Raw genomic sequence first — 62,692 nt, 5'->3', positions numbered from 1 at the left:
CCCGATTATGATCCATTTAATTTAGTAACCCATTCATTAGGTTTGTTAAAATCAATTCTAAATCCTAATATCTGAATTATTCATCGTCATATCTGATGTCTCCCTTCAATCATTATGTTCAGGTATCCCAAACATCCTCTGATGAAGAAGGTTTGTGCATTCCCACAGCCAATTGGAACCCTAAAGGATTGGTTTGTATTATATGTTAAGAAATCGAACAACAATAATCAATTGATTCACATATCCACGTGTTCCGTATTCATCAAATCTATAAGCCAACTTCCAATTTCTCCCTATTTTAATGTTATTAGTCTATTACTCTATTAATTTATGTTTCTTTTATTTGATTGGAACCATATCTGGAAAGACATGTTAAATGATGTACAATAAAGGATTGATTTGTTTAAGATTTGAGAAATCGATCTTCAATAATCAATTGAGGACAGAGGTCAATGCGTTCGGTCTTCTTCATCAACTCTGTAAGACATGTTTCAATTTTTCGATCTCTTAATTTTATTAGTCTATTAATTGAGGTTCTCTTATTAAACAGAAGCTTGATTCATAAAACGATACATCATTTTGTTATGAGATTTTTAAATTTTCAAACATATGTTTTAACTATAATTAAACAACATTTGGAATTGGCTATAAGTAGTTTGACTAATTTTTTAAGATTTTTTAAAATTTGAAATCTTTTAGTTTTGACTATAATTACAGTATTTTTGGAATTCCCGATAATTATGTTGTCTATTTAACATATTTAGACTATATTTGATAGTGCCAAAATCAAGCGTCGGTTTATTTTATAAAAATCCATTCCATTTCTCATACCACTAATTTGATTGATTCTTCTAATTAATATCAAATTAAAACTGTTTCTAAACTTAAGAATTTTTACAAAAATAAACGTCTATAGGTTTAATATATAACATACATTCCAAGATGTATTCTCCACATTCTATTTGCCGTTTGCCTTTGAAGCTTCTGTCTACAATCAATGTAACTTCTTCATCTAGTATTTATAAATTCCACATTCAAATGTAGTTATAAATCTGATGGTTGTTATTATTGTATTATTTACAGCTTTCAATGGAGGTTCAGAGTTTTACAATGCTTAATGAAATTGATGTTCTTAAAACCTCTCCATCCGGTAACGAAATAGTGATTTAGGATTCTAACTATTGTGCATAGATGAATAATTGCCAGGGTAATTCTATAATACTGTTCTACATCATTGAGGTTTTTTTAATTATGATGTTCCATCCAACTTGATTTAAATTGTAATTACTGATGGAACTTGCACTTCTTGTAATGTAGCCTCCTCCTGCTACACATGATGAAGTTTTATTACAATATTCATCTTGATGGAAATGGATCTCTATTGTGCATTAAAAATTTTAAGAGGTAACTGGTAAATTTTCTCTTAGAATCAAAATGATTCATATATGCTTAGTTTTTTTCAAATTATTTAGGGTTCTTCTTTAGATCTAACTGTTGCTATATTTTCTTTAATTGGTGTATTTTGAATGTTAGAAGAGGTAGTTTGCAACCTCTAAAGTTGTTGTCACCATATGAAAACATTTTGATAATTAAATAAATATTTACAATCTATCCCTGCACCAGTTAACATAAAGATAATGTGTTAAATTTCAATATATTTTGACTTTTACCTTAATAATTTTTATGTTGTCTTTATTTGAACTTGTACTGTATTTTATTTCACATGTCAGTAACTAACATGCCTCCATGTAAATATTAAATTATAATAATTTTTATACCACTAACTTTTTAGCTCATTTTGGACATATATTTATACAAAATTGATCATTGGAAGGAAAAAACTCACCTAAACATTTTATAAAAAGGTGATGGGTAGTTCCTTTTGCACAAACCGACAAATGCTTCTCTATTTCTTTTTTAAGTGTTTCAAAAAGTAGTTTACATTTGCCTTATATAAAGTCAACTTTGTTATTTACATACTTATTATTTTTGGTAAATGGCAAGAGGTCTAGGTTAACAATATTACATTTGATTAAGAGTCTCATGTTTGTGTTAGTTAAAAGATAATAATATTTAATTGCCTTGAATATGATCACAAAAATGAAGACTATGTTAAGTTTTTTAAATGACTGGAGTGCTTACGTTTCATAGCATTACAATTCATATATGCTTGAAAAGACTTGAATAATATCATTTATACCGACTGAAACAATTATTATCACAAATTTGATCTTTTAGGGTGGAAGAAGCCAAGAGACCTCTAAGACCATCAAGCCTTGAGGATTTGTTTGATTTAAGTTCAAGAAGCAATGTCATTCGATCATTGTCTCCTCGACAAGACTATTTCTTTTCTTCATGGGAGACAGGACTATTTCTTCACGTATGTGTTTATGTTTATCATGTTTATCCACTTGTATATACATCACTGGAAATTGTAAATTTGTATAGATGAAAGAACTGAATATTAAATCTGTTTCCAGGTTAGCAAGGTCATGAATTGTATGATGAGATTGGGTTCTTGCCTGATGATTTTCAAGAGCTTGTACATTGTTTGTAATATGTGTAACTTTTTATCATCTAAATTTTATAATATTTATATTAATATTAAATTTAGGAATTAATGTATTTTGTTTCGTCCAGTTTTAATGTCCTTTACTTAACTTTTAATTATTACAAGTACTAAAAAAGTATAAATAATACTATGCATATTTTGCTACCATTTCTCTTTGTATCAGAATCATACTTCACCGCTTGGTGTTTTTTTTGCTATCATTTCTCTTTAATGAGCTGTGATCCCACCAATGAATTGTAGGTTTTAATAGTTTCTAAAATTTATCATTGGAATTTATTGTAGGTTCTTATGAAGTTTTTCATCATTGACATTATTAATATTCCAAATATATTAAAGAGGACATTTTGCCCTTGAATTTCGTAAAGTTTTCAACTATCACAATGTTTGACCATAACAACTTTTATTTCACATGTTTACTAACCGAATTTAACCCACAATTAAATCTTTTCAAACTTATTTGATTTTCCCTTTTATATGATGATCAGTATAGTAGCAATTTTTTTTCTCATGCCATTAAGTCTGCATTTCAATGGTTTGTATATATATATATTACATTTCTCATTCATAACCATTTGTACCTATCTTTTCTAAACCTTGTGTTTCTACATAAAACAAGGTAAATAATTATTTTTTATAATGAAGTTCTAGATTTATACTTTATTCTTTACTTTTGTGTTTCCTTCTGAAATTGATGTTTGTGGGGTTATATAATTTCAGAATGAAACATGTATATTTTCTACATCTTTCATACATATGTATTTAAAGATAACACAAGTAAATTATCCACTTTTTTATTATTAATAAATATGACATTTGTATATTTTTTCACCCGTGTGTAACACGGGTCCAATATCCTAGTAAATAAAATAAAACAAATGAGCCATCGGGTAATGGAAGTGATGTTTGCCGGAAAGGTGTGATAATGATGGGCGGGTAATGGAGGTGATGTTTGCCGGAAAAGTGGGAGTGGTGGTGGTGGTGGTGGCGGCGGTGGGTAGGGTGGTGGCCGGAAAGTGGAGATCATGATGGTGGTGGTGGTGCATGTTTTTTTGAAAATTATTTTTGAAGACGAAATTCATCGGCTCAGATGAATTTAAAAAAAATGGATTTTCATGATTTTTGGAGATGATTTTCATGGGAGATGATTTTCATTCCAAAATTATCAGTTCAGACGGATTTCAGTGAAAAACTATCGAAGTTAGGTGGGTAACAAGACACTTTACAGTTTCTTAGTGGCTGGCCAAAACCATACGATTTGTTCCAAATCTATCGGCTACTATATGTTAGATTTTCAGAATTTTCCCTATTAATAATGTGAAGACCGACCGAAAGTCGTCGTGGCGCCCATCAACATCTTCCAGAAACAGAACAGAGAGAAAATAAAGAAAGCAACAGATTCTGTCAGTGAGTCCACTTTCCCAGAAAACCCAAAATTTAAATCAAATCGCCGGTGAATCCAAGGAGCCAACCTCGCCGGCGAACCCGCCATCGATCATCCCGTCACCATATTTTACATAAAACAACAATAATAAGATCCCCAAATCCCTTTACGGCACGTTGTTATCTCACATCTCATACCAATAACCATAGGGTCTATCAATCAAACACCCCTTTTGTTTTTATATTTAGTTTCACCATAAACATTAATATTATTATTAGCAGTAATGGATGGTGCTAAAGAGAACAAGTTTTTTAAAGGTGCTTTTTCGGTCGTTGGAATCATGTCTACACTCGTCATCTATGGTGTCTTACAGGTATGCTAATTCTTATATTACGTTTTTGTGATTATTGTTTTCTTGTGAGCTGAATTGAGTTGATGAAGCTTATGTTAAGGTAATTGTAACCAGAATAGTAATTATACTGTTGAATTTAAATTATATTGGGGCGCGTTGAGCGGTTTTTTGGCGTTAGTTTTGGATGAGTTATTAAAGCGATTTTCATGTTGCGTGGTTTTCGTTGATGATATTTTGTTGCTAGTGGTTAGCGGAGAGCTAACCGAGGTTGAATGAGAGGCTGGAGGAGTGGCGAGCAGCCTTAGGGTGTAAAGGTTTAAGGATAAGACGCTCTGAATCGAGTATGTTTACAAATCTCTAGTAAAGGCCAGCTTGTCTGGCAGACAACCAAGTTCAAATATTTAGGATGGTTTTTACAAATTGACAGGGACATAGACATAGACGGTGATGTAGTTCATCACGCTCGTGTGAGTAGAGAGCAGCCACATGAGTGTTGTGTAGCGAGGGGTTCCCAAATCCCAACAAGGTTGAACAGGAAATTTTGTAGGAGTTGTAGTTCGACCGGCTATGTTATACGAAACTGATTAGTGGGCCATCAAGAAGATACAAGCGCAAAAGCAGATAAGGTGGTTTGGGCTCAAACTGACTTTGGATGTGAGGAATAGGTAGAGTTTGCTAGACGCGCGCATCTCTAAGGACATGATCAGGGATACAAGTTTTGGAGAGTGGAGACGTACAATAATGTTATGAATTTTTTTAGGGAGTGTATAAAGTTGTGTTAGCTTTTTATTGGGCTGTCTTAGCGTGGTCTTGGTGTATAGATCTTTTACGGGAGTGTATAGGTACTTTCAAGGGGATTTGTGTTGCCTTATTCATACCTTTTTTCTCTTTTATCTTTTACTACTATACTTTTCTCACCATTTTGTGTTATCGGTAGTTTACAATTATTATTTTTAGCATCTTTTGTTTTGTTACTGTTTTAGAATAACTTTTTCCTCATTCGACCCTTGATTTTGATTTTGAGATAACTGCAAGATTGAAATTTGTTATTTGTATATAATTTCTTGATATTAATAGTGTGAAAAGCATGAACTAAACAACTGCTGAATCTTTATCTGCAGGAGAAGATAATGAGAGTTCCTTATGGTCCAAACCACGAATTCTTCAAACAATCCTTATTTCTTGTTTTCTGTAACCGCATTACCACCTCAGCCGTATCTGCAATTTTTTTATTGGTACGTAAGTACTTTGTTATGCGTGTTTCGGTTAATATTGATTTTACCATTGTTGAAGATCAAATCAGAATTAGATAACTAACCGTAGTAAAACATAAAACAGGTGGCAGGCGATAGTGGTTGGATGTGTATTTTCTTTTTAAATTTGTAGTAATCATTTATAAGTTGTTTTGAGAGTGTGAAAAATTCCGATTATTTGATAAATTAATACATAACCTTATGAAAAAGATATTGTGAGAAAAAGAGATGCCTCGTCACCTTGTTAAGAATTCTAAAATAAAATTAAAAGAAAGGCTACTTTGGTAAATAGTGAAATCTTTTCACCATTTGATAATCAGTTTCGTTGCAGCTAGTATAAAGCTTGATTACTTGACTCTTAATAGTTATGTAATCAGAAGCAAAATCTGTTTATCGAATCATAAGTTGCAACGTATGTGAAACTTTTAATAATGTCTTTCTTTTTTTGTTTTTTTAATTGATTATGCTTTATTGTTATTGCAGACAAGTAAAAAAGCACTGGATCCTGTTGCTCCGGTTTACAAATATGGTGTTGTATCAATATCTAACATACTAACTACAACATGTCAATATGAGGTTAATACTCTTTACACCCTTCTATTTAAATCTAGTATATATCATATTACTCGTATTTGTGTTAAATTGGACTGCTTATTGGCATTCTTATCTTGTATTATTATATTCTCAGGCTCTTAAATATGTTAGCTTTCCTGTTCAAACTTTAGCCAAGTGTGCCAAAATGATTCCAGTAATGGTAAGTTCTAAAAAATTATGACTGATTATTTTAACCGAAGTGATCTAGTTATGATCTTTTTCTTTTTTATAGATTTGGGGAACCTTAATAATGCAAAAGAAGTACAAAGGGCCAGATTATATTTTGGCATTGCTAGTTACCCTTGGTTGTTCATTATTTATATTATTTCCGGTAAAATATTACACTTTTATCCTTCTACTTCTGGTGTAATCTCACTTTTGCCATTTTGAAAAAATTGGGAAATAAATTATTATAATATCTTTTTTTCTTTTTAATTATAGGGAGCAAGTGAGTTAAGCCCATACCGCAAAGAAAGGGAAAGTACGGTTTGGGGAGTGTCGTTGATGATCGGTTATTTAGGGTATTTTACATACTCTTAAATTGTATATAAATTGATTAAATTATATTCTACTTAACGTATAAATGAACCTAGTTTAAATGCACATAGGCTCGTAAACGAACCGATCATATAGGGAACCGTTTGGCGGAAAGTTTGTTTGTGCTCGTTTATTTAGTTAAACGAATGAAAATGAACACATGTCTTGTTCGTTCATTTAGGTTTGTAAACGTTTGGTTATGTTCGTTTATTTACGCTTGTTAGTTTACGTGCGTTCAAATTTGTTTGTTTATATATTTAGTTAAGTTTTTTTATATCCATACAATTTAATCTAGTTTTATTGATTTTTTAGGCCTGACAGATTGATGTTCGTGTTTAGTTTTAATTGGTGTACGATCGGTTATGTTTGTTCATCTGTGTTTAGTTATGTTCGCTCGTGAAGCGTTCGTTTATACTATGATACTATGAACAAACGGACATAAATGACCAAGAAAACCCCATTCGTTTAACCGTTCGTGTTAGCTCATTTGCTTGGTTTAAGCTAAATGACCGAACATGTTCCATTCATGTTTGTTAGGTTCGTTTTAAGCCTAAACGCACATCTCCCTAATGTATTATGCATTGATGGCTCGTTTATCATTTTTTTAGGTTTGATGGATTTACTAGCACTTTTCAAGATAAATTATTTAAAGGCTATGATATGGGAATTTACAACCAAATTTTCTACACTACTCTCTGTTCTTGCATGCTTAGTTTGACCGGTAAGAGTCTTCAACTTGTAACTAATTTCTTCGTTTAAAATTATGAAAGTTATAAATTTTTTACATTTTATTTGTTTTTTTGTTCTTAGGTTTAATTTTGCAGGGCAATCTTCTAATGGCGATAGATTTTGTATCGCACCACAAGGATTGTTTCTTTGACATTGCATTGCTCTCAACTGTAAGTTTGATTATCGAGTTGTATGTTTAATTACTACATGCCCCTGACTATAATCATTTGATTATCAAATTATTATTACTATTAAGTTTCTTCAAGTTGCATTAATCATATCCAAGAAACACATTCAAACACTTTCTAAAACAACAAATGTGTACAACATATTAATCTTAAAACACACTTTTTTTAAACCCTTTAAAGGTCAATATGTGATTTTTGTTTTGGTAAGTGTTTTGTTTATTTTATAATTAATTAATTATCTTATTTGTTTAATTGTAGGTTGCAACAGCAAGCCAATTCTTCATATCTTACACGATACGCACATTTGGCGCTCTTACATTCGCCACAATAATGACAACTAGACAAGTAAATTAAACTCTTAATTATCTCTGCTAAATTTTATTTTTAAATATATATTTGTAAACATTTTATTTTAAATATTGCAGTTAGTGAGCATATTGTTGTCATGCGTGTGGTTTGCGCACCCTCTTACTGTGGAACAAGGCATTGGAGCCGTAAGCACCCGTTTATGCGTTAAAATTATATTTTTTTTCAGTTATAATTTAATTTTTTTAAATTATATTGTTTTTTTGCAGGTTATTGTTTTTGGTTCACTCTACGCGAAGGGTTTCTTGCGAAGGAAACCTGAGAAACAGTTACCTTCATCACATAAGTCGGATGAAGAAGCGACCGTTCCATTGAAGACAATCGCTTGATACAAACTTATTTTTTTAATTTTTTTTAATTTTTTAGGACTTGTAAATTCAACGGTTTTCAAATATGTCTATGGTTTATGATTTTCAAATATGTCTATGGTTTATGATTTATAAAGCCATAACTCTTTTTTTAAACTACAGAGGTTTATGTGCAGTCTCCATGTATATTATTACATGTACCCTTATCCACTTGCAAGTCGTCGTTCATCACCGAACCTTGGCTTTACCTTTCAACAATAACACATACTATTTATTGAATTCATAGTTTATTATAAGGTGGGATTCTAAGACATCAAGTAAGGTTATTCATGGATCGAGTTTGTCAAATTATGACATATGTTATATACAGACAGCGTAACTGGTTGGTGCCTTCTCAAGTGAAGCAATGCCAGTTCGTTATGAAAAAGGATTTCTTCCGTTTAGTTCAAAGGAAATCGAAGGACCCACCGTCTTGTGTTATGGGCTCGTATATTGTTGTTTTCTCTTTTAGGAAACACCTTGCTTACCATCAACATGCTTACAGTCAAAACTCAGCATAAAAGATACATGGTGTAAACTATGAACCAATAATACAAGAGATGCATGTAAAAGTATGTTGATAAATTCCATTTGTTTATACGATATTAAAAGTTTCATGCCTTAATTATTTGTTAAACGTATGGTAATGTGAAAAATAAGGTGTGATGGAATGAATTGTTCGAGGGAGTTTGATATTTTTGTTGAACGACCATTTGGATTATTGACGGACTAATAACCCACCCAATTATCTTCACTGGCGTGTGTGGGTGTTGATGTCAAATAATAACATTCTTGGAGAGGGCTAGTGAGTATTTGAAATGCTCTTATAAAGTATATTCAAGGGTGATCAATGTGATATAAGTTATAACTTTTGATCTCAGACGTCATAATTTGCCCTAGAATAGATTTAACAAATTGTTTCGTTAAGGTAATTTAGGTAAAATACAAGTTTTATGAGTTATTTCTTACTTTTTAAATATTTTTTCTTCAGGATAACAATGCATTATATAAATCAATCAATTCTTCAATATAACATGTTTAAATGGCTTTATACGCATATTTACTTTTTATAGTGTTACATTAAATACAAACAACTTTAAATGTGATAAAATATATAAATAACTAGAGTGGTTATTACTTTGTAGTTTAATTATTTTAGTTATTTGTATGTTTAGTTGGCTAATTTCATGTACAGACCTCACTAGTGACATTCATTTATTTTGTAAAAGCTTAAAATTCAAACAAATAGATAATCATTTAATCAAATTAATACTTTTACAAAATTAATCTGCCCGGTTTGGATTTTAACGAATATCTTATCCTCTAGTTTAGTTCTACACTCTTATCATTTTCTTTTTAAAGTATATATATCGAAAGAATATAATTTTTTTGGATATGTTTACAAACTCGTTTCATTTATATGCTAAAATAGTATTTAATTTATTTTCAATATTAAAACTATGTAATAATACATGCATTAAATGTATTCTAGTAAACAGAAATTAAATGCACCTATTTATTTGTCTTCTAGTTTTTATGATACATAAAATATAAAACTATGGGCCTCAAAAAGTCAAAACAGCTTTTAATACACACTCGAACTGATTTTAGAACATGCATTTCGGGTTCAACGCCCCACTCCACATCATCAAATAAGGTGCCATACACCATTACATGATTGGGATATGGGGCGTCAACGGACATGTTGTACCTTAGGACGCCAATGCTTTAAAGAGGAAATGTGCTCAAATACCTGAGACAATAGTCTTTTCTTAACCGGTTAAACCATTTTTCACATTTTTTTATTAATAAGAAAAGATTAAATTGTATTTGTGTTATTAGTTAAATCATTCTGTTTAAGCGATCACACACCAATTAAAACAAAATATACAAATATTAAATATCTATATATTAAAAAGTTAAGTCATTTAACTAAATTTTGAGATAACTATAAATATATCGGTCTTTTGTGAATAATTCAAAAAAATTGATTTACCAGATCGACTCTCCACAACAATAACCATTAACTTCTCCTTGATCCACGTACTCATGTTCCAATATAAATACACCCTTCACCTAACAAACAAACTCATCATCTTCAGCCAAACAGTCTCACAATCACAAACTGTGATCAGTCCCGTCTTCTTATTCCGGCAATGGATATCGATCTATCACCGAAATTGGCTAAACAATTGTACGGAGGAGCCGGTGGATCGTACCATGCATGGTGCCCTAACGACCTTCCAATGCTCAAGCAAGGCAATATCGGCGCCGGTAAACTCTTCCTCCAGAAGAATGGTCTCGCGTTACCGCGGTATTCCGATTCAGCTAAGGTTGCTTACGTTCTGCAAGGTATATTATTATTATTATTTGTTTAGATTAGGCTGATTAACAGTACGCATGCATAATTATAGTTACGGTTCGTTAATCGGTTTAGATCGTAATTAGGTTTTATAATCGTAGCTGTTTAGTTTGTGGTTTAGATCGGTAACTTGATTTCAATTACTGTTGTTGAATTGCTGTGAATTCATAACCGGTTGCGTAATTTGGATTAATTTGTGCTTACGTTCAACAAGGTATAGATTTCAATTGTGTTGTTTCGATGAGTTTGTGATGTAGCTGTTTAGTTTGTTGATCTGATCGTGATTTGGTTTTATAATTGTAGCTGTTTGATTTCAGTTACTGTTAGTCTAATTTCTGATTATTATCATTCCTGATATCTGTTTAGATTAGAGTGGATGCATGCATTTTTTGGTACGGGATTGATAGTTTCGATTTGTGTGAACCGCACATGTTATTGTATCATATGTTGCTTATGTACTTCAACGCACAGATTTCAATTGCAATGATTTTGTGAATTGTTGTGGTTTTAATCTTTGATTTGTGGTTCTGAATATGGTTAGGTTTTGTAGTTGTAGCTGTTATCGAACTTATGATTGCTAGCTTCGTTGTTGTTGTTTATGATTTTATTGATATCTGTTTAGACTCGGCTGATTTGCTTCGTGACTGATATTCTCGATTCATGTTAATCAATCATATGTTGCTTATGTCCTTCAATTTGGATGAATTTGCAAATTGTTGTGGCTTTGATTGTAATAAGGTTTTTAGTCGTAGCTGTTTTATTTCAGTTACACAAATTGAATTTCTGATTGCTAGATTCGCTATTATTAGTTTTTTTTTAAATTGGACTGATACGCACACATAATTGCTTTCGATTCATGTTAATCGCTCATGTTCTTATATCGTTTAATTAGTGGAGTCGTTTACAAACACGAACTTGTTTAGACTCGAATTTAGTTGACCGGTTTTAGTCACAAATTTAGTTGACCTGTTTTGTTTAACTCAGTGTTTTTCACAGGTCTGCATCATAAGTTGTGAGCCCTAGTTCTGATGATGATTAGGTTTTATAATCATAGGCTCATAGCTGTTAGTCAGGGCTTTTGATCAGTAATCAGATTTCATCTCTTTTTACAGTAGGATAATTTATTAATATTTTCTGATGATACTTGTTATTGTTGGAAGTAATTTCCAACTTGATATGCCCGTCACGTGTAGGTGATCAGGTTGGACCTACTGGGCCCATGGAATTAGGGTTTTATTATATATGGTAATGTCTTAGCTAGCAAGTTAGGTTAGTCTATATAAACAAGTCACGGTTAGACGTTATAGAGTGAGGTGAGGTGTAACCGAGTTAGGGTTAATCTCGAGACACACGACTAGATGAAACTGAGTTAGGGTATCAGAGACAAGTTCAAGAAATCGACAATCGGTATAGTGATCGGAAGCGACTGGTGACTTGAGGAGAAGCTATCAATCGGCGAATATCGGAACCAAGTTTGGTGCGTATTGATACGTCGGAGTAGCGGCGTAATTACGGCGGTGCAGCGAGTAGGCTGTTCAAGCGGCGACAACTCGGAAGCAAGTTGGTTTCCGGCCAAGGCTGTTTAAGAAGGCTAACGTTGAGAGTTAGCAACATCAGAAAAGTAAGTTCCGGCAATGGCAACGTCCACGAGCGGCGGTAGGTCAGGCGGACTTACGGCGGCGTTCTTATATGTCCAGCGATTATGCTCTTGGAGTTGTTAGGTCAAAGTCGTGATCAGAGGAAAGAATAGTCGACCGAGTAGAGGGTCGAAATTGTTTTGGAATTCGGAAACCAACTGGCGTTTTCGAACGAGTATTCCTTAGCAGTTTTCATTGTGGGGTTTCAAGTTGGAAATCTTTTGAGAACTGGTGACTTGCGACACTATTTGTGAGGGGTTTTTTTTGGTCATCATCATCATCATCATCGTACTCAGTATATCCCACCAATAGCAAAGCTATGTTAGGGTCTGAGGAGGGTAAGATGTAGACAGCCTTACCTCTACCCCATAAGGATAGAGAGGCTGCTTCCGGTGAGACCCCCGGCTCGATAGTAGTTTTGCATCAAGCCTTGGACATAAGGCACATAGCACTCAATCATCGGGACACCGGCTGATCGGTGCATGTACCCTTGTCTTTCGGCTATCAACGCCACTACATGATGCCTGATTAACCGTCCGTCATTTTTAACGTTATTTTCACGAGATTAGTAAAATAACGTCAAAATTAGTGCAATTTCACTTTTGCCCACCCGAGGGTTCACACATATATACATCATATGTGCGCACCGCAAGCAGGGCTTGTTTTTTTTGGTGCAAAGTAAAAAAAAAGTCAACATAAAAATAAAAGTTATTTGTTGAAGGAGGCTTTGCACATGTACGAAAAAAAAAGGAACATTAATTAAAGGAGATTACAAAGAAGTCAAAAGGAGTTCTTGAAACGAGCAAACGAGGTGAGTTCTGAAAAGTTGTTCAGGGTCGCGGGTTGAACAAGACGGTTCAATTCAAAGTTTGTTTTTATACGGGTTGAACGAGTTATGTTCTAACCTAAGGGTTTGATTTGTTGGATCGAACTGGGTGCTCACTAAGAAGATCAAGAAGATTGATGTTCGCTCAATTAGATGACAATAATCGCAACCAAAGGAGTGGGTTCGTGAGTTCATACGACCGAGGGAATGGTCGGGGACAAGGTCACAGGGGTAATCGAGTTCGGGAGAGCTGAAAGAATATAGTCATGGATCAAGAGGAGTTTCGGGAGATCAAGACCAAGATGGTTGTGAAAGCCAAGAAGGTCAAGACCATGGTTCGAATCAAACATGTGAAGAAGACAAGTTTGGAGACAAAGATTCACCTATTTCGAGTCGGAAATTAGGGGGGTGATTGTTGGAAGTAATTTCCAACTTGATATGCCCGTCATGTGTAGGTGATCAGGTTGGACCTATTGGGCCCATGGAATTAGGGTTTTATTATATATGGTAATGTCTTAGCTAGCAAGTTAGGTTAGTCTATATAAACAAGTCATGGTTAGACATTATAGAGTGTGGTGAGGTGTAACCGAGTTATGGTTAATCTTGAGACACATGACTAGATGAAACTGAGTTAGGGTTCATCTAGATGTAACCGAGTTAGGGTTCATCAATTGTCAAACCGAGTTAGGGTTTGAGGTTTGTAATCAGTTTTTGAGTTATATTTTCTGATTAATATAAACGAGAGTTATTCGTTTACTTTGTGTTTGATTATCGATCTGGGACTTGAGTTATGTTTCGATCATGGATGCTGCACAACTTGCATTTACTATAATTTCATACTCAAACCTTGCGATTTGTTTAAATTTGTCTTATTAATCTGAAAATATTATACAATTTCCCTTAGGTAATGGAGTAGCTGGTGATTGATACATTATATATCCATCTAATCTTCACGTTCTTATAATTGTTTAACTAGTGATTGATATGTTTTATTATTATTATTGATTAGCCATATATTTTATTTTAAACTGATAGTATCCAAAAGTGATCTGGAAGATTATTAGATTAATCATCACTACCTTTCTCTGAATCGAATCTGTGCTGGCAGATAATGCTCTATCCATTCACCTTTTATAAACATATAGTTTTCTATTGTTTTTTTTTTCAATTTTATTTTATATTTTATCATCAACTGAACAAAGTCAACTAAGATGGAAAACATGAAACACATGGTTCAATATTTAATCTTGAAATTCGTGGAAGTTATTAAGTGGAAAATCAACTGTTAAATTATTAATACTGTTTTCATTGCCTACCAATGTGATCCCATGCGTTAGGTTAATTGTTGAATCCTTACGATATCTTGTTGTGATATGTTATGCTTCATACATAGATGCTGCACAACTCATATTTACTCTGTGACTTGTTTAAATTTTCCTTAGTAATCTGAAAACATCATACAATTTCCCTTAGGTAATGGAGTTGCTGGCATTGTTCTACCCGAGAAAGAAGAAAAAGTCTTAGCAATCAAAACAGGTGATGCAATTGCCCTCCCATTTGGTGTAGTCACATGGTGGTACAACAAAGAAGACACCGAGCTCCAAGTCCTTTTCTTAGGTGACACCAAAAATGCCCACAAGCCAGGCTCGTTCACTGACTTCTTCTTAACTGGTTCCAATGGCATCTTCACCGGCTTTTCAATGGAATTCGTGTGTCGTGCATGGGATGTGGATGAATCCACTGCCAAAGCGCTAGTGGGGAACCAGAAAGATAACGGAATCATTAAGGTTGATGCTGGTGCTAAAATGCCTGGGCCCAATAAAGATCATAGGACCGGGATGGCTTTGAACTGTTTGGATGCGCCATTGGATGTTGACATTAAGGGTGGTGGTCGGGTGGTGGTTTTGAACACCAAGAACTTGCCTTTGGTTGGTGAAGTTGGGTTGGGTGCTGATCTTGTGAGGTTGGATGGTAATGCTATGTGTTCGCCTGGTTTTTCGTGTGATTCTGCGCTTCAAGTGACTTACATTATTAGGGGCAGCGGGCGGGCCCAGATTGTTGGTGTTAATGGGAAACGGGTTCTTGAAACGACTGTGAAAGCTGGGAACTTGTTCATTGTTCCTAGGTTCTTTGTTGTTTCCAAGATTTCTGATAATGATGGGTTGGAATGGTTCTCTATTATCTCTACTCCTAAGTAAGTCTTCTATTTTATTATCCAATTGCTCATTTGTTATACGAGCTGGTCTGGCGGGTTGGGTAACTACCATTTTTGTATGGACTAAAATGGGCTTTGTTAAGTGTATATGAGTCGGGTAGTTTGGTGACTTAGACTCATTTATCTTGAGCCCTGGCTTTACTTTGCAAGATCAAGTTGGCTTGTGAGCCTAAACGAGCTAATTATTTATACAGTTAATTTTTAATATATATTTTTTTACACATATATAAAAAAAAAGTTTAAACTGTATCTAAGTTAATTAGCAGGTGATAAACGAGCAGAGCTCGAGCTTAGACCTTAGAGAAGCTCAGGGCTCAGCTTGGCTTGTGTGGGTAACTGTCATCTTTTTATGGGCTGAAACGGTTTTTTTTTTGTTTGTACACGAGCCAGGTACTTTGGTGAGTGGACCCATATATCTTAAAAATAGTTTTATTCAACTTTATTATTTAAACCCAATCATTCATTTGTCAAGCGGGTTGGGCTGAAACGTACTTTGTTGAGTCAAGTGCATGCTTGACCCGCATCTCTAAAATCTATTTTTTTTTCTCTTTTAAGTTTTCTTGAGGTATAACACAAGTTTAGATAAGATTACTAATAAGCAAATATGTGTTTGATATATGACAGCCCGATATTCACTCACATGGCGGGAAGAACATCAGTGTGGAAGGCGTTGTCTCCTGAAGTTCTGCAGGCTTCGTTCAATGTGACACCCGAGGTGGAGAAGACGTTCCGTTCAAAGAGGATGAACAGTGAGATCTTCTTTGCTCCATCAAAATGATAAGTCTTTTGATGGATGATGCTTTCTGGTATATTCTGCTAAGTTGATAATAATATCTGGATTATGGATGTTTTTGTTTTGCTTCAAAGATTTTTGGTTTGATTTTGCTGATTGCAACTTATGGTACTTTCTTTATTTCGTAGTATCTTTTACCCTCTCGCCTTTTTACATTTTTCTGTTTTAAAATGGCTTAATCAAGTGGATGATTTCTATTTGAAAGGATGAATTGAATGATTCAGTCTAAAGCCTACGATTTTCTTTAATCGAAACATAATCACCTCAACTAAGCAATTCAACGGTAATCCTATTTACGCCATACACTTAAAATGATAAACTAGAAAACGAGATATCAAACGACCCTTTAAAAAGGCACATCAGGAGGCCCATGGATGCTTTCAAGTTGCATCAAATTTGGCTATGAAGTTGGATAATTTCTATTCTATTTAACACATTAAATGGTTATAAATCAGAAAAAAGGCCAAAAATGCTTTGATGGTTTGCCAACAAACAGATTTGACACTATTGACCCGAACCTATTTTGACCCATTATCCAACTCTCGTGTTACTTTTGTTGTCCTTTTAGTTTAACTACAAGTTGTGATTTGCTTGATCTCAATTAATAGTTCTTTTTTTAATAATTTTTTCGTTCATCACAACATAATGAAATTTTGGACCCAAGCTCCACAGTGGTAATCGGTTAAAGAGCGGCTAACCGATGACCTTGAAAAAACGGCTCCACAACCATTTTATCAGGTTAAGGTATGTTTTGATTTTAGAAAATGTTAATTTGAGCATTAATAATATACTATTAAATTGAAGAAAAAAACTATTTTATATTTTTGTACAAACTTTTAATGTCAACGAAATATGAAACCAGAAATAAACAGAGCATCGAGTCTGAAGTAGTAAATAAATTAGAAAACGAGATTTCTGAAGAAAAAAACTAATAAAATTTGACTGTGGTTCAAGTGATTAGACGTCATAAGAGCATTCAATCGAATTGGTTATGCAGATCGTTCCGGTCATGGAATTTAACCTTCCCCTGGACTGTTTTTGGTCTTTAGTTGTCGAAAATATCTATAGTCAAAGAGTCAAACAACATAAAGTTATTCAAATGACAATGCAAATCAAAAGCCAAGCGCACGATGGAATAAAACAAAGATAGAATTATAGTTTGATGGTGATCATTCTCGGTTTTTACTATATTGTATACAAATAAATGCTATTTGATCCTATCGTTTAGTTAGAAAGTAAGAAATTTGTTTATCACCAAAATCTATAAACTCTGTCATTACTTTTTAGGCTTGATCGACATAATATTAAATATTCAAAAATTACTATTTTTTATCTTTTAGATAGTGTACTTTAATACACCAAAGATAAACTCATAACTGTTTTTTTGTATGCTTAAAGCAATTTTTTATTTTATTATTATTTACTTATTACATATTTAGTAACTTCACATATAATAACAAATACTTTTTGTATATTAATTATTATATGATTCTTTACTATCATCTTTTTTTAATTAAATCTTAACTGAGAGGGGAATGGGCACTCATGGGTATTACCTATGTATCGGTCAATCTCGTACTGCCATCTCATTTCTACCCTTATTTACCCACAAACCACAAATTCACCGGCGTCATCTACCCACAAGTACCCTAGAACTTTTTTGTGTTTTTATTTGTTATAATAATAATTAATTACTCATTTATTTTTTCCAATTGTCATATATTCTTCATGGCAAAGATTTGTCATGAATTGCAATTTGGCAATCTACCCACATAGGTAGGGGTGGGTGGGTTTGCCTTGTGGCTTGGAACCCATAAAGCTTCCCTTACATGTGCTCCTTCCCCTCTGATACAAAAGTCTGCACAATTCAGTTTTCTTAAATCAGAGTATTAGTTTTATGTTATTACTATTTATATATTTAGTAACTTGATGCATGTTAACATATTTTTTTATGCATTCATTATTATTAAAACAATGTTACATTTCAATATCAGTTATCTGTATTTGTTCAAGCTTTACCAAACTTTAATTTTCAATTCAAAATCGTCTTCTTCACCTTATTTTTCTCACAAATTTGGGCCTAAAGACTGAAAGTATTTGGGCCCAAGCACAAATATTTGCCAAACCGGTTCATCATGCTTTCTAAGTTCAATATGCCTTAAATATTGTTCTTGGTTTTAGGTTATCTTATAACCGACTTTTAATTTTGTAATCACCTATAGAAAAAGTTAATTAATATTTAAATCAAACCTTGACCCACCGAATTTAACTTGTCCCTCGCATGTTATTCTTCGGCCGTCCAAGATTCAAAGTGTCCAACACCATAAAAGTCTTCAAATGACAATAAAAGTCGGACAAAACTAATGATGAAATAAAAACAAACACAAAATTGTTAGATTGTAATCATTCTTGGTTTTACTAGTAAATTATATTGATTAACATATAATTTTTTTCATATTCGTTCTTATTGAATTCTTGATAGTGTTAGCATTTACGTTTCAGGAAAGTGTAATTCGTCACGCACCATACAAAGCAAAAGCAAAAAATGTTTGATACGCACAACCAACGATTAAATAAAGATCAAATGAATCAAAAGCTTATTATTATGTAAAAAGTTGTCATTAAATTTTACACACGAATATTAACTTATAGACAATAAAAAACCATTAAAACATTAAATTTCGTCAAAGTAGCTGATATAATAACATATTAACTACAGATTTAAAAATTAAATAAAAAGCATTACCAAAATATGGAATTCGATCAGATTAACTAGTATTTTAACTTAATTTAAATAAAAAGGAAAACCGACATACGCTTTGCTAATAAAGTGCTACATATTTGTTTTTATTACCATGCTCAATATTTTGATATAAAGATTGTACTTTTAGATATAATATTTTCAGACCATGAAAGAAATCACAAACCACCTGGTATGGTATAATCATTTAGTCGATCACAGTGAAGTGGAAGTGTAATGAGGATGGAAGACAAATTGATGGATCATTTATTTCGTTACACATGAAAATAAGATGCATAAACTTAGAGACACATTGAGTTAAAAATATAAAATCAAGTATTATATAGGTAATTCACCATTTTCGTAATGTTTTATGTCAGTTATTAGTTATATATAATATGTGAATCCTAATTAATTATTGGTGGTGTGCTACTAATATTCTTCCAAATTGTTTTTTTTTTTCTGTTAATTATTAGGTTTCATAGAAGGAATGTAGGACCCTCTTCACTTTTTCCAACTAGTATCGCTTTATATTACTATAAGAAAGTTGTTACATACCTACAAATTCAACCAAACTATTGTGCACAAGCTTTGGTCACGTACAAAAAGAACCCTCCAAAATTGACAATAAAACTAAAATTAATGCATGATTTTTTTATCACATAACATTATTAGGTCTAATAAGTTTGACGGCCATTTAGCTATGTATATACTATTTGGTATATAATAAATTCTATTTAAGATTATAAAAAAGCTATTGCTTTTTGTTTAGTTTCAGTAACAGTATAGTTTCATACACTATCAATTTTAAATAAAGAATTATCTGAACCGCTTAACATTTGTACTTATTGTTTTGTACATATGACCTATAATGTGTGTAATCATCTCTCTTTCTCTCTTCTATATATCTAAAAGTGTTTATCTTATGCTTATGATTTCGTACTTAAATTTGATTTTATGATAAGCGTGTCTCTGTCATTAAAGCCCATAAAAGATAATATCTTTGCTTTAAGGACAAAATAAACCCATCATGTTTGATGTTTAGAATAATCTTTGTAATTAATGATATAAAGATGCAAAATAATCTATGTTTATGCCTCCAGAAATTGTTGATTTTTTGGAGAAAGTATGAGAAAATAGAAATTGGGAGACAAAGGGTAGAACCCACCATTTAAGGAAAGAACGTGTTGTCACAATATGTTTACTTGCTTTCATCATTAGGTTTTTCTTCTGAGTGTGCGTGGAGAAGGTATTCACATAATTTATCAACAAAAATATATTGCATGCCATCATGATTAAAAATAACAATAACAAATCATCTATATATTAATGCAATTCATATATATACACAGGGTTGAATAGAGATCTAAGGGAGCCACTACATACTCCACTAAAATCTAAACTTCACTTTTTTAATTTAAAAATGTTGGACTAGTTTAGAGTTATATATCTAAAGCTCAAGCACGATGTTTGTAAATAATTGTTTGGATAATCAACCTCGGTGTATGAAGACGGAAGACCGGGCACGTTTATGTAATGAGCTCTGTCTTATATACTCGAATTTGTTTAAACTTGGTTCTATTCATGATTTTTGTGATGCATCATCCATATAGCAAACATTTTGTAAATCTTTCAAATTGATTCTATAGAATTAAATGCAGGATCTTGTGTTTTTAGGCCATGCGCACCCCTTTGATAATTAACAAATCGTTTAGATTAAGTAATTGAAACACACCTAAGAGGCATCCATGTACAACAGGGTTTAACGTGACATGTGATATGATGTCCTTACAAAGAATAAAGGATTTCTTAGGATTTATGAGGATGTCTATTGATCAAAGCATCATTTCAGAAGGACGTTTTCGTTGGATTTAAGTCCAACTATTCGCACACAACCTTAAAACATGATTTTGGGCAATATATACGAATTATTTTAAGAACATGAGTATTTAATGCAAAAGTTTAATTTTATAATTAAAAAACTAATTAACAACATAAATGAACGTTGTTATACCCGTCCAAAACTTTTCCTTTGTACCTTTTTCTCTAGATATTTCCTTTATAACTAACATTCAAATTTTTTTTTTCCAAATGATAAGTCTAATCAAAACAACAAAACTAACAAGGCACTGTTTTCCGGTGAGTGGTGGGTGGTGACGGATGATGGTGGCGGACGGTGGGTGGGTGGGTGGTGGTGGTGGTGGATGGTGGCGGTAGTGGTGGTGGTGGTTCAAGTGGGTGATGGTGGTTTAGGGGTATGTAAAAAATATATTTTTCCAAGAATTTAAAAATATGGACGGGAAAGGTAGGAAACAGTCTCTCAAGACGGTTTTTTTGAGGAAAAAGGTTTTTGAAAAATTTAAACTTTTGCTCCAAGATTGCAAATAATTTGGACTTTACCAACATTATTTCCCAAATCTCGTCTTTTACCTGATTTTCTTTCGAAATCTCGTCTTTATTTTTAGTTTTTTTCAATGCGTCTTGACAGTCCAAATTATAAAAGATTTTGAGTAAAAAATGACAATTTTAAGGACTTTTCTCTCTAAAAAAGACTATTTTAAGAATTTTTTCAACAATAAAACAACCAATGAACTAAAAGGAACAATTAGGCCAATCTCTCCATAATACTAAGATGTGTATCAATACACTTTTTATCAAAATATATTTTTTCATTATACCATATTCTTTTATTGTATATTATATTATAATATTAGTAAAAAAATCAAATAAAATATCACGAATTCTGTAATAATAAAAGACAATCCTCAAAACATGAAGCAAGCTTTCATAATTTTTACAATTATTTAAATTTGTTGGTCTTTTTAGAATGGATAATATTTATATTCTACGTCTCTAAATGCATGTCTCCTAAAAGAGGACACCGTGTAATTTTATATAAAAAAAACTATATAAAATGTTTAAATATATAGAAAATTTTTAATTTGAACAAGTTGGTAGAGCTTTATGCTGTGTTATGCTGTGTAGTGTACAGATTCCAAGTTAAAATTCTTGTAAAAGGAAAAAATGTACCTACAAGACCCACCCACTATAACCACTCACCAAAATGAGATTTGTAGAATATATAAAAAGTTTATATTTTGAGTTCATATTAATATTCATATATAGTTGACTTTTAGTTACGTGTTTATGTAAGAAATAAAATCAATAGTATACTTGGAAAAAAAATAGCAAAAATCTTTATGGATCTGTCTGAAGTGTGATACCGTGATAGATATTTTTTTTTTAAAGACAAGTTTCATACTTTTCAGTTTTTAGGACTTGAACTAAGGACCATTAGGTTTTTAAGAGGTTTAGCCTTTGTTACTGGGTCATTAACCCCTAAATTACGTAAGATAGATAAAAAAGCTTCTAATATTTTTATTTAAAGATGTTATATAAGTTATGAATTCTGACTCATGTTTATTTATTGGTAGTGATTTTTATTAATGAAAAAATTTTATGAAAGCTAAGCTAGTTTAAAAAAAAGACTTGCTAATAGAATTAAGAAAACTTATATATATTTTGATGTTTTAGCTGCGTTTTAACATTGGTATGTAGCAGTAGATAATGTTAAGATTATATGATTGGTGTAAACTATATGTAATGACTCACTAGATGATAGAGATTATAGTAAAAATACCAAAGCAGCAATGCCGGTAGAGGTAGTTGTCGCATATAGGTGAGCCACGAGTATAAATTGTGAAATGGGGTAATGGATGGCAACGATCATCAAATGGGTGTGCCTCACATCATTTGACTGGTGGATGCTTGTAGTCAACATCCGACAAAGGTGGGTAGCTGCGACTCGTTTTTGCTTATTCCGAAATATCAATTTATATAAATTGATATAAATTAATATTTTGGGTTATATGTCTCTCATGGAAAAGTGAATTTAAGTCTCCTAGAGAGGTGTATGACTAATAAAAAAAAACTTATTTGTGCACTCTGTGACATTCTAAATTCGTGACACTAGCCTAATGGTTTCATTTCATATTCATTCGAGATTAGTTGTTACACACTACTGTTTTCAAAAGATTCTTGAACGTCCGATGAAGTAACTGTTTTACGAGTATGCATGCTTTACAATTTACTTACACATCGATCACCTAAGATTTTCTAGGGCTTTTAAACACACACAATGAAACTTACAATTTAAACTATTGGAAAAAACAAAAACAAAAACAAAAACAAAAAATATAAAACAAATACAAATAACAAAAAGCTAATGCGCAAACTTAGTATCTGGCAGCGACGAGGGGCGATGGGGAAGAGGAAGAAGATAGAGGAGAAGGCCATAATTGTGCATTTTTGACCTTTGAAATGCTTGAAAGAACATTCAGTGGAGTTATATCTCCGACTATCGTCACCTTCTTTGATTCCAAGTCAATTTGAAACGATTTTACTCCTGCATTTATTCATCAACATTACTATCTTTTACAATTTTGATAAAACATTTATGCATTTATGATTTAACTTTAGATAAATGAAAGATATATAATATGAAACTAACTATACCTTCCATTCTTGAAATATGTTTTCTTACTTTCCCTTCACATCCCTTGCAATGAATTGAAACCCTCAGTTCCACAACCTACACAAACCATTACAAATTAATTATTTCCAATAAACATTAAGGAATATAAATAATTTGTTTTCTATGTAAAAGTTTATATTTATTTTAATATTTAAAGATAAGATTCGAACACTAGTATCTTTGAGTTCGAGAAAGTACGGACAATATTCATCTGCCATCCATTATTTAATTTTCAAAGTTCAATAATTTACAAATTAACTTTTTAATATAGTTTATTAGAAAAAGAATAAAAGCAATAATAAAAAAAAGGCTGTTATTTACAACACTTCCAGTTTTAGTCTTTTTGAAACAATTCATCCGACTCTTTCTATTACTGTGAATCAGTGATGTTTTACCAGTTTTTATATTTAACTAATTGAATAAAATAAATAAATAAAATTATTAGTTTCTTTTTAAAATGAAAAATATTTGTGATTATAATAATTTGCATAACTAGTAAAACACAAAAGAAATGTTTAAATAATAAGGAACAACCGAAAGTTTGGCTTACACCACCGGTTTCAAATTTTCGAACATGAATATATTGTTAAACCCTTAGAATTTATATCTTTCCAATTGAAAATATTTGGAATGAAACAAAATTGATAAGAAAGAGGAGATGACAAAAGAAAAGATAAGAAAAGAAAATTTTCTTTTGTTTTCTTTTTTTTTTATAAATGAACTAAGGAACATATCGTTAAAGTGAGAATTTTGAAATCTGAACTGTTTAAATCTCAAACCAGCCAATTTGCTCGCAAAAGTTTGATCGTTTTTCAAGATTTTTTTTTTTTTTACTTTTTACGCCTTTTTGTTTGTGTAAATTGTAAACTTCTCATTCTAAAACAAGTAATTTAAAAAATCACTTTCAATTAGGAGGAGGTCCCAGGTTCAAACCTACCTGGGTACATCTGTAATTTATATTTATTGGTGTAACAGTATAGAAGGAGTAACATTTGTCAATAAAGAAACAAACCTGATTATGTGAGCGGGACTTCAAAGATTTCGAACCAGGAGAATCCACACTCGCATGCAATTGAACCGAAGACGATCTAGCTTTAACCAACGCAGGCGAATCATCACGACACGACCCTCTAGACGACAAAGACTTCTTTACAACATCATGATCATCCGGCCATATTTGTTCACTAACCACCAACACGCCCGTGCTACAAACATAATCATTATTATCCTTAATACGGTCGTGCAAAAGATACCTAGACGAAGAACCACTACTATTACTCCTATCATTCAACTCCGCACTACTTTTCCTTCTTGATTGCAAATGATCATTATTTTTTCGGGTGGTGGAATAAGCGGACGAGGTGCTTTTTCGGCCTATTTGGAGGTACGAAGCAAACGGCTTGGGATCGACATGTCGTTGTGAAGTGCAAGGGATTGTGGGTGCTTTGAATTTAGGTTCGTCTCCGAAATCGAATTGGTAGTGGTTGTTATAGTAGTTGTGGTGGCGGTGGTTTAAGGGTGTTGGGGTGGAACCACCGCTAGGTCCGCCTCGACGGACCATGGCGTGGTGGTTCATGGTGGTGCAGATGGCGGTGGAGGCCGGAGATGCACAAAAGAGTTCTGATGTTTTGAGTTTCATTTTTGGATATGTGTGTGTTAGTGGGAGAATGATAGCTAGTTGATGTTGGTTATAAAGTGAGGGATATGAAAGTGGAAAATAATAAATAACAAAAAGGTTTTGGAATAAATTGAAAATGCTATAAAAATAGGGAATGAGAATATGATATCGTCACCTTAATTAGAAATTAAAATAAAATTTCATGTTTTTTCTACAGATAAGTTTTATTAAAGTTTCATGATCTCTTAGTGTGTTATATCTATCAAAACTATGATATGTGTGAAAATATATTCGCTTATATATCAACTTTAACTCGTGTTTATTCTTTTTATATATTATGATATAGTTTATATATTCTACGTGAATTCTGTTATAAGTATTTACTTAATACGACTCATGTATCGATCATAAAAAAAATGTTCGTTATACATCATAGTTGGGTATAGTCGTATCCATACGGACACCTTTGATCTACCAAATGCATTATCTACACAAATATAAGTTGCTTAGAACCTTCAATTTGCGTTAAGTTCAGTTTTTACCTATCTCAGTTGAGTCATTATGAAATTTAACATGTACTACTGCTTAAGAATCTTTTGACGACGATTCAGACACATACTATGCAAGTGATTCACATGATTATAAGAACTAAGAAGAGTAAGCAATCTTCATTGAATAACCTACGATATCAGTCTAGAGCTTTATAGTGATAAACTGAAACAATCATGCATTTTTTTTTACTTTTGTTCATAAGTAACATCTTATTCGCAATTTTTTCACTATGCGTCAGTTATGGTAGCTGTTGGTATATTGACTAAAACACTCATCGTGCATCGAACAGAGTGTTTGGTGATTTATGTAATTTGTAACTAGAATACTCTTAAATATATTGCATCCCTAACTTCTCTTGTAGCTCAACCCCGTCTTTATGGTACCGACTAACAACAGCATGCGAAAAGGCTTGTACTTTTCAGGTTTAAAGGTTGATGTATCCATAGTGCATCAAGCATATAACAAAAGCCATTCTCTTTTACTTCTTTCGTTTGAAATACCACATAATCATCTTGGTCGTTATATAATGATTTATGCTTCAATTGGCAATCCTCTCTTGGTGAGGACATTGAGAATAATCAAATCCATAAACACACTTAGAATTGAGTATGAATGATAAAAATGTTATAAAGTAACACAAGTGAAGAAACATAGTTAAAAATAGACATATAGGGGAAAAAAACATTCGTACTTTAAGAACTTGTCATTCAAGTAAAGAACAATGATGCGGGACCGGCAACTTGAATGAGCGACTTATATGTCAACCGATAGTGTTAATTTGCATTCCCTATGGTTTTAAGTAAATTCAAATAACTTAATGACACTAAAATCATTAACAACTTCTTAAATTGAATGTATATCTCAATCTTAATACTAAATAGTGTCATGTGGAAATCAACAAGTGAATCTCAACTCTGCTAAATATAGTGATAAGAGTTTATGATAAGAGGGCCCCTCCTCACATGACATGATCATATGTCTACGTGGTCCAAAAAAAAAATTCATAGGCGAGATGAAATAAACGCAATCACGTCTATATTTAAACTACATGTTTGCTATTTTCAAAACTATTAATCACTTTAAAAGGGAGTTGATATCCATTTATATTATGCATATACCCTTATCCACTTGCAAGTCATCATTCATCACCGAACTTGACTTTACCTTCCAACAAATACCTCGCAACCACAATTAAATGCTTGCAATGGTAGTTTTGACAAGGTAAGCTCTTAACCTAAGCAGTATATATTCATATACAAAAACAAAATAGCATATACTATTTATTGAATTCATGGTTTTATTACAAATTGGGATTCCAAGACATCAAATGGGCTGGTGGCAAGGCTATTCATGGAGTTTGTCAAAGTCGTTGGACGTAATTTCATACTCCAAGTTATAAGTTGGTGAACTTGAACGACTAATTCTAACCAATAGGTCATAATTGGTTATGTTTTCTAATTATAATATGTTTCCTAATTATTTTGCAATTAGAATAGGTAATGTCTTGGCTAGAAGGTTATGTTAGTCGATCTACATAAACCGAGTTATAGTTAGACATTATAGAACACACAAGATGCAACCGAGTTATGGTTCATCTAGAGAAATACAAGTTATGTGTAATAGGGGTTTTTGAGTTATATTTCTTCTATATAATATTGAGAGTTATTTTCAATATTAGTTATTCCGTGTTTACGTTTTTGTGAGTTATATCAATTCGTCCTTTAGAATTCGAATTCTAATATATGTTTAGAGATTGAGAATTCGTTGTTGCATTCTCAAGTGAAGCAACACCGATTTGTTTCCTTGGTTGTATATTGTTGTTCTATCTTTTAGGAAACACCTGGTTTACAATCAACAAAAAACTATTTATTATGGCATAAACTATGAACAAATAATGCAAGACTTAGAATCAAGTTTACAAAACATTACAAGGTTGTAAAATTCATGACTAAGCACCGATTAATCACTGATTAATAGTCGGTACGCCACCGACTAGTCGCCGGTCAATCGCTATTTATTCAAATTCAGTTCCCCTTAGTGAATCATGAGTTTTAGCTCAAACTAGATACAAAAACATCTAACCAGCTCGATCATAAGATAGAGATGAAACGTGATGACAACAAATGTAACTATTTGAAATCAAGGATGGAATGGGTTGTAGATTTCTAAAATCTTCCTTGGGAATTGATAATCATCACCTATATGAAGATTTAGTACTTGAGAACCGCCCTTAAAGTGGTTGGAAAAGCCATGTTTTGCTCTAAGTGGCCTCTTTCTTAAATGAGCCGAAATATTGTTAACATGACACCGGTTAAGTAATATGGCCTCGTCACTTTAATATGACTGGTGAAGAGCCTACCATGAGACGGGCCTCATAAGTAGGCTCTGACCCATCAAGACAATAAGAGTCCAATACAGAAGGCCCAACAAGTAGGATATTCTAGAAAACCACTTGGAGGGAAATGGATTTGGAGGGAAACAACCTCCTGACTGATTTGGTTAGTGGCCCAATGCATGTTTTGTTGAACCAAGAGAGTTTCAAAAGTGATGTCACAAAACAATATTGCAGCTCAAGTGCCTTTCTGCACGAACAAGAAAAGGGTTGCCTTATGCTGCAGAACTCAACAATTGCTATTGGTGTTGTGTGCCTCTACTGTACGAACAAGAAGAGGTCAATTGCTTTGATCTCAAAAGTAATTAATTACACCTACCGGAACTATATTTGACAAACAAAATAATTTAACTCTTATTAAGAAAACCAACGAATGGGAAAAACTTAAATAATACATCAAATACCAAAGGCTTTTATAGATATCCTTTGGCCTAATCCTACTCGAACTCAAATACACAATTTGAGCCAAACTCAAATAGGAATTAGGATAAGACTAACTTAATTAAAATAAGACTAACTTATTAATAAATAATAAACGAATTATTATTTAAAATCTCCTCCAAGCCACCCCATGAGATTTACCGTACCGCCCTTAAATATCGTCTCTCTTAACACTCCCTCTCGATATTTGCTTCCTTCATTCCCAAGCGAGTACAAAACTTCACAAACTTCTCTTTTGGCAAACTCTTCGTGATCATATCAGCAGCTTGCTCCAACGTGTTAACATATTTAAAATCAATTTCTCCATTCAACACCTTCTCACGAATAAAGTGATAATGAACTTATGGTTGTCTCAAGATAAGAGGCGTAATCCAGGGGATAAAGATCCAAGAAACTGTGGAACCGGAGGAAGACGGGATAGGCCGGTGAATATATGAGATATGGATGTGACCACTAGTTATATTATGTAATACCTCCCCTCTATATAAGGGGAGGAGAGAATCATGTAAAGGGACATCATATAAACTCACTAATAATTACAAGTACAACATTGATCACCATTCTCTCTACATCTTGTTAGGAACCTTACCCCCTCGTGCAATAGGTTCCAACAACTGGCGCCTATAAATTTTCATGAAAGTTCAGCTTTTGGTATTCTTGATAAGGTTTCGGATCAGAGATGTATCATATTAACTTATTAAGCGGGAACACCACATTGGTTTGATTTTAACTTTCTTTTGCATTCTGAGTTTAGGTTTCAAACCTTTCACGATGGTCTCCATAATTCATCAACTACCATCAGAAAGTCATTCAATCATGCAAATCCAAATTTAATGCAATAAAGTATTGAATCAAACGGACTTGTAACAAAAGGTTGCTTAAAATGTTGGACAGTATTATTATTAACAAGTTCAATTATTAAGTATCAACCTCTCTTTTAGTCTTTTATTTGTCAGTACTGCTATAACAATTGTGAAGATAGTCATAAACTGAGCCCCTAAAAATACAAACAATATTATAATTTTGTGAGTCTTTCCTAGATTTTTGGATTCCATATTTATAAAAAAATAAATAAATAAACCATAATCAAGGTGTAGAATACTTTAGAGAGGAATCGAGTGACCTTTTAGGTCTAAAGAGTGGTAAATTATTGGCTTCATGTACACTCATAATTGCAATATCATTGTTAACCGTTTCCTTATAGAAAGCCTACATGCATTTGACTCCACTTTAAACTTGAATAAAATGGGGCAATTTCAATGGTAATTAGAGGCTTAAAACAATCTCTCTTGCATGTGCTTTCTTATCTATATTTTGCTTTATCATTATTGTGACTTTAAAACATATATTATTAAAAAAATATATCTTACCATATTTCATGGTTAAAAGGGATGCTTGAATGTTTTGCAAACCTAAATATTGTAATTTATAAATGTGATGATTTATATAAACATCGTGTTTTTTAAAAACAAATCTTAACATAATAAAATTTATGTGTATTTCAGTTAATATAAATACTATATAGTATACGTATTTATGTGGCGACTCTCATCATGTTATTGTCGAAAGTTAAGTTGCCTAGAGTTTGTCTAAAGGGTTACAAGTTACTTTCAAGGAACCTTTTATAACGCTAGCGATGGTATATAAGCATATGCTTGTTGACGAAGATCAGAGCTCACTAAGTCGGAAATTGACGATTGCATACTTGGTGTGTGAGATCTTAGAGTATCACTTAATTCTCTATTGCATCATCCTATAATCAAATCTCTTAAATAGAAGTAAGTTTTCGTTTGAGATTTGTATTCAAAGAAATAGAACCGAGGAGTTGTTTAAAATGAAACTCTATGTGTGCTCTTGCGTTTGAGTGTATTACTTCTTTCAAATTTGAAAGAAGTTATCGATCAAACACTAGATCTTATTTTCGATGTTCAATTGATTTGTTTCAATTAGTTTAGTAATTTTTAGTGAAATACGATTCAATCCTAGATCCATATCCAGGAGACCATCCGATCCTAATACTACCTCTTACATTCCAGATATTGATTGTTAGGATTGAAATAGACAAGAGAAAAGCCGAAAATTGGCAGTAATTTACAATTGTAGATATAAATTAAAGGAATAATAAATGTGAATTAATTACAAATGTGAAATATTCAATGTATGTCATGTAGATCCTCCTAATCACGTGATATTATCTGGGAATATATAATTATTCCATGTCCTTGATAATAATTTATTAATAAATAATTTTATTATTTGTCAATGGTTTGTTGAACTGTTTTTTGTAAGCAAATAATATTCACGGGATTTTTGGCTTTGTAACAGCAAAGCACGTCCATTCAATTTTTGCTTTTATTTGCAGTGCAGACACCCATGTTCATCTGTATTACATAAAACACGTATATACAAGGCCTGTTAGGCTGTTAATGTATAAAATTATTTTTTACCTGTCGCGACACACGTATTTTATAACCAGGGTAGATGTTTTATTAAATTACAAATTGAATTAGATGCATTTTGTGTTGAGTTAATCACACATTTACACATTACATATATAGTTTGTTCATGTGAAGATCCAAAAAACTTAAATACATTGTTGTTATTAGCTCAAAGATACCGTTTTATATGTTTTAGACGGACTATTAAGTTAGCCTTGTAAGAAAGTAACCAAAGAATTTGTTTTCCAAAACATACTAGTTTTAAATATATATTAAGTATTTATTTAAAGATACTTCTTAGAATGTCTGTGTGACAATTGTGTTGATAACTATAAACAACAACGACAATAATAAATACATACAAAAAAAAAGCTTTGTATAACGTGACAACTTACCTTGTGGCCATCTATATATAAAGGATGTTATAGAACTTTTAAATGACTACTTTTTATGTTTTGCAAGTAAAGTTTTCACAATATATTAATGAACCAGAAGTGTTTGTTACGAAAATAAATTAGTTAGTTTAGTATGTATAACAATAATATGGATCTACAATATTTTTGTATATTAATTTACTTGTACTTAATCTTGTATAATAAGAGGTTTAAATAAAAAAATTTCGCAAATTTAATTAATTAAAAAAACAAAACAATACAATTTAAAAGTTGGAAGAAAGAAAAAGAACACCTAATGTGATGTGGTAGTAATGATGATACTTTGGAAAAAAAGGATTAAAAGTTATAACTAATCCCAATTTTGACATGTAAAGGTGAAATCTTTTCCCTAATAATAATTTTTAAATTCATAATCAATATATCTTTTTGGTTATATAAATTCCTTTAATTAGTTGATATATAATATTTTGATGGGATGGTAAGGTGGTTAAAGGTGTGAAATAGGAGATAATGTGTTCAAGCATTATAGAATACAGAAGGCAAGAGGTTTAGTCGTTTTGAAAAAAAAAATGTGTTGATATGATAAACTTAGTAATATGATATTTACCACATTTAAATTTAAGTGTTTCAAGAATATAAGAGTAATAATTAATGTGAATGTATGTCTCTCTTATTAGTTTATATGTAATTCAGTAATGTATGTTTACTACCGATATAGTCTCGTATCTACGTTTAACTAGTGATAAGTAAACAAGCCGAGCTGATCATAAGCTATTAAACGGACTCAATCTAACTCTCGAGCTAGCTAATAAGACCATCTGTAGTTGGGCATTTCACACTAAAAAACTCTATGAACACCCCCCCCCCCCTCCAAGTTTTGAACTAAGTTTTTGCATGGAGAGCTTTCTATAAAATGCCTCAGCTCGTCTCTTCTAGCTAATCAATTTTTTTTTGTTATGTATTTATTGCTTTTATTTTTATTAAAAAACAGAAAAGAATTAAAATAATAACTATTGTGTAATGATTGCAGAAGAGTTTTGAGGTTTTTTACTACTACACCACTTTTTACAAAACTCTATCCACATGTCTTACAATGTCCATATGTAAAGAGTGTTGACTACACATTATGTAAGGAGTTCGAACTCAAGTTATATTCTTGATTTACAAGATTCATGAGTCTAAACAATACTATCATATCAACCAAGCCAAACTTTGCACACCCGTAACGGTGTTGGATCGCACCATAATAGAAGGGTTTGCTTTTAAATATAAAAACAATCATCATAATTATATATTGCTTTTGATTCATGGAAGTCTTTGTTGTATGCTTGAGAAAGTTGACCATGCCTTACAATATTCCAAGAGTAACCCAACTTTCCACTACCCCTTTGATTTTGGATAATGTCATATAGGGACCCAAGTTATGCCCATCATTATGTTGTACTTGTTTCACGTATCCAAATGTTTTAAGGTTCCATTGTATCATCTTATTTTAAAAGTATGTTTAGTTTTATCTATAATAATAAATATTATAGTTATTGTTATTATTTTATTATTATGATTATTTTGTAATATGATAAAACAATGATTTAATGGACTCTATTAACCACACACACATATATATATATATAGAATAAAAGATGTGATAACCATGTAGAAACATAAACTAAAATACGTTACACAAACACAAGTATAAACTAAAGTAACAAAAAGACTAAAGAGGGAAAAATAAATGACATGACTATAGCAAATTGTACTGTCAAACCTAAGATTTCACCAAGCTTGGTTCTTGTTTGTATCACAGAAACGGATCGTCAGATTGTGGTGTGGGTTTAACCTCTTGTTTGGAATGGAGTTTTAAGTCAAGAATATACAACTTAAAAATAGTAATAGCAGTTGCTACTACTAATCAATAGATGAAAATGTCATAGCGTAATGCCCAAGACTTTCAAGGTACATTCGTGTCCGAAAATTGGAAAGTTTTCAAAAACTTCTAATAGAGTTTGTTGCATCAGGTAATTTTCACTATTGCATAAAAGATAGGAGGTGTCTCTAGCTTTTTAGGTAGGGACTGGGGCGTTAAAGCAGGGACAATAATCATGTTAAGCTATTGGTTTGATGATTGGTCTGTCGAATCGTTAATCCAAATATACATTGTATAATTATTTGTGCTAAAGCGCACACCTTATATCATACACACTTAAAAGTGTGTAAACATACCATTTATTCAAAATTTGTCAAACTTGTTAACATATTATAAACAAATATGTTAGAGTTGTAATCAAGTCATATTAAAGATAATAAAAAACGGTTCGGCAATTGTAGTATAGGGATTAAACTGATTGTAAGCAAGTTGAACTTATGAAATACATAATTTTCATTCGTTAATTCTTATTTTAAGCAAGTTGACAATCGCTTACAATAAGCAATACAACTAAACACAACCCATTTGGATTAAAAAGTTTAGCTCGTATGCAGCATGTTTGTTAAACGAGTTAGACATAACAACCTATAACTGAAAATTATGTCAAAATTATCACCCCTAGTATATAGAGTTTAAGACCCCAAGATGATGTGGGTCGGGTTTTAAGAGTTCTATGGGTGGGTGGAAATGTGGGGCTCCAAAGGTAAATAATTAGATGTTGGGTGGGCCACATGAAAACAATAATTATTTAATCACGCGTTTAAAGCTGTGGGTCTTGGTTAATTAGTGGGCAGATTAAGGAGCCCTTTTCTTTATCTTCACTCAAATATTTAATTAATGATATTTTGTACTTTAATTAACTTTTTAATTCTTTAGTAGGCATGTAGCTTCACACTTTATGCCCGTAACTTCCGCCACCCTCATGTTTTTTCGAACGATGAAAAGAAACTAGTGAGTCACTAGACCAAACACAAGGCAAGGACGACAAATGAATTACATTTCGAAATCAAAATGACCTAAATTTCTCCAATTCATCACATGTTGTTTAGCCCTATTTTTTTTCCGTAAAAACAAGAACGCCTTAATGTCATCTGTAACCCAAACTATTTCCTTTGAAACTTAAATCAATATAATTTTTACATTATTAACGCATTTTATGTTGGTTTTTCATAATCAAATTATTTATCAAAAACGATATTCTTTTATTTGTTAAATAAAGAAAAAATATTAATAACTGAAAAGGTACCATAAACTGATATGTGAACTTTAGCAGCAAACGGCTATGGACACATCCACACGATGTGAGCGTTCATTGCTTGCTCAACTGTAAATGCCAAAAAAAATATATTACCGTTAGGGATGACATCAGTATCGTACCGATATCGAGAATACCAAAAGTGGGAACCAAATATCGTATCAAATCTATCGGTATGGTACTGGTTCAGTACGTTACCGATACTCGTTATCAATACAGTAAATTGGTAACGGAAAATTGATATCGAATTTTTGAAAAAGCGGGTTCCAAATTTATCTGTACAGATACTCGGTAACAAATACTCATCTCTAGTTACTGTCGCTCCGAAGTAGTCTTTCAAAAGAGGAATTACTAATACCACCATCTCATTTGTCATAGAAGTTTATTTACATGTATTAAAAATATGGAAGATATACTAAACCAACATATCTTTTTTCTGTATATATAATTATAAAAAATCGAAAGTAAGTCAGAATTCACGATTGGTGATTTGGTGTAACATAATGACTATTTCAGGAATAGCAAAGAAACCAATAGGCCCAAAGATTACACCAATTAACTAATGGGCTCTGAGAATGAACCCAAGACCAAAGCAGTAAACCAAAAATAAATTCTTTGAATTGGGCCGCATATCAAGTATCAACTCCACAACGCTTTGAGGATTCACAATCACTCTCCGTTTGCTCCAGTCCAGATTCTCTTTGAATTGGCTCACATAATAGACCATCGATGCAGTCCAATATTAATTCAGAGATGATATCATTCACGTTTCTAGAATACTAAAATATATATAGTCGTTAAATACTAGTGTGTTCCCGACGTGCTTTGCGCGGGGAACTTGACAACAGACCCGCATATTAAAACGCGAATATGCAAAAACAACGTAACGAATATCACTTCGGCACAACAAAATAAAAGTTTATCTAACTATCAAAAGAACTTGATTGGTGTTGGTTCGGCTCATGACGGCATTGATGTGGTACCGACACTCGGTATGTGGTTAAAATACAAAAAAATATATATATATATTCTATTGCGAAAAGCCGCCGCTTTCATCGGAACTTATATAACTTATTGCGAATACAACTTCCTTTTAACAGCATGACAGAGATAAAAATATGAGCATGTCGTAAGACATACTAAAGTTTTTAAAATATCGTATGCTAAACATTACCAAAGAATCAATAACTTAAATGTATAAGTAAACTATGTGGGAACAAAAAACATGTTAAGGTACATATTAAAACCATGAAAACTTTGGGATGCTAAAGTGAAAAGTAAACAAACTTTAGCAAAAAGAAATGCTATGGATCAAAATTGAAACAATTTAAAACTTGGGGGTCGGGCTACATTGCAACAATCTAAAATTCAAAGACTAAAGATGCAAAGATTTAAAGTAAACTGTAACAATTATGTTTTCTTTAATATATAGTATAATTTTACTATTCCAACCACAAAAAAACTTGTATGAATACATGACGTATATATACAGTTAAGAGTGACGATTATGTGGTTAGATAAAGTGATGATTATGCGGTTAGATAAATTAAAGTAATAGCAATACATCATACATAACACACACACGCATATCTGTGCGTATTAACAAATTTGGTTTATACATAGAACCTATACACATGTGTAGGTAAACAATTAAAAGAACATATGAAAAATAAGTTTGATAATTTTTATTTACATAATATAAGAAACATGACCATTTTATCATAAAAAAATTAAATGATTTGATTTTTTTTTCTTTTTTCGCAATAGCCTTGTTTGCTTACAACAATTCAGCAAGTAAATTCAGATTTTTAGTAAAAGGCCTACCATAGTTATACATCAAAAACATTTAAAAGAAGACAATATTCTATTTATACAAATATAAAAGTCCAGAGGGGTATGACAAGGAAATGAAAATGACTAATTCAATAAATATATTTATACAAATATATAAGTTTCTAATTAATTAAGCATAAGTCATAACAATTGGTCATTTAATTGACTGATTGACAGAATCAAATTACTATTTTGAAAATACTTAGGTGTTTTCTCTGGATGTAATTGATGATTAGAAGGGTCGTTATATATGTATATAAAAAATGAGCCATATTTTTCCCTTTTATTTTACAGTTCTAGAAATTCTCGCTTTTTAAAATAATTTTGAGTGTGAAAAATATATTCAATATACACTTTGGTTATGGGAGTATGTGCGTAATGAAGTGCTCGAGGACGGAACCTTATGAGGACCCTCTTATTAACAAGTTTTATTCCTTTTGCTTTTAACATTTTTGGTTTCCTCGCGTCTGAAGCTGTGGAGCTACTTACCCGTATTCAGCGGGTCATGCATAGTAATGTTATGACTCAAAGATCAGCAAATATAGTTTTTAAAAGATTGGGTTTTGCGATTCAAAAAGGGGTAGCGGCGCAGCTTGTTGCCCGCTTGCCTTTTGTTTCGATGTGATCTAAACTTATCTTATTTTATTAAGCCATCCTAACATTAAATAATTAATAAACGAGCTTGTGCCCGATCTTCACATAACTTGTTAAGCTAGACCAACGATCCTAAACAAGTTTGCCTCCGGAACTTCTAAATAACAATATACAGGAATGTTGTTGAAAGACTTGCCGATATCAATCTTGGATATGAACAAAAAGATTACTAGAATGATCACATTCAAAAAGATTTGATGATCATGCCATTTTGTTGCACCCTTCGGATCAAAGAGAATTTTGTTTATAGAAAACTAATCACATCTAGGTAGTCCACTATTTGTGTTCTAGCATTGTACTTGTACTTGAGTTATGGTCCTTTGTTTTATGTCTTCTTCATTCAAGTCCGCCACTTGCCTAGCTAGTCCGCTGATGGCACAAGTAACTTCCGACTAATCAGAACTCCAGTCTACAACCATTGTGCTTCCTCATAAAAAATTAGTTGAAGTTTACTACTTGAGATAGCATACTACTACCTAGATGGATTAGTTTTTCGATGCCTACCTAGAAACAAGTTGGTTTTCTACAAATACCTAGTTCTAGCTAGATCTAGAAAAAAATTATTACCAAGACCTCTTCAACCTTAGAACAAGTGAAAGAAAAGAGCACAATTCAGTGTACAATATTCTTAAAATAAGTATGTCACAGTCACTATATCATGTTCGTTGTTTTTTCTTTTTCATTATTAAATGTTGTAGAAGCCGCCTGGAAGTTAAATTTAGCAATCATTTGGTGTAGGTTGATCTTTCACTATATCTCAAGCAACACATATTTTCTATTTACAAACCGAAACAATTTCCATTTGCATTAAAAATAACTGTCCTAAAATCTGCTGACGAGTAACAACTAGCAAATAATGAATCAGTCAAACAAAAATCGCATCCCAGTTAGATAAAAATCTGATGATGTCATCGGTTTAGTCAAGACGGTTTGTTAGTGATTTTAGCGTTATCGGTGACGTTTTAGTATAGTTGGTTTTGATCAAATTGTAGATCAGAATTAATATAATTGATATGAGTTAAGAGGTATGATTGCAACACTAGATAGCTCGTTCCAGATAATTCTATTTTCGGGCACCGAGAAGGCGAGAACCTCCTTCTTAGGAGCCACCGGCAACCAGCGCAAGTCCTGCTGCCTGATGTCTACATCACTTTACTAGGTTATTAAGTTAGGGGTGTAAACGAGCCGAGCCAAGCCCAAGCTCGACTAGCCTCGAGCTCAACTCGTTTTGAGCTCTTTTTCTAAAACTCGAGCTCGGTTCATGAGTTATTTTTTCAAACTCAGGCCTGGCTCGTTTATTATTTATTAATTCATATAGATGTTTTAGTTATCTTTTAATATATTTTGAGAAGGGCCTTAAACTAGTCTGAACTTGGCTCGAGCTCGTGTAGTACCTTATCAGTCGTAATCACCTTATAGTACACTGTCGCGTTCTTTGTCTTCCAATTATACCACAACGAGACGAGACAAATAGAAACTTACTTTAGCATGTGTAAACAGGTTATTTGTTTCCTTATCTTATTTGAGTAAAAATAGGTTCAATGTTAGATTTATAACTTATTAATTATAGTCAAAGAAGATATCATCAGATTAAGATCTAATGATCCGATTATCAAGATCGAGATTATATACATTATACATTCACACATGTTTGTTTGCATATGCCAATTGAGTAAAAAAAATCAAATATTTAGGAGAATGATTGCCATGATTACCGCAGTTATGAATATAAAAATCCCTTAAAAGTTAAAAGAAAGTATTACTTTTGCAGTATGAAAGTCCAATGAAATGAGGGAATCACACGTTGACAATGAAATGAAAACGACCAATTGGATTAAACTATTGATAAAACTAATCAATATTTTGTTATTAACTAAGCATAGCAACGACCACTGACTTGATCAAGTCATTGATTTGAACATATTTAGGTGTTATCTAAGGATGCAAATGATAACCACACATTATCAGTCTGCATGTATATCAAGCCACTGATTTCTACCTTTTTTTTTCCCCAATTTACATCTCTAATCAACTCTTACCCCTAGCGGTGCAGCGATTATCTTCATAAAAATAAAAATTAATATAGCAACAAAATAGTCGTAAATAGAGCACGTAAATAGAGCACCGTAGTCTATATCAGAAATCGATCAATAGGACTGTTTCCTTCCGTCATATTATGATAGTAAGGTGTCTTCTCTCTATTCTAGTGGTGGTGAGTTTAAATCCTACAAGTTACAGTCATGGATGATTTATACAAGTATTTAGAAGTAGATTAGTTTGCCGTTTAAGAAAAAAGATTGTTTGTTTGCAGCCGCAAAACGGTAAAAGATGTTAGATGTAGAATTAAATGGATTATACACTTGTGTCACACGTCTCATTCTTTAACACATTCTTTAAGTAATTACGTCGTTATATCATTCTTATAATAAAAAAATGTTTTAAAAAGCCGCCTGAAAGTTAAATTTAGCGACCTTTAATTAGGTGTAGGTGGCAAACTAATTTCACCATCTCAAGCAAAAACATATTTTCGATTATATTATTAATAGTATTAATTAACTTCTTTAAAAAGGTATTTATTAAAGGATATATTTGTATTAGGAGTATATTTGACTCCTAATATAAATATATCCTTTAATAGTTTTATCTTCCTATACTACGTTACCAGGATAATAACCCGTGTTACACACGGGTGGAAAACATATCAACAAACAATATAAAATATAAACTACGATTCAGTCAAAACAAATATTTGACGTAAGTTTTTTACCCCCAGATGTTACAAAAGATGTTAAACTATGTCTATAACATAAAAAGAAAATACTTTATAAATAAATAATGCAATGAATAAGAAATAATATAACATAAATGAACCATTAGACCTGAAAAAAAATAAAAAACACATATTAGTAAAAGATTTTGTAATATTAATTAAAAACTAAGTTTATAAATACATACCAGCTTTAAAATCTATCACATTAAGTTTTCGAAAATCTCTTTGTAAACAACATTATTTTTTTTAAATATTCCTAATTGTTCTAAAGAGTGTTTTTTTTCTTTTTTCTTTTAGAGTATTTTTTATTAATAATTTTCAGAGATATCTATATCTTTATAGCATTTTCATGTCATTTCTTAATAAATAAATAAATAAAACTTAAAGAACATTCGGTTTGATCACTATTCACCGGCTCTTCTTCTTTTCTCAAGAGTAAATTAAATAATTGACAATGTGATTATTAATTGGAATAAATAGACTTAATCATGATGGAGTTAATTGCATTAATTTGAATAAAAAGATTTAAATGAAACAGAAACTTAAAAAGAAAGACATACATTTGACAAGGTGGTTGGTTATTAATTGGAATAAATAGACTTAATCATGGAGTTAATTGCATTAATTTGAATAAATAGATTTAATTGTAGAATTAATTGAATTAAATTGGAATGTTGATTTTAATTTAGTGGATTAAAAATAATTGTGAATATATGGAAATTATTCATATGGAATTGTGATTACATGTAATCATATGTGGATAGGCTAGAATAAGGACATGTGAAGAATCATCTTGCTTTAATATATTAGTAACATATTAATAGAAACAATTTCCATTTGTAGGAGAAATATCATACGTCCAAATCTACGGTTAACGAATCAAAAAAATTCTTTCTCCCGTCTTCTTATTTTTATCCTTTTAACTAGAGTAACTTAAATAGAATAGTTTATACATAATTTCAAGCATCTGTTATTTCACAATACATTCTATATTTCTTAATTATTTATTATTAACTATCTAATATTTTTTATTCAATTCGTTTAATACATGAGTTTCTAACTTATTCAACTTATTTAGTAACTAACGAATCAGCCAAATAAATTATACTTAAGCTTGCAACAGCTCTCAAAGGGCAAAAGAGAAACTAGAATATCAAAATAATATTAGACGTCTCTGAAAGGAAGAAGAAATTAAATGCTCAGACTAGAGCAAAATAAAACAAATATGTTGGCATAGAAAGAATATAGAATATCAAAATAAGTTAAGAAAAAACTTATAAAGACGGCTATGGTGAAAAAAAAAGAACACTCATCGTGGAAAAAGCGACAAAGTATCAAGCTAGAGTTATAGCCACAGGAGTGCTATAACTTTGGCAGCAAGACGACAACCAGAAGAGAAAAATAAATAAAACAAAATCAATTCACACACGATGCACAAACAAAGAAGGATAAGAGGAGAGTGAGAGTCTTCACCAATATCAAGCGCTGAAAAGATAGAAAGAGAAAACAAAGAAGGTAAAAACACTAAGGATAGCATGATACGCAATAAAACCTCCGGATGTATTTTGTATCATTGATCTATTATTTATACAAGTACAACATATTTAAAAACAAAAGCTAGGGTTAGGTTCAAATAAGAAGTTTGGTTTTTGTAGGAAGGCTAAGAAGGATAGTAATTTAGTCAATCACAACATATAAATCAAAATACCCACTTACATTCATCATCTTTACTCACCTCCTACATCTCAAAACCCACCATTCCAACATCCACCACAAACGTTCTACCGCCCACCACAACCACCACATACTACCGTCGACGGAGACCTGCACATCACCGGTCAACAACCTGTTGGCACCATTGTCTTTTCCGGCCACCACTGTTTTCAGATCTGAACCATTTCATGCTTCAATTAAACTCCGACTTAACTCCTAAAGCATAGATGAACTTCAGATAAAAGGCCTAATCTTTGACAAACACCATCCAGATCTGTCACCTAGCCGGAAAATCGTGACCTACCACTTGCCGGAAAAAAACGTGGTGCTGCTTCCGGCGAACTCGTCCGGTGATTTCCGGAAGTTTATGCTAAAAAGCGTCCGGGATGAAATTGTTAGTGGCAGTGGAAGACACAAAGATTCCGGCATGGTGGCAGTGGTTTCAAGTTGCATTTATCAATCTCCGATGATGGCACGAGATTCCGGTGAGGTACTTGTTGATGTGTCGAGATTTTCCTACTATGACAAGGAGATTCCGGCAAGGGACTGGTGGTTGTGGTGGTGCTCGTTTCCTTTGTTAAAAAGTAAAAACACAATGAACAAAATAACAAAACACAATGATATTACACAATGAAAAAACATTATAAAATAACACAACGAAAAAAAAACACTATGCTAAAATATAATTTGGTAAAACACACCATAAAGAAAAAACACAATAACCATAAAAACATAATTTATAAGGGAAAATTCTCAAAATAGCCCCTTTTAGAGAGAGTCCCCAAAATAGCCATTTTTTCCTCAAAATTTTTAATAATTTGGGCCGTCAAGACGCGTTGGGAAAATATAAAAATAAAAAGGGAGCAGGCCAAATTTCGAAAGAAAGTCAGGTAGGAGACGAAATTTGGGGGAAATAATGAAGGTAAAGTCCAAATTTTTTTGTAATCTTGAAGCAAAAGTTCAGATTTTTCCAAAACTTTTTTTTTTCAAAAAACCGTCTTGAGAGACGATTTTTTTTATGTTTCCTACCTTTGCCGTCCATATTTTCAAATTCTTGGAAAAATTTATTTTTTACAATTATACCCCTGAACCACCACCACCACCTTGAACCACCACAATCACCGACGCCGTCGGCCCCACCCCATCACCACCACCGTCACTACCACTATAGCCGCCTCCACCACCACCATCAGTCACTACCACCATCACTGCCACCGTCACTACCACCATAGCCGCCTCCACCATTCGGTTCGCATACCAAAACAGGTTGGTATATTCTTATCCGCGTTTGCGTTTCGGAACATTAGTTTAACGAAGATTGAGAGCCGGCCGCATCGCAGCAGGCCGATTTGAGTAGTTGGGGATGAGAATTTGGGGACGGCTAAGCACTTTTAAGTACTTTTTTTATGTAGATTTTGAAGCTTCGATGGAGGATGTTAGAGCACATAATGCATTGACTGAGGTGCAAGAGTTTACTTCTTTCTTGAGGGTGTTGGGTAGTTATCCCGTGGACATAACCAACGGTGGCCGGAGCTTCGGCAACCGACGGCGTTGGTGATGGTGGTGGTTCAAGGTGGTGGTGGTGGTGGTGGTTCAAGGGTATAATTGTAAAAAATATATTTTTTCAAGAATTTGAAAATATGGACGGGAAAGATATGAAACATAAAAAAACCGACTCTCAAGACGGATTTTTTTTTAATATTTTTGGAAAAATCTGAACTATTGCTCCAAGATTACAAAAAAAATTTGGACTTTACCTTCATTATTTCCCCAAATCTCGTCTCCTACTTGATTTTCTTTCGAAATTTGGCCTGCTTCCTCTTTATTTTTATCTTTTCCCAATGCGTCTTGACAGTCCAAATTATAAACAATTTTGAGGAAAAACGGACTATTTTGGGACTCTCTGATGACCGTCGTTTGAGTCATGCAAAAACCTAATTACCCTAAGCAGCTAGGGTAAGTCAGGTATCGTATCCACCAGGAGTATGTGGTCAGTGTGAAGTGAAATCAATTTCTAAACTTATAAAGTAATTCAATTAAAGTGCTGATCACACTAGCAAATGGTTTATATGTTGTAACAAGTAAGCAAGTAATCACGTGTTCATTCAATTAACAAAGACAAATCACACCCGGGAATCCAAGTAATTAACCTAACAACAAACTCATGCAACTTAACAGATTAACAATCACTGATTAACACCGATTGACTAACTAGACAAACCTTAGGCATCAACGCTTACAAACACACGGCACTGGTTATCAAACAGTCCCTGCCAGTGTGACTCAACTAAGGGAAAGCGTATGTTTCATCACATTCAACTAGTCAAAACAATCCTATAAGCAATTATCATAGCAACTGGCACAATAATCGTTCTGATCGAAATAAACCTAAACCGACTGAGTGCACAATAATACTAGACATCAATACTCATAGATTAATCAAAGATCATTACAATCAATTCATTCTAAATACATGAGAAAAACTGAAAGATACAATACTCTACATTCCGGGTATGACTCAAAGAAACTAGCCGCGCATCGGCATCTCTCGGGCCTCAGTTATGATCTGGTAGGCCATGTAGGACACTTAGAGATGATTGGGGATGATCGGGACTTGCTCTTCTGCTCTGGAAATCGCCTGGAAGGTGAAGAATGGCGTATAGGGTCCTCAAAACGAATATAACATAAAACCCTAAATTTCCCGTCTGTGCGGACCATCGCGTAGCGCGATGGTCATATGACCATACCATCGCGCTATGCGATGGTAGGTAACCTCATTTTTGGATTCCTCTCGTTGAGAAACCCGAAATTCATATATTATGGATTCCGTAACTCATTTTCTAGCCCAAGATATGCTCGTTTTACTTCTTGGTCGCTTTTTGTGAACCATCTTGTTCAGTTTTAGCATCGGCTTTAGGTTTCTCATCCAAACTCCTCCCGAATCCTTCTAACACTTCCTAAGACTTCAATTTATGCACCGGTCTTCCCGAGATATCATTCCATGCTCGTAAAAGTCTCCAATTTAGCATTTTTAACGATCAATGACCTGAAACACACAAGCACGTATGAAGTACCAAAGTTCTAACAATTTACTAAACAATACTACATAATTAACACACTAATATATGTACAAAATACTCGAACATCACTCTCTCTCTCACTAATATATGAAATACCAAAGTTCTAACAATTTATTAAGTTAGGGGTGTAAACGAGCCGAGCCAAGCCCAAGCTCGACTAGCCTCGAGCTCAACTCGTTTTGAGCTCTTTTTCTAAAACTCGAGCTCGGTTCATGAGTTATTTTTTCAAACTCAGGCCTGGCTCGTTTATTATTTATTAATTCATATAGATGTTTTAGTTATCTTTTAATATATTTTGAGAAGGGCCTTAAACTAGTCTGAACTTGGCTCGAGCTCGTGTAGTACCTTATCAGTCGTAATCACCTTATAGTACACTGTCGCGTTCTTTGTCTTCCAATTATACCACAACGAGACGAGACAAATAGAAACTTACTTTAGCATGTGTAAACAGGTTATTTGTTTCCTTATCTTATTTGAGTAAAAATAGGTTCAATGTTAGATTTATAACTTATTAATTATAGTCAAAGAAGATATCATCAGATTAAGATCTAATGATCCGATTATCAAGATCGAGATTATATACATTATACATTCACACATGTTTGTTTGCATATGCCAATTGAGTAAAAAAAATCAAATATTTAGGAGAATGATTGCCATGATTACCGCAGTTATGAATATAAAAATCCCTTAAAAGTTAAAAGAAAGTATTACTTTTGCAGTATGAAAGTCCAATGAAATGAGGGAATCACACGTTGACAATGAAATGAAAACGACCAATTGGATTAAACTATTGATAAAACTAATCAATATTTTCTTATTAACTAAGCATAGCAACGACCACTGACTTGATCAAGTCATTGATTTGAACATATTTAGGTGTTATCTAAGGATGCAAATGATAACCACACATTATCAGTCTGCATGTATATCAAGCCACTGATTTCTACCTTTTTTTTTTCCCAATTTACATCTCTAATCAACTCTTACCCCTAGCGGTGCAGCGATTATCTTCATAAAAATAAAAATTAATATAGCAACAAAATAGTCGTAAATAGAGCACGTAAATAGAGCACCGTAGTCTATATCAGAAATCGATCAATAGGACTGTTTCCTTCCGTCATATTATGATGGTAAGGTGTCTTCTCTCTATCCTAGTGGTGGTGAGTTTAAATCCTACAAGTTACAGTCATGGATGATTTATACAAGTATTTAGAAGTAGATTAGTTTGCCGTTTAAGAAAAAAGATTGTTTGTTTGCAGCCGCAAAACGGTAAAAGATGTTAGATGTAGAATTAAATGGATTATACACTTGTGTCACACGTCTCATTCTTTAACACATTCTTTAAGTAATTACGTCGTTATATCATTCTTATAATAAAAAAATGTTTTAAAAAGCCGCCTGAAAGTTAAATTTAGCGACCTTTAATTAGGTGTAGGTGGCAAACTAATTTCACCATCTCAAGCAAAAACATATTTTCGATTATATTATTAATAGTATTAATTAACTTCTTTAAAAAGGTATTTATTAAAGGATATATTTTTATTAGGAGTATATTTGACTCCTAATATAAATATATCCTTTAATAGTTTTATCTTCCTATACTACGTTACCAGGATAATAACCCGTGTTACACACGGGTGGAAAACATATCAACAAACAATATAAAATATAAACTACGATTCAGTCAAAACAAATATTTGACGTAAGTTTTTTACCCCCAGATGTTACAAAAGATGTTAAACTATGTCTATAACATAAAAAGAAAATACTTTATAAATAAATAATGCAATGAATAAGAAATAATATAACATAAATGAACCATTAGACCTGAAAAAAAATAAAAAACACATATTAGTAAAAGATTTTGTAATATTAATTAAAAACTAAGTTTATAAATACATACCAGCTTTAAAATCTATCACATTAAGTTTTCGAAAATCTCTTTGTAAACAACATTATTTTTTTTTAAATATTCCTAATTGTTCTAAAGAGTGTTTTTTTTCTTTTTTCTTTTAGAGTATTTTTTATTAATAATTTTCAGAGATATCTATATCTTTATAGCATTTTCATGTCATTTCTTAATAAATAAATAAATAAAACTTAAAGAACATTCGGTTTGATCACTATTCACCGGCTCTTCTTCTTTTCTCAAGAGTAAATTAAATCATTGACAATGTGATTATTAATTGGAATAAATAGACTTAATCATGATGGAGTTAATTGCATTAATTTGAATAAAAAGATTTAAATGAAACAGAAACTTAAAAAGAAAGACATACATTTGACAAGGTGGTTGGTTATTAATTGGAATAAATAGACTTAATCATGGAGTTAATTGCATTAATTTGAATAAATAGATTTAATTGTAGAATTAATTGAATTAAATTGGAATGTTGATTTTAATTTAGTGGATTAAAAATAATTGTGAATATATGGAAATTATTCATATGGAATTGTGATTACATGTAATCATATGTGGATAGGCTAGAATAAGGACATGTGAAGAATCATCTTGCTTTAATATATTAGTAACATATTAATAGAAACAATTTCCATTTGTAGGAGAAATATCATACGTCCAAATCTACGGTTAACGAATCAAAAAAATTCTTTCTCCCGTCTTCTTATTTTTATCCTTTTAACTAGAGTAACTTAAATAGAATAGTTTATACATAATTTCAAGCATCTGTTATTTCACAATACATTCTATATTTCTTAATTATTTATTATTAACTATCTAATATTTTTTATTCAATTCGTTTAATACATGAGTTTCTAACTTATTCAACTTATTTAGTAACTAACGAATCAGCCAAATAAATTATACTTAAGCTTGCAACAGCTCTCAAAGGGCAAAAGAGAAACTAGAATATCAAAATAATATTAGACGTCTCTGAAAGGAAGAAGAAATTAAATGCTCAGACTAGAGCAAAATAAAACAAATATGTTGGCATAGAAAGAATATAGAATATCAAAATAAGTTAAGAAAAAACTTATAAAGACGGCTATGGTGAAAAAAAAAGAACACTCATCGTGGAAAAAGCGACAAAGTATCAAGCTAGAGTTATAGCCACAGGAGTGCTATAACTTTGGCAGCAAGACGACAACCAAAAGAGAAAAATAAATAAAACAAAATCAATTCACACACGATGCACAAAAAAAACACTATGCTAAAATATAATTGGGTAAAACACACCATAAAGAAAATAGCCATTTTTTCCTCAAAATTTTTAATAATTTGGGCCGTCAAGACGCGTTGGGAAAATATAAAAATAAAAAGGGAGCAGGCCAAATTTCGAAAGAAAGTCAGGTAGGAGACGAAATTTGGGGGAAATAATGAAGGTAAAGTCCAAATTTTTTTGTAATCTTGAAGCAAAAGTTCAGATTTTTTCAAAACTTTTTTTTTTTCAAAAAACCGTCTTGAGAGACGATTTTTTTTATGTTTCCTACCTTTGCCGTCCATATTTTCAAATTCTTGGAAAAATTTATTTTTTACAATTATTCCCCTGAACCACCACCACCACCTTGAACCACCACAATCACCGACGCCGTCGGCCCCACCCCATCACCACCACCGTCACTACCACTATAGCCGCCTCCACCACCACCATCCGTCACTACCACCATCACTGCCACCGTCACTACCACCATAGCCGCCTCCACCATTCGGTTCGCATACCAAAACAGGTTGGTATATTCTTATCCGCGTTTGCGTTTCGGAACATTAGTTTAACGAAGATTGAGAGCCGGCCGCATCGCAGCAGGCCGATTTGAGTAGTTGGGGATGAGAATTTGGGGACGGCTAAGCACTTTTAAGTACTTTTTTATGTAGATTTTGAAGCTTCGATGGAGGATGTTAGAGCACATAATGCATTGACTGAGGTGCAAGAGTTTACTTCTTTCTTGAGGGTGTTGGGTAGTTATCCCGTGGACATAACCAACGGTGGCCGGAGCTTCGGCAACCGACGGCGTTGGTGATGGTGGTGGTTCAAGGTGGTGGTGGTGGTGGTGGTTCAAGGGTATAATTGTAAAAAATATATTTTTTCAAGAATTTGAAAATATGGACGGGAAAGATATGAAACATAAAAAAACCGTCTCTCAAGACGGTTTTTTTTTTAATATTTTTGGAAAAATCTGAACTTTTGCTCCAAGATTACAAAAAAAATTTGGACTTTACCTTCATTATTTCCCCAAATCTCGTCTCCTACTTGATTTTCTTTCGAAATTTGGCCTGCTTCCTCTTTATTTTTATCTTTTCCCAATGCGTCTTGACAGTCCAAATTATAAACAATTTTGAGGAAAAACAGACTATTTTGGGACTCTCTGATGACCGTCGTTTGAGTCATGCAAAAACCTAATTAGCCTAAGCAGCTAGGGTAAGTCAGGTATCGTATCCACCAGGAGTATGTGGTCAGTGTGAAGTGAAATCAATTTCTAAACTTATAAAGTAATTCAATTAAAGTGCTGATCACACTAGCAAATGGTTTATATGTTGTAACAAGTAAGCAAGTAATCACGTGTTCATTCAATTAACAAAGACAAATCACACCCGGGAATCCAAGTAATTAACCTAACAGCAAACTCATGCAACTTAACAGATTAACAATCACTGATTAACACCGATTGACTAACTAGACAAACCTTAGGCATCAACGCTTACAAACACACGGCACTGGTTATCAAACAGTCCCTGCCAGTGTGACTCAACTAAGGGAAAGCGTATGTTTCATCACATTCAACTAGTCAAAACAATCCTATAAGCAATTATCATAGCAACTGGCACAATAATCGTTCTGATCGAAATAAACCTAAACCGACTGAGTGCACAATAATACTAGACATCAATACTCATAGATTAATCAAAGATCATTACAATCAATTCATTCTAAATACATGAGAAAAACTGAAAGATACAATACTCTACATTCCGGGTATGACTCAAAGAAACTATAATGTTGAATTAAGAAAGTTATGTTTAGTAATTTCACGTTTTAGTTATTTAATGTCGAGTAAGGAACGGGTCTTGGGCTTAATTATTTTATGAACTCGGCCTGTCTCGACCCGTAGGAAGCCAACCCGAGCCTAACCAAACCCGTAGTATATAAACGAAAGTTCTTGACACTTCCACCATTTTTCACCATCTTCCTTCACTTACACCCACCCAAACACTCTCATTTCTAGAGAGAGAAGCTAGAGAGAGAAAGTTCTCAAATCACAAATCCGAGTCCACAATCTTGTTCCTAATCGTTTTTGGTAAGTCCCCCTCGAAAATCATCCGTTTTCATAACCATTTTCGACCTCAAATCGAGCAAAAAACTCCCATTTTCGTAACTTGAGTTTTCGGGTCAAAAACCGCCTTGTTTTGGTGTCAAAATACAAGCTTTTGTGTTTAAAAGTACTAGGGATCGATAGCCCTTTCAATCCCGAGCATTTCCATGTCAAAAACTTCGATTTTGGGTCAAAAATCTGGAAAATCTGGAAAACCCGTGGGTTTCTCCGTCGCCCAGCTTGAAGGAGTCGAATCAGACTCATTCGATCGAACCAGTCGATCGAATCAGTCCATTCGATCGAATGCGTAGATCGAACAAGTCCAGTCGACCGAATAGGGAAGCAACCGAATGGTCTCCAACTCATTCGATCGAATGAGTTTTGTATTCGATCGAATGAGTGTTGTATTCGATCGAACGTGTTCCTATTCGATCGAACGTGTTCCTGTTTGATCGAACGTGTTCCTATTCGATCGAACGTGATGTATTCGATCGAACGTGTTCCTGTTTGATCGAACGTGTTCCTATTCGATCGAACGTGTTCCTATTCGATCGAATCAAGCCAGAACCAAGCTGTTTCCAAGTTCGCCTAAGGTTTAACTTCGCCTGAAGCGAAGTTCGTCTATAAAATAAATTAAAAAAAAACCTAATGGAAAATGTGTTAAGGCAGTTATCGAAAATAAAATTTTTCCAAGCTGACCTGGCAGCTTAACCCCAGCCAGGGGCTCTGCCCCTTGGACCCCGCTAGGGGCTGCCGCCCCTAGAACCCCGCTACCAGGGGCGCTGCCCCCGGACCCCCGTTCGTTGTGGGTCATATAAAGATAGAAACGCAACATAAGTAGTAGTAGCTAATTGATACGTGTAAATATTATACAGTTAGCCGTGCGCAGCTCAAGAGGGGAATAACTATTAACGGAGAGCGTAACAGTATTCAGGTGAGTTTCTAGCCCCATTTATGTGTTATGTTTTCGGGGCTGTGTGCATACTCGATGTGTTGTTAATACATTTATCCTAAGTGATAAGTGTATGCCATATGTGATATATGTGATGGATATGAATGGTTGCTTGTCGGTACGCGAACGATCTTCGGATATTGCGCGTACTGTCAGGTCAAAAATAAAGGTACGAATATTATACATCGAAGATGTATGAACATTACAAATGAATACTTGTCGGGGCGTGAACGATCTTCGGATATTGCACGTATCGACAAGAGGTATGGTTGTTAAATGAATGATGTAAAGAACGCCTAGGGTGTTCTTATGCTATGATGTAATTATTGTATATGTGAAGTAGGTGTATGCAGTTACACGAATGGTATGTGAGTTCTACGTTCGACATAGTAAGTTAGGATGGCAAATCCCTCTAGCTTTTGGCGGACATAGACTCGGCTGGTGATGGCGTAGTTAAGGACTGCGGGCCTTATACGTAAAGTAGATGATAGATGTAAACGTAGTTAAGGACTGCGGGCCTTATACGTAAAGTAGATGATAGACGTAAACGTAGATAGGGACGGTGGGCCTTATACGCGTTACAGATAATAGACGACAACGTAGTTAAGGACTGCGGACCTTATACGTATTATAGATAGGCATCAGCATAGGAAAGGACTGTGGACCTTATACGTGCTGTAGTTGTATTGTGGTAGCATAGGGGAGGACTGCGGACCTCGTACGTGCTATGGTTTAGGTTGCAACATAGGGGAGGACTGTGGACCTTGTACGTGTTGTGGATGTAGGATGGTATAGGGAAGGACTGCGGACCTTGCACGTACCATAAAGGGTGAACATAGGTAAGGACCGCGGACCTTTTACGTGTTCACGACCTTGAGTACAGGTATAGACGGCGGACTATGAACGTACTCACGGTAGACTGAGGTTAGTGGTTATAAATATGTGTGTATGTATGGTAGTAAGTGTGTATGTAGAACAGAAGGGTAACTAGTGAAGTATGGATATGTATCTACGGATATGTATGTATGTGTATGTATTGTATGGCGTTCGATTAACTAGAACTCACTCAGCGTAGCTGACTTTTAGTATGCACGCAGGTGAGCTGATTACAGAGTTAGCATGAGGACGACACATGGCATGGATTGAACGGCTGGCATCTGAAGAAAGAAGTAAAGATGTTTTAAATATAAAGTTTTGTGTTATGGTATCAAAGAAAAAGTTTAACGTTTTGTAACAAATGATTGATGTTTTATATTCCGCGAAAAGTTTTAATAAACTCTGATTGAAGAACTGTGTTTATGAGTAAATCCGACGCTAAAGTAGGGCTACCGGGTTCGGGGCCTTACAAGTTGGTATCAGAGCATAAGTTCGAGAGATTTAAGCATCCTACATGCTTAGACTCGAACAGAAAATGGGATTTAAGTAAGAAAGGAAAGAAGATGCCAGTTCAAGAATGCCATGTGTCGCTCAAGCAAGATCAGTAAAGGTAAAGTGTATGATTAAATGATATATGATAATGAGAAAAGAAAGATATGTGAACGTCAGGGATAGGAATAATTGATTGTTTGATTTGACAAAACTGCTTAAGTAGAACCAGCACAAATAGACTCATAAAGGGAAGTGTATAGGACACGGAAAGTAACGTGATCAGCTAATCACAACTGGCCACTGTTATTACCTGTTAGCCTTACTATCCTTGTACTAAATAGTTCCTTGAGTGATGATGTTTGTGTTTTTCCCTTTTAGAATACGGATGGCTGGAGCTGGAGAATTTGTGGGAACTGGGGGTCGCACAGGACGTCGTGGCAGGCCTCGTCTTGTCCGGCAACCCTCGGTAGAAGAAGCTTCCCACACCGAAGATGAAGGAAGCGCAGCTGGAGGAGACCAGAACAACAATGAAGAAGTTCAACTTAGCCCTGCAGTTCAAGCAGCCATTGTTCAAGCTGTAGTTGCTGCTGTGAAGAACCTGAATCCCGAAGGATCTGCTGGAAGCCGTGAGCGAACTGCTGAAGGGGCAGGGGGTGATGGTAAGGAGGTTGGGGAAGGAGAAAGAGGGGCCTCGAGCGAGGATAAGTCTGTGAAAGTCGATGATATGAGAAGAGGACAAGGTGGGTGCAGCTATAAGTCCTTCAAAGGATGCGACCCGCCGAAGCTGACTGGGTTGGGAGACGCAATCGCTACTCTCCAATGGATAACCACTATGGACAAGGTTATCCGCATTAGCGAATGCCGTCCCGACCAAGCTGTGGGTTATGCTACTCAGTCATTTGTGGAAGAAGCTATGTATTGGTGGGAAAGTGTGGAGCAGAGAAAGACTAGGGATGAGATCAAGGCGTTGAGATGGGACGATCTGAAAGAGTTGGTGATGAAGAAGTTCTGTGCAGATGCAGAGGTTGAAAGGACGGAGATGAAGTTCCTGAATTTGAAGGCCGGTATGATGACGCATCGTGAGTATACTACTGAATTCAGCCGACTATCTAGATTGGTGCCTGATATGGTTGACAATGAGGTCAAAAGAATCAAATGTTATGTGAGGGGATTGCCACAAAAAGTCCGCATGTTGGTCAGGGCAAATAAACCTGCTACTTTTGACTCTGCTGTTGAACTTGCAGAAGTGGTTTATGCTGACCTGGCTGAGGACGATGTGGTGGTGGGGGAAAAGAAGGAGAAGAAATGGGCTACCTCTGCTAAGCGGTCTGGCGAGATGGTGACAACAACTGATGAGAGGAAGGCCAAGGTTGGGAACAAGGATGCATGTAAGACGTGTGGGCAAGTGCACCTGGGAGAATGCAAGACTGGGACAGACAGGTGCTATCGGTGTGGAAAGAGTGGGCATTATTCTCGAGAATGCCCTGATCGTCCAAAGTGCTTCAAATGCGGAAAAGCTGACCACATGGCTAGGGATTGCAAGGAATCAGGGGCGGTAGGTGCGAAAGGATGAAGACTTTGGGAAACTGCAGAGAGGAACACCTGATGAAGGAATAATTGCTCATGCAATGGTTTTATTAAATTACATTTGCTTAAGAACTTGTTTTGTGTTAAGGTCTAAAAACTTATGTTTATCTGTGGCGTGTAATTATTTTGAGTTTGGTTAAGAATGATTATTATGTTATGGTGAAATGTTGTTTTAGACAATAGTGTTAAAAGTACTAATCGAAACCCTTAGAAGGATGAGATGAGTCTTGGTGCATCGAGGGTCTCATGGACAAGCTACCTTAAATAGCTAAAACACATGACCACCATTCGATGGCTGTAAAGTCGGAAGTAGGAAGGGTAACTCAGAAAGCGAAGGCATTTCTATAAAACGTGTAAATGTAAGAAGTTTTCCTTTTTAGGGAATAAGTTAGGTTTCGGGGACGAAACCTCTTTAAGGAGGGAAGACTTGTAACATCCTAAAATTTATAATGTTGAATTAAGAAAGTTATGTTTAGTAATTTCACGTTTTAGTTATTTAATGTCGAGTAAGGAACGGGTCTTGGGCTTAATTATTTTATGAACTCGGCCTGTCTCGACCCGTAGGAAGCCAACCCGAGCCTAACCAAACCCGTAGTATATAAACGAAAGTTCTTGACACTTCCACCATTTTTCACCATCTTCCTTCACTTACACCCACCCAAACACTCTCATTTCTAGAGAGAGAAGCTAGAGAGAGAAAGTTCTCAAATCACAAATCCGAGTCCACAATCTTGTTCCTAATCGTTTTTGGTAAGTCCCCCTCGAAAATCATCCGTTTTCATAACCATTTTCGACCTCAAATCGAGCAAAAAACTCCCATTTTCGTAACTTGAGTTTTCGGGTCAAAAACCGCCTTGTTTTGGTGTCAAAATACAAGCTTTTGTGTTTAAAAGTACTAGGGATCGATAGCCCTTTCAATCCCGAGCATTTCCATGTCAAAAACTTCGATTTTGGGTCAAAAATCTGGAAAATCTGGAAAACCCGTGGGTTTCTCCGTCGCCCAGCTTGAAGGAGTCGAATCAGACTCATTCGATCGAACCAGTCGATCGAATCAGTCCATTCGATCGAATGCGTAGATCGAACAAGTCCAGTCGACCGAATAGGGAAGCAACCGAATGGTCTCCAACTCATTCGATCGAATGAGTTTTGTATTCGATCGAATGAGTGTTGTATTCGATCGAACGTGTTCCTATTCGATCGAACGTGTTCCTGTTTGATCGAACGTGTTCCTATTCGATCGAACGTGATGTATTCGATCGAACGTGTTCCTGTTTGATCGAACGTGTTCCTATTCGATCGAACGTGTTCCTATTCGATCGAATCAAGCCAGAACCAAGCTGTTTCCAAGTTCGCCTAAGGTTTAACTTCGCCTGAAGCGAAGTTCGTCTATAAAATAAATTAAAAAAAAACCTAATGGAAAATGTGTTAAGGCAGTTATCGAAAATAAAATTTTTCCAAGCTGACCTGGCAGCTTAACCCCAGCCAGGGGCTCTGCCCCTTGGACCCCGCTAGGGGCTGCCGCCCCTAGAACCCCGCTACCAGGGGCGCTGCCCCCGGACCCCCGTTCGTTGTGGGTCATATAAAGATAGAAACGCAACATAAGTAGTAGTAGCTAATTGATACGTGTAAATATTATACAGTTAGCCGTGCGCAGCTCAAGAGGGGAATAACTATTAACGGAGAGCGTAACAGTATTCAGGTGAGTTTCTAGCCCCATTTATGTGTTATGTTTTCGGGGCTGTGTGCATACTCGATGTGTTGTTAATACATTTATCCTAAGTGATAAGTGTATGCCATATGTGATATATGTGATGGATATGAATGGTTGCTTGTCGGTACGCGAACGATCTTCGGATATTGCGCGTACTGTCAGGTCAAAAATAAAGGTACGAATATTATACATCGAAGATGTATGAACATTACAAATGAATACTTGTCGGGGCGTGAACGATCTTCGGATATTGCACGTATCGACAAGAGGTATGGTTGTTAAATGAATGATGTAAAGAACGCCTAGGGTGTTCTTATGCTATGATGTAATTATTGTATATGTGAAGTAGGTGTATGCAGTTACACGAATGGTATGTGAGTTCTACGTTCGACATAGTAAGTTAGGATGGCAAATCCCTCTAGCTTTTGGCGGACATAGACTCGGCTGGTGATGGCGTAGTTAAGGACTGCGGGCCTTATACGTAAAGTAGATGATAGATGTAAACGTAGTTAAGGACTGCGGGCCTTATACGTAAAGTAGATGATAGACGTAAACGTAGATAGGGACGGTGGGCCTTATACGCGTTACAGATAATAGACGACAACGTAGTTAAGGACTGCGGACCTTATACGTATTATAGATAGGCATCAGCATAGGAAAGGACTGTGGACCTTATACGTGCTGTAGTTGTATTGTGGTAGCATAGGGGAGGACTGCGGACCTCGTACGTGCTATGGTTTAGGTTGCAACATAGGGGAGGACTGTGGACCTTGTACGTGTTGTGGATGTAGGATGGTATAGGGAAGGACTGCGGACCTTGCACGTACCATAAAGGGTGAACATAGGTAAGGACCGCGGACCTTTTACGTGTTCACGACCTTGAGTACAGGTATAGACGGCGGACTATGAACGTACTCACGGTAGACTGAGGTTAGTGGTTATAAATATGTGTGTATGTATGGTAGTAAGTGTGTATGTAGAACAGAAGGGTAACTAGTGAAGTATGGATATGTATCTACGGATATGTATGTATGTGTATGTATTGTATGGCGTTCGATTAACTAGAACTCACTCAGCGTAGCTGACTTTTAGTATGCACGCAGGTGAGCTGATTACAGAGTTAGCATGAGGACGACACATGGCATGGATTGAACGGCTGGCATCTGAAGAAAGAAGTAAAGATGTTTTAAATATAAAGTTTTGTGTTATGGTATCAAAGAAAAAGTTTAACGTTTTGTAACAAATGATTGATGTTTTATATTCCGCGAAAAGTTTTAATAAACTCTGATTGAAGAACTGTGTTTATGAGTAAATCCGACGCTAAAGTAGGGCTACCGGGTTCGGGGCCTTACAATCAACGCTTACAAACACACGGCACTGGTTATCAAACAGTCCCTGCCAGTGTGACTCAACTAAGGGAAAGCGTATGTTTCATCACATTCAACTAGTCAAAACAATCCTATAAGCAATTATCATAGCAACTGGCACAATAATCGTTCTGATCGAAATAAACCTAAACCGACTGAGTGCACAATAATACTAGACATCAATACTCATAGATTAATCAAAGATCATTACAATCAATTCATTCTAAATACATGAGAAAAACTGAAAGATACAATACTCTACATTCCGGGTATGACTCAAAGAAACTAGCCGCGCATCGGCATCTCTCGGGCCTCAGTTATGATCTGGTAGGCCATGTAGGACACTTAGAGATGATTGGGGATGATCGGGACTTGCTATTCTGCTCTGGAAATCGCCTGGAAGGTGAAGAATGGCGTCTAGGGTCCTCAAAACGAATATAACATAAAACCCTAAATTTCCCGTCTGTGCGGACCATCGCGTAGCGCGATGGTCATATGACCATACCATCGCGCTATGCGATGGTAGGTAACCTCATTTTTGGATTCCTCTCGTTGAGAAACCCGAAATTCATATATTATGGATTCCGTAACTCATTTTCTAGCCCAAGATATGCTCGTTTTACTTCTTGGTCGCTTTTTGTGAACCCATCTTGTTCAGTTTTAGCATCGGCTTTAGGTTTCTCATCCAAACTCCTCCCGAATCCTTCTAACACTTCCTAAGACTTCAATTTATGCACCTGTCTTCCCGAGATATCATTCCATGCTCGTAAAAGTCTCCAATTTAGCATTTTTAACGATCAATGACCTGAAACACACAAGCACGTATGAAGTACCAAAGTTCTAACAATTTACTAAACAATACTACATAATTAACACACTAATATATGTACAAAATACTCGAACATCACTCTCTCTCTCACTAAAAGGGGCTATTTTGGGAATTTTTTCATTTATAAAACACAATGATCATAAAAACACAATGTATAAAACACAATAAACAAATAAAAAACACAATGTATAAAACCCACTATTTTTTAAAAAAGTTTTGTATAGCAATATGATACTCATCTTCAAGATAAAATGCTCGCTATTATAGTGATTTTTTTTTCAAAAGACGATGTTGTATAAAGAACTTATGGACGTTTTAAAATGATGGAGGTAATTGGCATGTGCCTTGCATGCGGAGAGAGAAAGTCAGCAATATGTGTTATTCCTTTGATGCCCTTGCTTTTATTTTATTTTTATCTTTAGTTTTTTTTCAATCTAATCTCAACCCTTCAAACTCAAAATCAATGGTCTAGATTATTTTTTATCCTTTTTACAAATATCGTACTTCTTATTTTAACTTGACCCACAAAAGCTAATCAAATTATATGTTGTAGTAATTAGAAAGATTAATACAATTAATGTTAGCTATTTGAGTTGAGATTTGTTAACTTCATCAAACAATCCAAAGAAGAAACAATTTCAAATCCTTAAACTTCTAGATCACTCCTCGGTTGATTCACCTCAACTTCTTTGCACCTGCATGGCAGTTGTAACTAATGTTTGCAGCAAAAGCTGTACAATAATAAGGTTTTTTGTTTGACTATCGACAAACAATCAAACAAAACATGTTGCTATATAGAAGTTGTACCGGCTGCTTTAGGTTTTAGAAATTGATCCAATGTTCCCCAAAAGTATGCACGGAATCCGGGTTTATCGATCGAGACAGTTTTGAACAACCATTTAGACGTGTTAAAAGCTTTGAATAGGACGCCTGGTTTTGAGGCCATAATTTCTTTGTAATGAAAAGGAAGTAGCAACAAAAGCCATTAACTTGAAGACAAATTGCTACGAAAATTTCATTAATTAATTATTCTATGTTTGTTACTGCCGCCCATATTATTTTATTTTTATAAATCGTGTGGGTTTATGTTGGGTTGTCTATTTTAAGATTCTTCTTAATTTTAATTGGAAAGAATTAAGTTTTTAATTTTGCTTTCTGTTTTGGAGTAACAACAACAACAAAAGTGATGATTTTATAGTTTACTCATAATTAGTTAACGTTAGGTTATGGTTTTTGTAAGGTTGAAGTGTTTTTTTAGGTTATTCTGAAACTACCAATATTTATGAGGGATTTGGAGAACAATTTGTTAGCATTCTCGTTTCGCTTCTAATTAACATCTCTCCTAGAAATTTTGAGAACACATGCACGTAAGGTTGCCAAGTTCGAGCTTCTTTTAGAACCGTTTTTGTTGGTAAATAAAATCAGGATCTTAAGATCGAAAATGAATCCACAAAAATACCACCACTATTTCATGTTAAAAGACTAAATTAGACGATTACATTTTGACTGTATATAATCGAGATCTTATAGCACCTACAACAACAAATATTCACAAATCGTCACATCAGCTCCACAAGTTTACATCAGATTCCAAACTTTATTTAAAAACATCAATTTTCTTCTACAACAACAAACACCCATAAAACACATTAAAAGTTATCAAAATTGTGTGTGTGTGGAGTGGTCACCAATCTGTCCACTGCTTGTCTAGAGAAGCAAACCTCACATCGACAGACTTGCTCCACAACGGTGAAGTCCGGATTTGAGTATTTCGTCGGCTTGGTTCCACATAACCAAGCAACTGAAACCGTTGTACATGCTCTAGTTATATAATCGTATAAGTTTATAGAAGCCCTATACAAGACGAATATAACATTATTGTATAAAGTCCCAAATGATTAAATTAAAACCAACATTTATAGATCCTTTCATGAATATATTGGAGAAAATAAGTCAGAACATATTGTTTTTAAGTTTTCACACTTAAAGAAATATAGAAATTGGTAAGAATTCGACACTAAAAACATGAACAAATTACTTAACATATGAATAAATTAAATAAATTAGACTAAATCTTGATCCTAATATCCGGTAATTATTTAATTATTGTTTTTAAATTTTATAAGCACGTCTTCTTTTATTATATCCATTTGTTTTTCAACATGATTTCTTTGTCTTCTTTTATTGTATCCATTCGTTTTTCAACGTGATTTCTTTATTATTATAACTTATTATAAGTTTGATTAGAATTTATTGTTTTCATGCGTCTGTATTTTTAAGTTTAAAAAAAAACATGTTATCTTTGAACAACCATTATTGTTTTTTTTTTTTGTCTTTAATTAATCATATTCTTGCCTTAAGAAAACAGGATTTAATTATGCAATGCAAACTAGTTCAATAGCTTGATGCTAATTTCGGTTTTGTCATTATTATTCCGTTAGTTCGATAAAACTAATGAACAATGTCATGTTCCGTTTGCTAATACACAAGCATCATTAATTTCAAACTAGAGCCTAAGCCTCACTAAAGCGTTACACCATATGGTATTACAGGGCTTACCAAGAACTAACCTATAGTGTTAGGAATATAGACATAGTCTAGGGTGCCAACAAACTAAAGGACTGAAGGAGAATATATATACTTACTAAATGTTTTTGATAAGTAACAAAAGTAACCATATTGTGCGTAACACTTTGAACTTAAATAATTCAATGAAACTTTATGTTCTTGTGTTTGATGTCATGAGCCCTAGGTTACCCAGCGGTGCTTCACCCAATCTTAAACCCAGGAATATGGCACATGAGTAGACTTGGAACCACAACGTCAAACAGAAGAAACTTTTAAATGAACTTAAGGTAAAACTCATGAGCAGGCTATCAAAGTGGTGATGGCTATTCATGAGCTTACTAATTATATCATTTCATTACCTATTTTTTAACTAAAGAAAACGTAATTTGTTTTTCTACATTACATATTATTACTAGTAATTTACCGGTTAGTATATCCTAAAACAAGAGCCAAAACAGAAACGTTTGGATTATCCTAAAAGTTTTCTTATTTTGCTCCTCTTAAATTGGAACCACTCTTTTGTTTTTGTCTGGGTATACACCAACATTACGTCTGTTATACTAGAAAACGTAAACAAAAAACGAAAAGCACGATATTAATCTTGATTTTGACAATAGAATTGGTTGTCGAAGGGGGTACCTGGGATTAGAATTTATTATGACTATTTTAAGTAAAATTAAGTTATAATCATATAAATTAAACGCTCTTATGCATTTAATTTTACAATTATAAAAACCATTTTGTCTACATGCTTGTTAATTCCGATCACTGTATAATACATTTAGACATAACGCTTCGAGTATAAATGAAAAATAGGAAAAGAAACATGCAAACAATCGTATGAATATACAAAAAATAAAAAAATACAAAACATTATGAAAGAGAGAATAATATACAAAAAAAATGTGCACCACATGAAGAATCAAAAAATAATATATTTGTCATATAAAAGAAACGAGATCAGACTATTAAGTTTCAACTAAAGCGTGGGATTCTTTTGAGTTTTGAGGCTTTCAAATCTTTACGTGGGATTCTTTCTACTATTCAACAAAGTCAAATTCTGACTTAAGACTTTCGATAAGTACCATTCGAAATGAACCAGATGTTATCTAGAGCACAATTTTGAATTTTAATATAAATTTCGATGATTTTATCAGTTATAATTATTTTTAAAACACGTTACAATTATAAACGCATTAAATAATCCGTAATCAATTGGTTCAGTAATATATGATTGGTTTAGAGCATTTTCAATGGATTCTTCAAGTTATATGAGGTGGTTTTTCATTTTTTAGAGATGGTTAAAAATGGTTGTGAGAGGAGAAGAGAGAAAATGTTACTGCTCATAGTTAAGGTTAAATTTGGAGAAGCGCGCTGTTCATCTCTATAATTTTTTAATGTTTTTGAAAGTGATTGTGAGTGAATGAGAGAGAAAAGGTAATGATAAAAGTATAAAAAATGTATTATTTAATTGAAAATAAGAGAAAAAAGACGGTGTTTTTAGTGTAATTATAGAGTAGATATGGAGAATAGACTCGGAATGCTCTTAAATCCTGCCAATGCGCAAGGTATGGCAGAATTATGGTGGTAAGTAAATAAATAAATAATTAATAGCCTCTACTGAAGATATTATGAATTATGAAACTATAATATATATAAACGAAACCCTAAAATCCTACGTGTCGCGATTTGGTCGCTTCCCCCTTTTATGGAAGCCACCAGATTGCTTGATTTTTAAATAGAGGTCTCTCATTGATTTAATCCAAATTCATGGGTATGGGTCGTACCAAAACCAGATAGCTCTTAAACGGGTTATAACATCTCATTAAATTAAAAATTAATCTTACAAATTATTTGATATGAAAATCCTATAAAATAGGGATATTAATATCCAATTTAAAAAGAAAAATATATTATTTATAATTAATAAACAATTTTATAGTAAAAAACATAAGCAGGTCATGGGTCACCAAATCCAGATAGCTTTTAAACGGGTTATAACATATCATTTATTTATGAAACCCTTTAATCATCAAACCCTAAGTATATTATTAACTTTCCTACAATAAAGAAAATTAAAATCCAAAAAATAAATATTAAAAAATGAAAAATGTAAAACAACCATTCTCTCAAGCCATCAGATTACTTTATTTGTAAATGAAGGTTTCTCACGCATTTGACCCGAATTCACGGGTAAAGGTCTCACCAAACCCAGATAGCTCTTAAATGGGTTATAACATCTCATTATATTAAAAATTAATATCATAAAGTATTTGATATGAAAATCCTATAAAATAGGGATATACTAAAAATTAATATCCTATTTTATTTAAAAAAAAAAGATATTGTTTATAATTAAGAAACAATTTTATAATAAAGAAAATAAACGGGTAATGGTATCACCAAACCCAGATAGTTTTTAAACCGGATTATAACATATCATTTATTTGTGAAACCATTTTATCATCAAACCTTAAGTATATTAATTTTTAACTTTCTTATAATAAATAAAATTAAAATCCAAATATACATATATAAATATTAAAGC

The 62,692-nt window shown here is 33.6% G+C and overlaps 3 protein-coding genes across 3 annotated transcripts; 2 read left to right on the top strand and 1 right to left on the bottom strand.

Moving 5' to 3' along the window:
- The first annotated feature begins 4,236 nt into the window (after positions 1–4,236).
- Positions 4,237–8,301, top strand: LOC143561701 (UDP-galactose/UDP-glucose transporter 5B-like). Its single transcript, XM_077049702.1, has 11 exons — positions 4,237–4,326; positions 5,427–5,540; positions 6,042–6,134; positions 6,247–6,312; positions 6,385–6,483; positions 6,594–6,673; positions 7,298–7,410; positions 7,500–7,588; positions 7,865–7,951; positions 8,032–8,100; positions 8,182–8,301. The coding sequence occupies exons 1-11, from the start codon at positions 4,237–4,239 to the stop codon at positions 8,299–8,301; spliced, it is 1,020 nt and encodes a 339-aa protein (XP_076905817.1).
- Positions 8,302–10,465: 2,164 nt separating this feature from the next.
- LOC143561693 (glutelin type-A 3-like) lies at positions 10,466–16,251 on the top strand. The gene is made up of 3 exons (XM_077049696.1): positions 10,466–10,671; positions 14,618–15,338; positions 15,984–16,251. Exons 1-3 carry the CDS (start codon positions 10,476–10,478, stop codon positions 16,135–16,137), a joined length of 1,071 nt encoding a protein of 356 aa, XP_076905811.1. The 5' UTR covers positions 10,466–10,475; the 3' UTR covers positions 16,138–16,251.
- Positions 16,252–23,127: 6,876 nt separating this feature from the next.
- LOC143561692 (uncharacterized) lies at positions 23,128–25,074 on the bottom strand. Its single transcript, XM_077049695.1, has 3 exons — positions 24,439–25,074; positions 23,408–23,483; positions 23,128–23,297 (listed from the first exon to the last, which is right to left on the bottom strand). Exons 1-3 carry the CDS (start codon positions 25,063–25,065, stop codon positions 23,128–23,130), a joined length of 873 nt encoding a protein of 290 aa, XP_076905810.1. The 5' UTR covers positions 25,066–25,074.
- Between the last annotated feature and the right edge of the window lie 37,618 nt (positions 25,075–62,692).

Source organism: Bidens hawaiensis, unplaced genomic scaffold (genome assembly GCF_021521415.1).
Source record: "Bidens hawaiensis isolate Kalapana, Puna unplaced genomic scaffold, B.hawaiensis_p1.1 tig00020777_1, whole genome shotgun sequence".
In the NCBI taxonomy this organism is placed as follows: Eukaryota; Viridiplantae; Streptophyta; class Magnoliopsida; order Asterales; family Asteraceae; genus Bidens; species Bidens hawaiensis.
Note: the sequence above shows the minus strand (reverse complement) of the source record. Positions and strands in the feature narration are given on the sequence as shown.

Coding starts and splice junctions, on each gene's coding strand:
- LOC143561692 (XM_077049695.1), bottom strand. CDS start 25,065: ATGAAACTCAAAACATCAGAACTCTTTTGTGCATCTCCGGCCTCCACC. Junction 23,484..24,438: donor AGTCCCGCTCACATAATCAG/GTTTGTTTCTTT, acceptor TGGTTTGTGTAG/GTTGTGGAACTGAGGGTTTC. Junction 23,298..23,407: donor ACATATTTCAAGAATGGAAG/GTATAGTTAGTT, acceptor GAATAAATGCAG/GAGTAAAATCGTTTCAAATT.
- LOC143561701 (XM_077049702.1), top strand. CDS start 4,237: ATGGATGGTGCTAAAGAGAACAAGTTTTTTAAAGGTGCTTTTTCGGTC. Junction 4,327..5,426: donor TCATCTATGGTGTCTTACAG/GTATGCTAATTC, acceptor CTTTATCTGCAG/GAGAAGATAATGAGAGTTCC. Junction 6,674..7,297: donor TTGATGATCGGTTATTTAGG/GTATTTTACATA, acceptor TCATTTTTTTAG/GTTTGATGGATTTACTAGCA.
- LOC143561693 (XM_077049696.1), top strand. CDS start 10,476: ATGGATATCGATCTATCACCGAAATTGGCTAAACAATTGTACGGAGGA. Junction 10,672..14,617: donor GGTTGCTTACGTTCTGCAAG/GTATATTATTAT, acceptor AATTTCCCTTAG/GTAATGGAGTTGCTGGCATT. Junction 15,339..15,983: donor TCTATTATCTCTACTCCTAA/GTAAGTCTTCTA, acceptor GATATATGACAG/CCCGATATTCACTCACATGG.